Source organism: Hemitrygon akajei, unplaced genomic scaffold, assembly GCF_048418815.1.
Source record: "Hemitrygon akajei unplaced genomic scaffold, sHemAka1.3 Scf000091, whole genome shotgun sequence".
NCBI lineage: Eukaryota > Metazoa > Chordata > Chondrichthyes > Myliobatiformes > Dasyatidae > Hemitrygon > Hemitrygon akajei.
Genome location: NW_027331977.1, coordinates 628,964 through 701,052, shown reverse-complemented (window position 1 = coordinate 701,052; position 72,089 = coordinate 628,964).

Sequence of the window (72,089 nt, the reverse complement as noted above, 5' to 3'; positions counted from 1 at the left end):
AAATTGCTACCACGAGAGGACACAGTTTTAATGTGCTCGGAAGCAGGGGCAGAGGAGATGACGGGTGTAGATTTTTTTTTTTTAAGCAGAGAGTGGTGATTGAGTGGAATGGGCTGCCGGCGGCGGTGGTGGAGGCAGATACGATAGGGTCTTTTTTAGAAACTCTTGCATAAGTACTTGGAGCTTTGAAAAAAAAAAAGGGGGCTGTGGGTAACCCTGGGAAATTTCTCAGGTAAGGACACATTTGGCACCGCTTTCTGGGCCGAAGGATCTGTATTGTGCTGCAGTTTTTCTATGTTTCCATGTTTATTCGATCAATTGATCCTCATTTAGGTTTCCATGCCTTCTGTACTTACTCCCGTAAGACATCCGGCCCCAGATTCCTGCTGTGAAATGGTCAGCCTTGCTCTTCAAATACTTGCCGCCTAAGACCTTTTCTTCCCTGGGCTGCTTAAGACTTGCTTGCATGAAAATTCCACAACTGTTCTAGTTACAACGGGTTTTGCCAAGCTATTGGTTATATTCAAAAACCAATTGTGGAAAGTTGTGGAGGTTGTTTGGTTTTTGATTAATAACGAATTCAGACGGTTATGAGGAGTATGTCAGGAGAATGGAGCTGAGAGGGATAATAAATAAGCCTGAACCGGAAGGCGAATCAGACACGATAGGCCGATTTGCATACTCTGCTCCTATATGCCACCTGCGAACGCAGGAATTTCGCAGGAATCTGAAATTTCCTCGGGCGCGCGCGGCTGCTCTCCGGATCCTTTAGGCCTTTAGGGGCTCCACAGAAAGTGAGACAATGGCGGTCACTTGGCTCTTTTCGTCATGCTCTTTGAATGGCAAAGAACGGACATAGACCCATCTTTGAGCCCTTGGCAGCAGAGTGAACAGCTCTTTCAGTACAGTTCTAAGCACCGTGGGATGGTGACGGTAGTTTCAATGTTTAAACTACAGACTGCAATGTAAACTTATTATCAAAGTATGGGTTGATCTCCACCTAATATCCTGAGATTCTGGTTCTTGCGGGCGTTGGCAGAAAAAAAATGCCACAATAAACTCAGGGCATTTAATAAGAACCCTTCTTACTGCGGTACTTCCAAGATGCTAACGTTGTCACTAAATTTGTGAAGCTTTCTGGATCTCGATACGAAACAGACTGCGCTATCCTCAATTTCCTGCAATTCAGTTGATCTACGGCACAGTCTGAAACATCACCTCCACTCCAGGACGCATGCCCGATTGAGGAAACGGAACAGACGTCGTATAAAGTGAGCAGACTGCCCCGAGAGTCCTGGCAAAGGGCATCGTCGAGGAATATTGAGGAGTCGGGTTTTATGTGCGTTGGGTCGATGGGCGCATGCGGATCTGCCGTGTCACCACTCTTGTTGATGTGCGCAGGTCACTTGGAAGACTGCGGCTCGGTGCAAAAAGCAACGATTTCCAATTTCACCTTCATCAATGTCTGACCTGACCGTTACGTTTTGTGTTGGTGGCAGAGTGTCGGAATCTGACAATCCCTGCCCTCAAAAATGGCTGACGGTGTGGACACGGAAGGAGTCTCCGTGACGTCAGCAAAAGGGAAGGACACGTATGTTTAGAGTAGGATTTTTTTTTTTAAAAAAAGAATAAATAGTGCATTTTCTGTGAGTCTCGCTTTAATTCATTCTCGGCAAATCGCCAAGGAATGGCGAAGGGACATAGCACATAGATGAGATGAATTAACAGTTATGAGGGCATCTCAGTCACATGTGGAAGGGATTCAATTACTCTCTGATTCATGCTCGCTGTAGCGGATTTTGATGCTCATTATAACAGCGAGATGTAATTGGGCCACGTAGGCGAGTTTTACCGGATGGGCCCGTGACTCTGATATGTCTCTCATTAAAATTCAAGATAAAATATTTCCAGCACTTCTTTTAGCATTCAATTGCTTCTCTGTTGTGTCACTGTCGCTTGTCATACAGTTCTTGCCCAGACAATTAGTTCCTTCCGAAATTGCAAGAATTGATAGAGTAGTAGCTGATTGGCCTGAGGTAAAGTTTGCAAATATAGGAAATCATATCTTGTTGGTGTAGATGCCCAGTGGAGTTCCAGAGGTGCCTGGTTAGCACCGCATTTTTGTTTTACATTAGATATTAACGACTTTACAGAAAAAACTAAGTAAGCTGGAAGGACAAGTAGAGAGGGTATAGAAGGACTTAGAATGATTCAGAGAATAGACAGAGAGGTGGCAGATGAGATACAATGTCATGACCTTCAGAAGAAGAAGTAAAAGAGTGGACTATTTTCTAAAGGGAGAGATATTTCGAAAATCTGATGCGCAAATGGACTTCGGAGTCTCTCGGCAGGTTTCCCCAAAAAGATAATTTGCAGGTTGATTCGGTGATGAGAAAGGCAAATGAGAGGTGGACGTTTAATTCCGGGGGGGGGGGCTTGAATAAAGAAAGTAATTATGTAATTTGGAAGCTTTATAAAGCAGTCGTGAGGCTGCTCCACGCCCTTTAAATGTGAAAGAATGTGCTGACATCCGAGAGGGTACAATGGAGGTTCACGAAAATGATTCCGGCATCCAAAGTCTTGTCAGATGGGGAGACATTGATGTGCTGCGATCTTACAGGTATTTTCTTTCTTCTTTTGCAACTTCGGCAGCTGAAGTCGGAAAACAAAAAAAAAAAAACCTGTTTCTGGAATTATCTTATGACAATCTGCCGTGTGTTTGCAACACACAATACCTGACTGGGATGTACAGTTTATTGAATATTAGGCCAATAGAAAGGATCACAAATGGTCTGTGTCCGGTACTAACAGCTCTTAAACGTTCTGATTGAACGGCAGAACGTTTGCCTCCCCTTCCAACCTCCCTCCAACCCCACACCTTGCTCTCTCTCTCTCTCTCACTCTCTCTCTCTCTCTCTCTCTCTCTCTCTCTCTCTCTCTCTCTCTCTCTCTCTCTCTCTCTCTCTCTCTCTCTCTCTCTCTCTCTCTCTCTCTCTCTCTCTCTCTCTCTGTTTCTGTCCTCTCTCTCTTTCTACTTTCCTCACATTGTCTCTGCCGGCAAACCGACGTTTCCCGACTCTGACACATAGTTGAAATTTAGAAAAATTTGGGGGAGAGAAATTGAAAATAAATATAATCAATATACCGGAGAAGGTGTTCTCTGTAAATGGAAAGGGTACATCTGAGGCCAGAGAAGGTGGGGGTGGGGGGCGGGTGTTGCGAAATAAGGAGTTGGCCCTTTGGAATGATGGTGAGTTCCCGCAATGCCAAAAGCGCAGATTTCACCTGCCTTCACTACAGTGGGGGCCCCAGGAATAACGGAGTTTCAGATTCTGAACTTCACAAAAAAAATGCTCGATTTCTCAGCAACCGGTGGCTTTCAACCGTCGCTAGTTTCTCTCCTTCGAACTGCCATCCATGTTCAATTCTAAGTTTCTCTCGTTCGAACTGCCATTCATGTTCAATTCTAAGTTTCTCTCCTTCGAACTGCCAATCATGTTCAATTCTAAGTTTCTCTCCTTCGAACTGCCAATCATGTTCAATTCTAAGTTTCTCTCCTTCGAACTGCCAATCATGTTCAATTCTAAGTTTCTCTCCTTCGAACTGCCATCCATGTTCAATTCTAAGTTTCTCTCCTTCGAACTGCCAATCATGTTCAATTCTAAGTTTCTCTCCTTCGAACTGCCATCCATGTTCAATTCTAAGTTTCTCTCCTTCGAACTGCCATCCATGTTCAATTCTAAGTTTCTCTCCTTCGGACTGCCAATCGTGTTCAATTATAGGTGCCGGAAGATGACGAGTCAGTAAATTTCTTCAGAGCAGGAAGACTTCGCGGAAATTGTTATTAGCATTATATAATTATATCAAACTAAATTCCACCCCTGTCACAACACAGGCTAGCTGTGCGGCTGCATTTCGGATATAGCGCGGCTGCCCCCCCCCCCCCCCCCCCCCCCCCACACCCACACCCCACGCGGCTTCGAGGCAACATTACTCAGCCGCTACTGAATGCACCTTCGATCCCACATGAGATTCCCGGTCCTCATACCTTTCCCATGGGCAGACAGTCACCAATAAACCTGGGAAAGTTTCCGGCCCTGGGAAAAGGCTGCTGCTCTGAGGAACGGTTGGTCCATACAGATGGACAAAAATTACAACTGGGATCGATTTCGTGTGGCGGGATGGAGGACGTTAGAAGACGAATTATTTAGATGCGTGATGCTGGAAAAGGTTGCAAAAACACTTTTTAAAGACCCGAGTGATCATCAGTCCACAGTAAGTGAAATTGCCACCAAGTAACAGAAATTCAGCACTGTTACTACTCTGCCTAGGAATGGACATCTTGCCGAAATCACACCCGGAACCGAAAGTCGTGAGGCCAACAAAATGCTGTCGGATCCTGACTTGGTGACCAACATATGTCTAATGTGAAAAGAAAGCCAAATGTTTCCAGCATTTGAAGTTGGGAGTTAAAGTGAACGCGGGAATAGGTTGTGACTTTGTTTCCCAGAGCGCAGGAGCAAGTGGGGTAACGGATAAAAGATACAAAATCATGAGGTGTATCAACAGCGTAAATGCAAGTAAGTCAAGTCAAGTCAAGTCACTTTTATTCTCAATTCAACCATAACTGCTGGTACAGCACATAGTAAAAATGAGACAACGTTTTTTCAGGACCATGGTGTTACATGAAACAGTACAAAAACTAGACAGAACTTCGTAAAAAAACAACACAGACAAAAAAAAAATACTACAGTAGACAACAGACCTACCCAGGACTGCATAAAGTACACAAAACAGTGTAGGCATTACAATAAATAATAAACAATTTATTACCATAAATTTATTGCAATAAATAATAACACGCTGTAAGATTTTACTGCGAACGTATTGGCCTCTCTGTAATGTTACTTTGCGAATGTAATGGTTTCTCTGTAGTAGCAATGTTTGGGTTATGACTGGAGGTAAGGGGGCTTTGGAATGTGGAGGCTATCCAATGAGAGAAATGTTGTTCTTTCTTGTGAGTCTGGAAGAGAGATTTTCGCGGTCTTTTGCCGGGGAGAGATGAGGAGAGACGACGCGAATGGAGAGAGTTGGTAGACCGCCGGACGCGGGGGACGTGGAGCGAGGGTCCGAAGGTGAGCGACGATCGGAGGACGAACCGCTTATCCGTGAGCTCCAACTTTTGCATTTAGACTGCTTGATGAGAATGGGCCCTTTTTCTTTTGTTTTCTTTACTAACCAGACAGTTAAATGAAGAATTATAGAGCTCAATTGAGTTTTCTTGACTTTGGCCGGGCCGGGGGCTATCACCCCCAATATTAAGCCGCTAGCGAAGCGAGAGTTGCATAAGCTTTTTTTTTAATGCTGCTGAAGTTGGGTGAGACTTGAAAAAGAAATCACGTCGAACAAGGGAGGAAGGTGAAACGTTCAGGGGGACACAAGAAGGGGGAACTTCTTCACTCGGAGGGCGGTGAGAGCGTGGCAGGAGCAGCCGGCCGAGGTTAGGTATGCGGGTTCGAGTTCAACGACCAGGGGAAAGTCTGATATGTGCGGAGGACTGTGCACACATGTGAATGCTGCCGTTTCCGCCACATCCCACGGACGTGCAGGTTATGAGGCTAATCGGTCAGAGGCGCGTACTTCGGCAGCGACGGTGGGCGGTCTGTTACCGCTCTGTGTCTCCGTGTCTCTGAATAATCAAAGAAAACAATTTGATAAGGTACAGTATACAGCGAGTGTCACGAGCCCGACCGGACTGGCAACTGTTGAGTAGTTTGCCAGCGTTATCCGAGAAAGGATGTTCCACCACTGGAGGCGGAGCAGAGGATGATCACGTGAACGGCCGAAGGAATTGAACCGAATTGGGGCCTTCAATCACTCTGGGCCTGTGCTCGCCAGAGTTTAGAAAAATGATGGGGGTAGACTGGATGTGGCGAGGGTGCTTCGTATGGTGCCGGAGTCGAGGAACAGAGGTCGCAGTCTCAAAATAGTAGGTCTTCCCTTTTTCAGCTTTAGCCAGGGGACGTTTCTGGCCGAAACCCTTCATCGAGGTTGGGAAGTAAAATGAGATGTCAGATTATGAACGTGGGGGAAGGGAGGAAGAAGTGTAAGGCGGTAGGTGATAGAGGAAAGCGGGTAGGGTGGGGAAGGGTAGAAGGAAAGCGCTGGGATGCTGATTGGTGGCTTGTAGAGGGTCGCAGAAGGGGAGACTGATAGGAGAGGACAGAAGGCCACGGAAGAAAGAAAATTGGCAGGAGCACCAGAGGGAGGCGATAGGCGGGTAAGCTGAGAGAGGAGAACGGGGATGGGGAATGGCGAAGGAGAAGTGAGGGTGGTGGGGGAATGACCGGCTGTTACAGAAATCGATGTTATTGTCACCAGGTTGGAGGTTACCGATACGGAATATAAGGGGTTGCTCCTCCGACCTGAGTGTGGCCTCAACGCAACGGTATAGGAGGCTGTGGCCTAACATGTCGGAATGGGGATGGGAAGTGGAATTAATATGCGCGGCCTGTGGGAAGCCTGATGTTATCGAAATAGGGCTGGTAGACTCAGGAAGTAGCATCAAACTCGGGATCAGGGAATAGTTCTCGGAACCTCGGAAAAATTCTCCGAATCACGGAAATCACCTCGACAGTCTGATACATTCATCGGAATCCTGGAGGGTCTCAGCAAACATTGACAACCTTTAATGTTAGACTGGAGAAGTTCGGACCATGGGCCGGAGGATCCCGGAATGTCCCCTCCGGGCGATGGTCGAGAAGAACAGGCAGCCTCGCCTCCAACCAACAGTTGTCCAAGCGGCTATCGAGACTCCGAGAGTCAATTTATGACGTGGCGTCCTTCTGTCACCGAGTGCGGCGACGCCAACATCACTTTATTCATCGGCCGTCCAAACGAACATCGTTATCTTAATCCGATTAATCTCATTCTTCCGGCGTTCACACATTCATTCGCACAATCAAATGTTCCCTCTCAGTCCGCATCTGACTTCCTGCAGAATATAGTCCATGTTGTTCAAGATAGGCTCTCAAATTAAACCGTGTGCGAGAGAGAGCTAACGACGAAAGGTCAAGTACAGTAGGATTTACAAATTTACAACCAGCAGCCCGTCCTCAGAAACATGGCCGAAGGGAGTCCGTCTCCGCATAACATGGACCCAGGGCATTGAATGGAATTATTTGTATAGAAGAAAGAGCCGGCACCCCTGGCAGTCCCTGCCGATACATTTTCCCAGGGCCCCACTCAGAGCAGCCTGCCTTCGGACATCGGGCAGACGCACTGGCGGAGTGCATAGGCGACTGAGTCACGTGTTTGCAGGACCCTCTCTGACAGTACATTCTCCAGCGCTCAGCTGGAGCTGGCATCCTTAGAACTGTTGAGACACACACAGGGCGCCGCCGTTACATAGAAGGGCGGGCGATAAAGTGTCGGCCGGCAAGTCGGCCAGAAAGTTTCTCAATTTCAGGTGTGTTGACACATTCATTCACGCAATCAGATGTTCCCTCTCAGTCCGCATCTGGCTTCCTGCAGAATATAGTCCATGTTGTTCTAATATTTAAGAGAGGCTCTAAAATTAAACCAGGGAATTCTGTCGGTGACGCTGACATCTGAAACCCGTTGGGAAGTATTCTACGGGACTGGAGAGTGTGCGTTCGGGTAAACAGAGACTGAATAAGGATTGTCTGCAGGGTTTCTTGCGTGGCCGATCGAGTCGAGGCGATCTTACTGCTTTCCGAGGAAGCTGGATAGTGGACGAAGGCAATGCAGTGGATGATGTCGTCAGGGACTTTTCCAAGTCACTTGATAAGGTCCCGCATGGGAAGCTGGGCAAGAACGTTCAGTCGCTCGGCATTCAAGATGCGGTTGCAAATGGGATCGGACTTTAGCTCTTTGCGAGATGTCGAAGAGCAGGTCGCCTCTCTTGACTGGTGCCCGCGACTAATGAATGCCGCAGTCATCGGTGCTGCGTCCCTTGTTGTTTCTCATCTCTATCATTATGGCAGATTGCCCGCATTTTTGTAATGAGATGATAACCTGGTTAACTGAATCAGTACATTTGTGCGGTCGGGGGTGTCTGAGGGTGTAGTGAACAACGAAGATCATGGATCGGAGGCGGATCTGTACCAGATACAAGATGCGCTGAAAAAATGGCGCTTGGAATTCAAATCCGACATGTGTGAGGTGTTGCACTTCGGGAGAACCAACCAGAGTAGCTTCTACACGGTGAGCAGTAGGACCATGACAATGCGATAGAACTGAGTGATCACTGAATACACGTCCATAATTCATTCAATGCAGCATCACAAATCCGTAGGGAAATCGTTTGGCACGGCTTTCATGAATCAATGTATTGAGCAGAGGAAGTGGGATGGAATGTTGAAGTTGTACAAGACATGTAAAAGAAGCTACGACTAAGACGTGATTTTACAAGCATGTTGCAGGATCTGGAGCGACTGAGCAGTTTAGGAATTTATTCCTTGGAAAGTGGAAATTGAGAGCAGAGCGTGGAACGAGCTGCCGACTCTAGTGGTGCACGCCAGCACGATTACAACGTTTATGAGAAGTTTTGACAGGTATATAGACGGAAGGCGTATGCAGGGCATGGTCTCCGTGCGGGTCAATGGGAGTAAGCATTTTCAGTAGCCAAAGGGCCTATTTCTGCGCTGTATTGCTCCATGACTCTATATCTGTACGAACGTGAATGTCCGGGTAGTATTTGCTGGCATAGGCATAATTTGATAATAGAACTGATTTTATCTTTGAACTTTGAACTTGTATTCAGCAAGGGGAGATGGAGATAACAGACAAAGAGGCAGAGATATTCTCTGCGTCCTATTCGGCTGCGCATTTCCGCCGACCCTGGTGCTTCACATAGGGAACGAGTCAGCTGAGATGTAAATAACAAATGAATGAATTCCCACCTTCCGCATTTCGCAAATGTTAAATCTGGACATGAGGCGTCCATAGAGCCATAGAACATTACAGCACAGAAACAGGCCTTTTGACCCTTCTGGGCTGTGCCGAACCATTTTTCTCCCTAGTCCCATTGACCTGCACCTGGGCCATATCCCTCCACACCCCTCTCATTCATATACCTGTCCAAGTTTCTCTTGAATGTCAAAAGTGAGCCCCTTTGCTAAGATTTTTGTTGGTAAAGTGCAAAGCGTGTATTACATCTCGTTATTTATACATTTGCTGGGGTAAATGAAGGGATATATTCAAATGAAGGGCGGGCGGAGCTAAAGGTGGCGACAAAGGGCGACTTCTTCCAGCACGTCAGCGATGCCCCATTTGTTTTTCCATTCTGCAATGTCTCCATTTTCCGTTTTAGAGTTGTTGCCGTCCATGTCGGGATCTTTGACCTACAGCAGCTGCACTCAAATCCTGCGGCTCTGCACGACAAGGTGCTCCCGTTCTTGGAGCTCCGCGATCGGTTTCGTTTCGGAATGGCCCGATTCGGCCTTGTGGCCGCGAATTCCCGCCTGTGCCGTGCACTGAGGAGCAGCGGAAGGCGCAGCGTCGAGGATAGCGAGAGGGGCTGGCAGAGGGCTCAGCACTCGGCAATCGATTTGCCGGTCCACGAGTCGGGGAACTGGACAAAACGCTTGGGATTGACATCGAAATGGCGACTGTCATCTCCTCCATCGCTGTGGAATGAGCGGTGTCTGTTTCGTTACTGTGTGCCGTGATCTCTCTTTCGGATTTGTTTTTGATTGCATGGTGGGTGGTGTGAATGCTGATGCTTTATGCTGGAATAATTGGGGGAGGGGAGCGAGATGGGAGGGGAGAGCGGAGGGTTACTGCTGCTTGCTGCAGCCGTGCGCGCCGGGGGTGGAGTGGCAACAGGAGGCTTTGTCTTCATACGTACCTTCTCTCATTCATACTTTTACTTCGTGGGGGCGGGCGGAGCTGTTTTCCTGTTTCGAGGTTGACTTCGGAGAGGAAGAATTTCAGGTTTGATATTGAATTATTGAGATTTATTTCTGATCACGAAAGCTTTCATGCATGAACGTTAATCTTTTCTGTAAAGCTAACTGGGTATAATTTCAGTTGGTTTCGCTCAGTCAGAATTTATCATTCGATCTCCCCCCTCCCCGGCCAAAATGCCTTCTGGCCAATGAAAGTCTCATTGGACCATCCAACTGCGAGCGTGTTGCTGATCTACAAAATTCTGCCCTTTGGATACTAGATCACATGGTCACTGCATTCAAAATACCGAAGACGATGGTGGTGTGTACTGTCAGCTCGTATCAAACTAATGGTATAGAAGCAGGACATTCGGCTCATCATACGTGATACTGCTTCTAACCATAGCTACATAGCATTACACTTCTCCATCCTGGCGATCGGTCCATCCTTTGAAGCCTCCTTTTCCCGGTCGGTAAGAATAAAGCTTCTGCAGTTGGGGTCTGTCCTGAGGAAAGATTATGTTTATACTCCTGAAAATAACAAAACATCTGTATCACTCTCCTGGTACTGCTCAACCTCCGCACCAGGGGGCGAGCTGCTTCGCGATACCTTCTGACCGTTCAGTCGAACCCGGTCCTCAGCAAATCTCCGGAATAGCGCGCTGCTGTTACGTGCATGAAAAGCTACTATAAGGAGATCATTGCCCTCCTTCCTCCTGGACGTATACTGCCCACACAGGTGTTAACTATCTTCCATCTATGTGCTCGTAACGTCACTTTTTTTTAGAATTTACCGACAATGAATGCAATCGGGGCCCACAGCCAATGTTAAAATTATAGTTGACATCATTCTCGAACATGCCTGTGCCTGTTCCTGTTGTTGGCGTCAAAATAACGTCACCACTTCCCGACTCACTCGCGCAGCGTTTTTTTCTTTGCAGAGAGATGTCGTCAGATTCCGATGCTCTGTAATAAACACAAAATTATAGATCGGGTTAGAGGTTGACGAAGATGAAATGGAAAGCGTTTTGCTTTTTGAATCGAGGCACATACTCTAGACCAAGCTCCCTGCAAGTGATTTCGAGGAGAGAAATACAAATATGTCCTGCATGTTTACTGATGGCCTATTGGCGCAGAATTAAGCAAATTGCGTCTGATTCACCACTCGATTCAGCCTTACTGATAATCCTTCTCAACTCCATTCTGCAGCCTTCTCCCCGTAACATTTCGCTATTTTTTTTTAAATCAAGAAACTATCAACCACCGGTTTAAAAATACCCAGTGATTTGGCCAAGCACTTGTAACTTGAACAGTCCCGGAAGTTGTGGCAAGCGAGGATTAAGCAGGTTAGGCAAAAAGAGATCTTTGACGGATAGACATATCGGAAGGCAGAGAGTTGAACAAATGCCTCCATCATATGCATCGAGAGTCTTGCTCTCTCTACAGAGCAGTTCAGGCCACAGGCCAATCTGCTGCTGGAAATCCGGGACCACTTGTATGGGAGGAATCACCGTGTTTCGTTGTCAAGGGTGATTTTTTTTTTAATGTGGAATGTCTTCACCAGCGTTGGCAAAAGCTGCACGCGAACGAGCTGCAGAATCTTTCACTTGAATCCCAGGAATCCAATACAACCATGGGAACCGGCTGGAGAATTGAACACGGGAAAAATGAGTCGTAAACTTGATCGGCAAGGGACGATTACTTGGGGTTTTTGCGCTGCTACTAATGTATTGTTCCACCAACTGCAGCATTTCATCTTCGCACAGTGGATATAATGCAGAACAGTTGAGGGTTCAGTAGTTTCCGGGCTTCGCCCCGGGATGGATATCGAACGGCCCCAAGAATTGGAGAGAGCGGCACCTGTGCAGAATTGAGAAGGGTCCACACATTTCTGGAAACGCATATTAATGTTTCCTCCTCTGTGCTAATAAACGAAGATTTGTATTTCGAAGTGGAAGGTTGGAGTAGGTGTCTAAATGCCGTCTCGACTGGGATCCGAGGGATTCTTTTGTCTTAACGTGTCTCTGTCTGATGGGTGAGTGTACAGTGTGTAGGTTTGTCGCCATGTCTCCCCGCTCTGTTCCGAGGTACTGTTAATTCCTGGGAGCTTATGATTTCCTAATCGCACCGACCACATCTCTCGGTGAGCAGACCGTTTTCCATTTCAGATAACAGTCATAAGGACAGGAAAATAAAGAGAAAATTAAAGCAAGAATGTGGAGGGAGGGCAAACTCCCCCTGGTTACAAAGGGCTAAGCGACGATATATCCAAGTTGGTAGATTCGAGGACCAGAGCTGCCAGCCTCAAAACAGAAGGGCTTCCCTTTCAAATAAAAATGGTGCGGAAAGATTTCATGAGCCAGAGGCTGATGAATGTGTGTAGTTAATTACTAAAGACGGCTGTGGAGGTCAGGTCCTTCGACAAATGTATTGCATGCTTTATAAGGTCATCATATTAAGGACCATAAAACCAAATGATCATAAGACATACCAGGACAATTAAGACACTTTGCCCAGCTTGTCAGCCCCGCTATTCCATCATGGCTAGAGTGGAGTGATAATTACAATCTTCCAGTCCTCCGCGACCATGCAATAATCAAGTGATTCTTGGAAGATCAAGACCAATGCATCCGTTATCTCTTCAGCCAACTCTCTCAGGAGTTTGGGATGTAATCTATCTGGTCCAGGTGACTTGACCAACTTAATACCTTTCAGTCTGCCTTGCACTTTTTTCCCTTTCAATGGCGATGGCTCTTACGCCTGTTTCCTGCCACTCACGGATCTCCGGCACGCTGCGGGTGTCGTCCACAGAGAAGACCGAAGAAAAATACCCGTTGAGTTTATCTGCCATTTCTTTGTCTCCCATTACTACCGCAGCAGCATCATTTTCCATTGGTAAAATATAAACTCTCGCCTCCATTCTTCCCTGTGTATAACTGAAAAAGAACTTCCAGCATCCTGTTTTATATTATAGGCTATTTCCTCATATTCCATCTTTTCACCTCTAATAGCTGTTTTTGTTGCCTTTTATTGGAGCCTGCACTGTTCTGAGCACCATATGCAGTCCTGGGTAGGTCTGTAGTGTAGTGCAGATTTCTTTTTTCTGTGTTGTTTTTTTTCGTAGTTCTGTCTAGTATTTGAACTGTGTCATGTATCACCATGGACCGGAAAAATATACTTTGTCTCATTGTTACTATGTACTGTACCAACAGTTATGGTCGAAATTACAAGAAAAGTGCTTTGGCTTGACTTGACTTGACTTGATTTTAAAAGTTTCCGAATCTTCCAACTGCCCATTCACTTTTAATTACCTTATATGGCCGTTTCTTGCTTTTTTTTTCAATGCAGTCCTTAACTTCCCTTGTCAGCCACGGTTGCGTCGGACGTGAAATGGTTATTTGGTTGCGTCGGACGCGAAGGCCGGAGTGTGATGTTGAGAGAAATAATAAATCAGCGATAATGGAATGCCGGAGCAGACTCAACGGGCCAAAGGACTAAATCTGTTCCTATAAATTAAAATTCTATGCTTGAATGTAATTGTGTAATGTTCACACTTCGATCCCTTTAAATGGATGAACCAATGTTTTACAATAAACCAGGCGGGGCATGTTTACGTTTTTTCATGTTTTATACACTTACAACTTCTGCTTATGAAATCAAAGTTCACCGTTTTTCGAAACTGAAGCTTAGATTTCATTTTAATTGATAAACGGCAGGAATTACAGACTCTTGATTGAGACCCGTTACTTGAATCACGCAGGCGCAGTCGTGAATTTATAGATGACGGTCAAATATTCTTTACTTTTCTATTGAGCTCAAGAACGGGACGAATAAAATTACTGAATCGATTACTGTTAAAGACTCATCTGGTGTCACTTGAGTCTTTCAAAGGAGGAAGTTTATCCACCCAATGTAGTGACCATGAATCGACTCTTTTGTTCAGCAGCAGCTGCGTCTTCCTGGTGTCACTGTGTTCGAATCGTTCGTTCCGTGCTCCTGACGATGTAGATGTTTGAACTACGGAGTTCCTCCAGTGTGTTGGGTTGTGTTAAATTGGGTTTGCACAACGAATGCTAGAATTTCATCTTCTTACATAGGGCGCTAGTTACATTGTGCTGAAGAAACTCAGAAGGCGTTAGTGCAGTTTGAAATAAGGAATGATAGCTGCATCGTGCAAACAATTAGCAGTACCCAATGTCCTCTTATGACACGCAGAAGCGGGACCGGGTGTAGCCCGTCCACGTCACTGTTCAATGTACTGGGCGTGCAAACACGTTCTGTTGCACACCATTTTGGTCACGTGGTCAACCGCCTTCCAGTAACCTTGAAGCAGTCTGACTACTCTCCTCCGACTTCTCTCATTAAAAAAAGTCACACACGCCTTCGGAACTGCCGCGCACTGGACTTTTTATTTCTGTTTTTTTCTAACTATTTTCTGTGATCAGTAACACATGTTCCGCGTGAGACCTCATCAAAACTATCTTGGATACACAAAACCACTCCTTCTGGGATCGACAGACATTACGTTAGACACTAAGATCATTGGGCATTCTTGGTCCAATGTCCTACTGATCACAATTTTGAAGTTTGCACCGATTTCTGCAAAATACTGAACGCCTTGATCATGTCTGCCTGCTTGAATGTATTCAGGTGCTGACCAATTATTAACTGAATGGATATTTGCGTGAACGAGCGGGTGTAATAGAGTGGCCCCAGAGTGTACACTGAATCGTGAAAACAGTAACTAATCAATTACAGTTATCCCGGAAGGAAATAGATTTTCTTTTTTAATTCAGGAAGGGAGGGCAGAACAGTTACGGACATCATCCAGCGAGTACAGCAAACATTTCAAAAGAACATGAATTATAAACGTACTTCCAAGTCTGCTGTCGCGTCACCTCCAGAGCTATCGTACTTTCATCATGGTTAACTGCGTTGTAAACAGTGTCTTCCCATGCTAACAATCATATGAACGGGAGAGAGCATCGCAATCTTCAGCTGCTCCCTGAATTTCCTCTGTGTCACGCCGTAAATGAAGGTGTTTGTGCAGCAGCTGAAAAGCTGAATCACAGCCCCCGCCTGCTGCGATCGGTAAAGCCGGATGGACGTTTCCAGGTCCGTGTAGAGGCACCGCAGCAAAATGAAGACCAGGGTGTTTGTCGCCCGGCAGATGAGGAAACTCGCCGACAGGGTGAACAGCAGAACGATGGACTGTCTCCGGCTCTTCATCTCCGGATCCTGCTGCTTCTCGTCAGTTCTCTGTCCCCGGAGTCCCCTGCGGACTCGGCTGGAGACCAGGATCTGTCGGACGGTCAGAATATTGAGGAACAAAATGAGGAAGAAAGGGAGCAGCGGATTTAGCAGACGGTCCACCCAGTAAAACCACTCAAACTCTGTCAACATGTGAAGTGCCCCTTTGGAACGGCACGTCCACCATTTCCCCTCCCAGAGAATAATTCCATCTTCCCGATGCAGGAAGTAATAAGGGACATTCTTTACACTGAAAGCCACACATATTGCGCAAATAACCAGTCTTGCAATTTTTGGAGTGCAGTATTTTATCTGCATCTTCGGCCAGCAAATAGTCACAAAGCGATCGAAAGTAAACGCCACAGTAAGCCACACGGAACAATCTAAAGCCACGTAACAGAAGACGTAGTGGACGAAACAGAACGGAGGGGGAAGCATAAGCCAGTACGCTCGGTACGCATCAACAATCTGGAAGAACACGACTTCGATGATCACCACCATTAGATCAGCCACGGCCATCGCCACCAGATACCGAGTGATACCTTTGGAGAGACCACACTTTCCTCGGCTGAGTATCACTATCGCCAACAGGTTAACTGTCGAAAAGAAAAAGAAATGTAGGATTATTGACATCATTAACATACATTCAAACCACGTTTCCAAAGAGCATCGTGTGCTAATATTCATAATCCAAACCACTGTAGGGATATGAAGACAAGTAGGGAGAGAGTCGAATTCCGAAATTTCACGACAGACCCGGTCTTGATTCAAATTACTTGTGTAGAGGTCTTGCGTAAACTCGAGAACTGCCCCACACTGAACGCTCTATTACATTGTGTAGTGAAACTCGACATGGCCTTCTGCTGATGTAGCAGATCCTTTTCAACGTCCGACCTTCAGAGATGCTCCTCCACACACCACTGTGGTAACGCGTGGCCAGCTGAGTTACTGTCGCCACTCTGACAGCTTGATCCAATTTCAATCCACCCGACCTTTCTCGTCAACAATGCGCTTTCGCCCTGTCAGCTGCCACTGGCTGGTTTCCTTCCACCTTCTCACACCATTCTGTGTCAACTCCAGACAGTGTGGACAGTGCTCTGAGTGAAATTCGCAAAAAGGTCAGCAGATTCTGAGTAACGCTAAACACCACATCTGGTACCAGACAACACCCCACATTCAAAGACATTTAAATCTCATTTCCTCCTCACTGTCATGTTTGATCTGAGGAACAACTCCACCCCTTGATTATGTCTGCATGTTTTTATGCATTAACGTGCTGCCACATGATTGGTTAATTAGATACTCGTATTTACATGTAAATGTACAGATGTACCTAATAAAATGGCCACAGGGAAAAATAGAATAGGGGGAAATCGATGAATCATGTGTAGATAGTGGCCTGTGCAGTGCACTGAAACGTATGTATCTAAAATAATCGGAATGCAAAATAAAAAAAAGATGAGAGACAGAAAACGTTATTGACCTTTTTTCATCGGCCCACAAAAGAAATTTTCAGACGTTTAGATGTGAAAGTGGATTCTCCGGAGCGACATGAGTATCGTTATCTCAGACTTTGAAAGACGTTGCCGTGAGCAGAATTAGTCTCCCATTGTGGTGACTGGGTGATTCGGAACATGGAACACAGAAAGCTCCTGCAAAGCAAGTACCTCTACATTGGTAATCAATTCGCCTGAACAAACTAATTATTTATTCCTACACAATGTTCAAGTTCCTCCACTTTCTTCACAACAAGATATTGATCAGTAACACGGAATGTACGCAAAAGCACACCCGTTGTCCCCGTACCATGTCCAGTTAGAGGAATAAATATCCGACGGTTTTGGACAAGGAAATCCATCAACTTAACCCTTCTTCCTTATGCAGGATTCCACAAGCACCAACAGAGTCGACCCTGAATTGTTTATTTAGATTAGGGACAGGTCGGGATTGAAAGGTTTTAAAAATGCATATTATCAGCTGCATTGGTACATCGAATTGCACGAGACTAAAAATCGCAAAAGATATGATACAGTTCAAATGTATCAACTTGAAGCTCCCAACCTGACCGAGGGGTCCACTGAGCCCTCGGTTAATGTTAGAAGTCTGTAAACATTTAAAAAAATTGTAAAGATTGCCAACTTGGAGAGCTATTATGAAGGAAGGACTTATAACCATGGCAAACTGCAATAAGAAAACGGACTGTATTAAGTTACTCCGTGGATTCCGAAAGCGTAGAACCGTCATGGACAGAGTTAAAATAATTATCATAAAACGCCAGCACCGCACGAACTCAAATCTGGAAACGAGAGTAACGGCGCCAAAAGCACGGGAGGACCTCGGTCAGGCAGCATCTCTAAGAAGTAATAAAGAGTTCATGTTTCCTGAGAAGATCATCGGGGCCTGTCTTCACGCCATCAGTGACATTTACATTATACGCTGCATCCGCAAAGGAAACAGCATTATGAAGGACCCCATGCACCCCTCATACAATCTCTTCACCCTCCTGCAGTCTGGGAAAAGGCTCCGAAGCATTCGGGCTCACACGACCCGACTATGTAACAGTTTCTTCCCTCAAGCTATCAGACTCCTCAATACCCGAAGCCTGGACAGACTCCTTGCCCTATTGTCCTGTTTATTATTCATTGTAAATGCCTGGACTGACTCCTTGCCCTATTGTCCTGTTTATTATTCATTGTAAATGCCTGCACTGTTCTTGTGCACTTTATCCAGTCCTGTGTAGGTCTGTAGTCTAGTGTAGCTTTCTCTGTTGTTTTTTTTATTTTGTAGTTCAGTCAATGTTTTGTACTGTGTCATGTAACATCATGGTCCTGAAAAACGTTGTCTCATTTTTACTATGTACTGTACCAGCAGTTATGGTCAAAATGACAATAAAACCTGACTTGACTTGACTTGACTCAATCATTGCCCTCGCCACCTACCCTCTTATTATCTCTTTTCCCTTAATTCAGTCTGGCTCGGAAGAAATCTCTCTGCGAGAAACATGGACAGATTTTATTTCTCTGCATAGATCAGGACCCGCAATCTCGGCTTCACGGACTTCTCCATTAATGGTAGGGGTCCATGACATTAAAAACAAGGTTCGAAACCATTGCCAGAGATGCTGCGTGTTCGGCTGTATTCCTCATTTAGCTTATGTGTGTGTAATTCTGACCTTCTATCGTTTGCGGAATCTCTCAAGTTTATAGAGAAAACTGACCTGAATGTCCGTGCAATCGTCGTTGTTCGCGAGAGTTTAAGCTTGAAACCATCTTTCACACATCATTCTTCGCGTTTAGCGAACGGATAAGTGAATTTAATTCTATATATTGCAAAATCATCAAATCTCCAGCACATATTACACCTGGGAACAGGGATTTTAACCAGTACTGGATTAAATAGGACAAACGCCGAGTGAGATGCATATAGAATATATTGCAATCCGAACACCAATAGCATTTTCATATCGTCACGCATGGAAACCTTACCTGGGACACCGATGGCTGCAATGACAGGGTAACATATTTCCCTTGCTCGCTCCATCCGATATTTGTATTGCGCAGCTGGAATACTTGTTGCTATCCGGGGGTGCAGGAGATATTCGGCTTCTCACTCCGCCAATTAATCACAATATTTCGAATCGATTAAAATAAACCCACGAGGATGCACAATGAACTTTCACTGACGAATCCCACTGAAATAAAACGTGCGCCCTTCACTTGCAACACTTCTGTGGTTTCGGTGCGCCTTCTCAGTTCAGTCTCAAGTCCGACAAAGCGACTGAAAGGTCCGCCTTTTATAGCACATTCAGTTAGCCGATGATGAAACCAGCTTGCATCCCAATTGGTGTAAATTAACGTTACCTCACCACTAATCCAGGATTGTTTGTCTTACGGCACCTGATTCCCCAGCGAGTGGAGAAGACACATTGGTTCTTGCAGAAACCCAGCAGGAATACTAAAGAATGTGTGATCGCTCCAATGCTTCAGAATTTTGATCTTCATTCTAGTTGAAGCAGTGACAAGCCTATCCTCTCATAATGACAATATATCTAGTGGTGTCCCTCAGGGGTCATTATTAGGGTCGCTACTTTTCAACTTGTTAGTGAATAATTTAGACGGTGGATTTGATGGCATCTTGGCAACGCTTGAAAATGATGGGATGATAGGAGGAGGGGTGGGTAATTCGCAGGCTTAGACCAATAGGAAGAATGGGTACAAAACAATGCAGCAGATGGAATACAGTGCTGGGGAATGTACGATATTGCATTTTAGGAACAATAGTGCAGACTACGATTTAAATGGGGGCAAATTTCAAACATACGAGGTGCAAACGGACTTTGGAATCCTCCTGCAACACTCCCGATGGTTAATTCACAGGTTGACCCAGGTGGGGAAAGTGACTACAATGTTGGCACTTAATTCAAGGGGAACAGAATACATGTATATCAACGGGAAATGATGCTGAAGATTCATAAGACAGCAGTGAAGCTGCACTTGGAGAATGGTCAATACTTCTGTGCCCATTTTCTCAGGAAGGATGTATTGCCATTGGAGAGAGTCCAGAGCAATTTCCCGAGGGTGAGTACGCAAGGAGGGAGTTTACATAGGAGAAGCAGGTGGTAGCTTTGCGTTTGTACTCACGGGATTTAGTGAAATGCTCCAGGCTCTCATTCAATCAGACCGAATGTTGAAAGGAATAGATAAGGTGGATGTGGAGAAGATGTACAAACACCTTACAGGTAGCAGCCGGAAATAAACACTGTAGCAGGTATGGGAAATCGCATACTTTTCAAGGGTTTCCATTAGGATCCTCCATAATTGTGCAAAAGGATGCAAGCACGTCTAATTTTATTCTAATACGCAACGAATGTGTGGAAGGATAATGAACAATACAGAGAAAAGTGTTTAATATCTTATTGTTGGAACAGAGGGACGTTGTACACTCCGATGTATCACCACTCTGAATGAGATTGTTAGACCAACATTTCCAGGAGCATATAATTTGCCGAATTTTCACATTGATCCCAACGTATTTTGGTATTTTTCAACCTTTTGGGTTTTACAATGGCATTGTTTTTTTTAATTAAAAGGGGAAGATGAAGCAGAAAATAAAATATTACAAAAGCTCAGCGTGCCACTGTTAATGTGGGGGAGGGGGAGAGAACAGCTCAGGTTTTAGGTCGAAGACTCCTCCTCGGACCCGAGAAAGAGTAAGGGAGCTCTCCATGAATTTAACTCGTGGGTTCACGCAGCGGTGAAGAAGCGAAAGGGATTTTTTTTTTCACTTTTGGTGACCGGACAGTCAGGTTGGGTAAAAAGAGAACAATTCTCCTGGAAATGTTGGTCTAACAATCTCATTCAGAGTGGTAATACATCGGAGTGTACAACGTCCCTCTGTTCCAACAATGAGATATTAAACACTTTTCTCTGTATTGTTCATTATCCTTCCACACACTCGTCGTGTATTAGAATAAAAGTAGACGTGTTTGCATTATTTTGCACAATTATGAGATGGATCTTGGGAGCTGAATTCCAAAGTTCGGCAAGTTGGAACATTTACAAAAGCAATAGTAAATATCTTGTGCAAATGCCCACAGTATCCAGATATCCATAGATCCAGATTGAATTCACTTCGTGCTGGATTTTAAAGTGCATTCATCACCAAGAGAAGCAAAGCAAAGTCCGAATGACTTTGTCCCATAATTCATAGTGGAATTTCGGCAGGCATTTTAAAGTCACATGTTTTCAAAACCTGGCGACGGATTGAGTCGGCAGCATTTCATGGACGGTGGGACTTAGAAGTTTTACGAAAAAGATTCACACTCATAAAAATACTTCTTCATGAAACGTTTCGTGGTCATGACGCAAACTGAATGTTCTCTGTCGTTTACCACAAGATAAACAATGGGCCAACACTGATAAATAATGCACGTTTTGCTCTCTGAACAGGAGTTTGAACCTGTGAGTGTCTGACACCACGTACCGATGCGCCATGGACACAGTGAAGGTTGAACATGACCGAGGACCAGAGACCACCGACAGATCTGCCGTGATCACAGTCAGCGGAGGACGAACGAGGGGCGACAAACATAGCGGATCAGCCGTACACGCAGTAAGGGGAGACAAGGCAGAGCGGCGGAGATTAATGACAGATCAGCCCCGATCTCTGTGAAGAGCGGAGGTGAAAAGAGGAGCAAATGTCCTTCTCCGACTGAAGTCTGGCTGCAATGAAACAAAAACGCGCGCACACATGATTTATATGTGGTTCAGATTGTTTCGATCTTTCGCCAACAAGAAACACTCCATATGTCTGTAAGATAATTGTAACAGAGAGAAAATAGTGTAGTGGTCATTTATTTACTCCGTAATAGGATATTGCATTTTATTCCCGCTAGCGAACACGTAACTGGAGGAGCAGTAATTTCTTACCGTTGCGCAGACATACACGCAGCTATCCCTAAATGACAAAATGACAATAGTCCAGGTAGTAGATACAGTGGCCCATTCATAACAAATGTCATTGGTTTGTGAATAGCTGAAACAACGTTTTGAACATAGAGTATAACACCACGGTACAGAACCTCAATTTTTCGATCATCCATGTATCTATGTAAGAGTTCTCTTGAATGACCCTAACGTACCAGACTCCACCACCAACCTGGCGAGTGGAACACCCCTACCTCTACGTGGCTCCAATGTGCAGGTTTGCTGTTAAATGTTGGAGAGAACAATATCTAGTTCTCAGGAGAAATCTACCTATGTATATAAACTCACAGCGAATTTTGTCCATCGCGGCCATTGGGTTTTATAATCAGCCATTAAACTGGTTCGAAGGTGAGCAGTGACTCAAGGCGATATCCGCGACTGGGCAGAACCAGATTCAAGTCGTGACTTCTTCCTGGAGCAGACGGAGTTTTTACGAGGAGCGTAATCATTGTCACCGTGAGGTGAAGTAGTAATTTGGGATCGGAAACATGTTAAGAATATTTTCTCGATGAGATCCTGCACAGTTCAATGCAAGCGCTAGGGGGCAGGATGAGGTGGTATGTGCGAATGATGTTGACGTCCTCCTTTATGAGGGTGTCGTGATTCAAACATTACCCAGGGTGTGATCAGTTATACACGGGGAACATGACATTGAGGTTCTTGATTTCGGCAGAATCGGACTCCGGAGCTCAGCACAATGTAGCTCCTGAAACTACGGTGGGCAAGATTGCTGCATGTCAAACAGTACACTTATCACGGCGGTACTTTCAGCAGATCAATGTTGGACATGAACAAGTAGGAGCAGAAATTGTCTATTCGGTGCATCGTGACTGATCCGGCACTCCATCCAGCAGACTGTTTTCCTATCAATCCCAGTTTTCTGCCATCCTCCCAGAACATCTGACACCCTTACTGATGAAGAACCTATCTATCTTTGCTTTAACTGTAGCCAATGCCTGGCTGATAATATCTAGAATAGGAACTCCTGAAACAATTTCACCTGCTCTGGTCTATACACTTGGTGTCCAACTCTAATCTGGACACAGCTTGTCTTCGGAAACTTGAAAACGTGAGGTGAGGTATCGACAGACAGCAGCTAAGAAAGGTAGTTCCTCAGTGGAAATAGTGAAAATGGTACAATCTATTCATATTATTTCCGATTAACACAATAAAACCATCAGGCACCGGAGTAATATTAGGCCATTTGGCCCATCGAGTCGGTTCCGCCATTCAATTATGGCTGCTCTTTTTTTCTCCTCCTCAAGACCATTCTCCGGCCTTCTCTCCATTACACCTGACGTCCTGCTTAATCGAGAATCTATCAATCTCTGTCTTAAATACTCTTAACCACATGTCGACCACAGCTGCCTGTGGTAACAAATTCCACAAGTTCACTACCCAGTGGCTAAAGAAATGCTTCCGCATCTCTGTTTTAAAAGGACTCTGCTTTATCCCGAGCTGTAGCCTCTTGTCGTAGATCTTCCAGCTTAGCGAACATCCTGTCTGCATCTACTCAGTCTAGCCCTTTCAGCATTCTAAAAGTTTCAATGAAATCCCTTCTCATCCTTCTGAATTCCATCGAGTACAGACACAGAACCCCCAAACGTTCGTATAGGAACAGTTTAATTTCCGGGATCATCGTTGTGAACTTTATCTTGGCCCTTTCCAATGCCAATATATCTTTTCAATAGATGGTTACACCAAAAATGTTCGCAACTGTCTAAGTCAGGCCCCACCAGTGTTTTCTAAATCCTCAACATCACATCCCTGCTCTTCTGTTCAAGACCTCTTAAAATTAGTGCAAACATTTCATTTGCATTCATCCCCACCGACTGAATCTGCAAGTTAAAATTTAGAGTGCTCTGCACAAGAACTCCCAATTCCCAAGTCACATTTTTGGGATTTTTCCCCTCAGGAATTCCAACAGGCATAATTTTCTCTGGAGGATACCATACTGACTTCGCCCTGTCTTATTTTGTGTCACTACGTAGACCATAAGCTTATCCATAACAATTATCTCTAACATTCTACCAACCACTGAGGTCAGGCTAACTGGTCTATATACTTTTCCCCGCTCCCTTCAACCATTCTTAAAGAGTGGAGAGACATTTGTAATTGTCCAGTCCTCTGGCACCATGACAATGATTATTAGATGATCATTGCTAATGCCTCCATAATCTCCAGCGCTACCTTTTTCAGAACCCTGGGGTGCAGTTCATCTGTTCCGTTGGCTTATGTACCATTTGATCTTGCAGCTTCTCGTTGTAAAAGTAACTGCACTCCCTTCTTCTCCTTCACACTCAATATGATCTGGCACACTGCTTGTGTTCTCCACAGAGAGCTCTAAAATTCCTATTTCGTTCGGCAGCCATTTCCCGGTCCCACACCCCCTATTATTCCTCTCCCCCATTTTCTAAATGTCCTTTATCCACTCTCAACTCTCTTTCATTTTTCACATACTTGGAAATGCTTTCAGTATCCACTTTGATATTGTTCGCTAGCTTGCATTCATATTTTATCTTGTCACTTCGAATCATACGTTTACTTGCCCTCTGTAGATTTTTAAAATGCCTCTCAACCCTCTGGCTTCGCCCTGATTATTGTTTTGGTATATGCCTTTTCCTTTACTTTCACAATAGCTCTGACTGCTCTTGCCATTCTCGGTTGTACTATTTTGACATTTGACTATCCCTTCACTCGTGGAACACATATATCCTGCAGCTTCCTCATTTAACCAGCAACTCACGGCATTGCTGTTCTGCTATCATCCATGTCAGCAGCTCCTCCCAATTTACTTTGGCCAGCTCCTCTCTCATACCACTGTAATTTCCTTTAATCCACTGAGATGCTGCTACGTCAGACTGTACGTTCTCTCCAACAAATATCATGTTGCAAACTATCATGTTTTGGGGCTCATTTCCCTGAAGCTCCCTTATTGCCTTCTGTTAATTACATAACAGCCAGTCCAGTATAGTTGATTTCTTAGTAGGATCAATCACAGACTGCTCTAAAAAGCCATCTCACAGGCTTTCAAAAGCTCACTCCCTTCGGATCTATTACCAACCTCACTGCGGCGTGATCTCAGATACGGTCGCAACTGATATTGTTTCTTATGATCCCAGAGCGAAGGTTCCTGAGAACAAATGTCGTCCTGAAGATAGAATATCCTGAATTTGAGGCGTAATAAATCAGCCAAGATGCATTGGGGAGATCAGCTGGCCCAATTCTGCCCTTGTGACCCGTGGTCTAAACGTTGGCGACCAATTGAGTCCTTTTTTTAGCCAATGGCATTACAGTTATCATGTCTTCCATCTGCTCCCCACCGCACCTCTGCAGGCTCACATTGAGTAATAATCGAGTAATATGTTGAAAAATGTAATCAAACAGAAGCATCGTCTCGTTCCGCAGATCATAGTGTTAGGAACGCAGCGCCGATCGACGCGCCAGCGCAACGTAATTAATGTCAGCAGACACGGGGCTAACAAAGGCGAGGAATCGGAGCGATTTGTTACAACAAACCAGCGATCATTCCGTGACCCGGAGCAGGTTCTGAATTGGGGGATATGGTGCTCGAGGCATCAAATGATGAAGTTGCATTGCGGTCAATGACTGTCAAATGAACTGATACTGAGAGAGGATGTGTTCATTTACCGATTGACCAAGCAACGTGACAGGGGAGTCAGAGCCTGGAGACTCCGCAGAAGGTCAGGTACACAACAAAATATAACTTTCAGTGATATTGCTCGGATAATACTCGGTCGGTTAACAATTACTTGGAACTGTTCAAAAGGCTTTAGACATTATTGTTCGGATAAGGAAGATAAACTACATGAACAGGAATCTCTTATTTACTTCATCTCACTTTCCTCAGACTCGACGAATGTCCAGGGCATGCGCATCGGCTCGAGGCATCCCGGCCTCTTCCTTGGTTGTGTCGAGCAGTCCATGCTTGCTGTCTTTCCGATTATACTCCGGAACTCACAGTTCGAAGCCAGTAATTGGAGTATTTGTCTTGGTGCGTTACCGGGCGGGATCAGTGAACCACTTTGTTTAATGTAACATGTGTTTGTCCGATACGTGGGTGCATACTGAGCTGGTCTGACTCTCGGACTGCCATGCAACATTCCCGAGGACTGTAAATTCCTGGTTGCCCAACTTCTTCTACCGACCATGCAAGGAAATTGTATGCCATCTCACCTGAATCCTGGCCTATGGAACGCATTAAGTTAAGATTCATCCTCGGAGTATTGTCCGCAGTTTTGGTCACCGAATTACAGGAAGGATATTAATAAGGTTCCGGCGCAAGCAGGAAGTTATGAATAATAATCAAATATATGCTATTTATTGAAACGTTACTAATCAGACCGGCGTAAGCAGGAAGTTATGAATAACAATCAAATATGTTATTTACTGTACTGATCTAAAGAAAGGAACTGATAATATCAGTGAATAGATAGATGTCAAGGACTGACCTGGTATCTCCGATATCTTACAATGGGGGAACTTTATCTGGGCACATGTCTGTAAATGCAGTGCACTTGAACCAACTCCACTGATCGGGAAAAGATGTGTCTGTCCGGTTGGGTTCTGATGATGGCACTCGGCCAAAATCCTTTGTGTTATTTTTTATCGGAGATGCCAGTCCTACCAGTTATCCGCATCATTGTGTCCGCGTTACGTTGACTGTTTGCAATGAATGTCGGGAAACTCGGCGTGGAAGTGTAACTAATAAGGTGGCCAATGAGAGTATGTTACATCGTGAATAAAAACTTAACCAATCAATATAAGTTGTACTGGAGAGTCAATATTTTGCTCTAGGAAAGAAGAACGGGAAGTACAGATTATGCACCGAGCACAACAGACATTTTAAAGAATGCCAATTATAAACTTGTTTCTACAACAGCTGACGAGCCACTTTTGGAAACATCATACAATTCAACACGTTTCTCTATGCACTAAGCAATGCCTCACCTTCTTAACAAGCAAATGAATAGGGGTGAACGCGGCAATCTTTAGCTGCTCCCTTAATTTGGTCTGGGTCACACTGTATATGAAGATATTTGTGCAGCAGCTGAAAAGCTGAATCATTGCCTCCGCTCGCTGCGCCAGCCACAGACGGATAGACGTTTCCAGGTCCGTGTAGAGGCACATCAGGAGAATGAAAACAAGGGTGGTTGTCGCCCAGCACAGGAGGAAACTCGCCGATAAGGTGAAGAGCAGAACGATGGACTGTCTCCTGCTCCTCATTTCCGGATCCTGCTGCTTCTCGCTTTTTCTCTGGCCCCTGAACCCCCTACGGACTCGACTGGACGCCAAGATCTGTCTGACGGTCAGAATGTTGATGACCAAATGAGGAAGAAAGGAAACAGCGCATTCAAAAGACGGTCTAACCAGTAAAACCACTCAAACTCCGGATCCATTAGAAGACCCGATTTCTGATCGCATTGATTCCAATGCAGACTTGCACGTTCCTTGTGCAGGAAGTAATAAGGGACGTTCTTTAAACAGAACGCAACGCATATTGCGCCAATAACCCATCCCGCAATTCTTGGCGTACAGTACTTGTTCTGAATCTTCGACCAGCAAATGGCCACAAAGCGATCGAAAGTGAACGCTACAGTAAGCCACACGGAACAATCTAAAGACACGTAACACAAGACGTAGTGGACTAAACAGAACGGAAGTGATGGCTGAAGCCAGTATACTCGGTATGCTTCAACTATCTGGTAGAATGCGTCTTCGATGATCACCACCATTAGGTCGGCCACAGCCATCGCCAGCAGATACCGAGTGAAACCTTTGGAGAGACCACACTTCCCTCGGCTCAATATCACAATATCACAGGTTAACTGTCGAAAAGAAAAGTACAATTACGACAAGTGCGACATCCAAACAAACTGCGTTTCCAAAGGTATTTGTTGCACCACAGTATTCCTTGATTAGCGCGTGACGAGAGCCATGGAATGTAAGGAAATGCACATCGGTTGTCCCCGTACCAGTTAGCGATAAATCATGGAAGTGTGGGTAAGGACAGATATATTTGTCGCTTTTTTACGGGGGGTGCGGGGAAATAAGAAGTCAACCCCGAACCCTCGGTTACTTGGTCGGGATCCATGGCGTAAAAAATGGTCTGTGATCGCTCTCGGAACGAAAAGATCACCAATCGTGAGAGACATCATGAAGGCAACAGTACCAGCAATGGCAAGCAACAATTTCATGTTATTCCGCGAACAACCGTAGAATGACTTAAAATAATTAGCATAAGATTCCGTCAAGGCACACACACGATACTGGAAAGAGGTCTCTAGGGACAGAATACAGAACGAACTCGGAGGGGCAGCTTCTCTGAAAACGGAGAGAGAGTTGACGTTTTCAGCCGAAACCCGTCATCATTGCTTCTGGGCTCACACTCTCCTATTATAGCTTCGACCCCCATCCATTCTGGTACTAATGACATGACCCCGCACGAAAAACCGACTGTTCACTTCTCTCCATAGATCAGGGATTCTCAACCTGGGGTCGACTGACATCTAGGTTAATGGTAGAGGTGTTCTCCATAAAGACAAATTGTTAATGATAGGGGTGTTTTGCATAAAAAAAAAACGTTTTGGTTGCTTTGCCACAGTTACTGAATGACCTGCCGTGTTCCTCAGTCAGTTATTCCGGCATTGTAGCGTTTGCAGAATCTCTTCTGTTGAAAGTGGAAACGAACCTAAATGCCCGTGGCAAACGTCGAGCATATCGCCAATGTTTAATCTTGAAAAGACGTTGTGATAAATCAATTTGACTGCGAACTGTGCATATCAATGGTCGCCTTCAGCGGACTGTCAAAGGAATATAATTCTATTTTTTGCAAAATTCCAAAGCTTACAGTACATTTTACACGTGAGACGATGAAGTATCATTAATTTATTGATTAAATTGAAGGTCCAAATCGTGCGAGATGCAGAAATAGTAACTCACTATCTGATCACCGGTAACAGCTTCAAACCGCGAAGCAGTGAAGTCTTACCAGGGATTCCGATGACTACAATGGCAGTGTAGCATATTTTCATTACTATGTCCATGGGATACTTGCTTTCGACGGCTGGAAATCTTATCACTATATAGAGGTGTAGGAGATATCCGGCTGTAATTCCGCCAACTATTCACAATAATTCTAAACGATTTATGTAGATCCACACGAGAGATAAAACACAATGGAACGTCCGTGAAGAATAACACCGAAATAAATCTTGCTCCCTTTAATTGAAAGACTTTTTCCGGTTTTGGTGCGCCACGATGGCTCATTCTCAAGTGAAACAAAGAGATTGAAAGGTCCAACTTTTATAACACATTCGGTTAGCTGATGATGAAACCAACTTGAACATCTGGTGTTAATGATCATTACGTCACTCTCAATTCAACATTCTTTGGTTTCAACACTTGGATCCCCAGTAGAGAAACAAAAGTCTCTCGGCCAGAAACGCTGCATTGATAGTAATGATGCCGGTTTGTTTCCCTTGCTTCAGAATTTAGTGCTCTTTTTTCTTGCAGAAGTATTGACAAGCCTATTCTGTCATCATGTCGAAATAAATGTCTGAGCAGTGCTAGTTCAATTCTCACATTGTTACTCTCTTCGCCCCAGCTCCAGGGTATCTCAATCCGACAAACACGTTCCAATTGTTTTTATTTTCAGTGAAATGCCACGGCAATATGGACCTCCGTCTGTTATTCTGACCCAACTGCCCCTTGGGAAGTGAGTGGGGTGCTGATGCCACCACTGAAACGGGTCACCGGGACCATAGAAACATTCGGTCAACCTATCCTCCCACAATCACAGAATAACCTCCAATCCCCACGTATCCATGAGTCTATCCAGGTTTCTCTTACGTTTGGAAATCCATCCTGAATGGAGCACCTCTACTCTCAGATGGTTGCTAACCTTTACCAACCTCTGTGTGAATATCTACGCCATGTTCCATTTTCATACATTACCCTTCACACTTAACACATGGCCGCTCCTTCTACGCTCACTCAACATCAGTGGAAAATGACTGCTTCCATTTAACCCATCTGTGCCCTTCATAATCCTAAATCAAATCTCTCCTCTTTGGGAATTAGGTCCTACCCTGTCCAGCACTTGCCTATAAAGCAAGTTGTCAAGTCTCGGATTCATCCATGGACTCTTTCTAGGCACTCTTTCAATTCTATTGAAATCCATCCTGGGCAACGGGAGCAGAACTGCACCAATACCTCAATTCAGATCTTAACAACTTCCAGCATATCGGCAGAGCGGTTCCGACTGTTTCGGTTTTGTCGTCGATGAAAGGTTCATTCATCAGAAGAGGATCTGCGAATCCATCCGTCCATCTATCCATCTTTCTATCGATCCACCTATCCATCTATCTATAAGACCATAGGACCATTAGACATTGGGGCACAATTAGGTCATTCAGCTTATCGAGTCTGCTCCACTATTCCAGCGTGGCTGACCACACTCAAGCCCTTACCACTGCCTTCTCGCCATGTCCTTTGATGCACTGAATCGATCAAGAAACGGTCAACTTCCCCCCTAACTACATATATGGACTCACGTATCCCCCACACCAATCTGTGGCAAAGTATTCCGCAATTTACTATTCTGTGACTAAAAAGAATGTCACCCCTTACCCCTCTGCTAAAGGGTCGCCATTCAGTTTTCAGTCTGTGCCTTCCAGGTCTTGATACTTCCACAATAGGAAGCATCCTCTCCACATCCACCCTAACCAGTCCTTCAGCAATCTATAGGTTTCAATAAAATTCCCCCGCAATTAGTACAGGCCTGAAGCTGCAAACGCTATTCATATGTTAACCAGTCATTCCAAAGATCATCCTCGTGAACCCCCTCTGGAGCCACACCAATGTCATTACATCTTTTTCTAAGGCAGCGTGGCCCAAAGTTTTGGCAATACTCTGGCTGGTGCGATCTGGCTATTGTCAAATAAACGCAGAACTGTATCTTCTTCCTTTTAAATATTCCATTCCCGTTGAAATAAATGCCAACATTGTATTTTCATTCTTTACCACAGACTCGACCTGTAAATTAAACTGATTGGAGACAGGCTCGAGGACTTCTAGCGCCCACTACAGCTCGTTTAGATAATTGTCTGAATTAAAGTTCCGATCACCAAATTTCATTACGGTAGTTTTCGCAAAAATGCACTCCATCTCTCACTGCTTTGCTATTCCAATTTGACTTAACGTATGTTTTGTTATTCGTCTCACCGAACCTCAGTGGAAATAAAGCCTATCGATACATCCCTTGATTGTGTACACCTCTATCAAATATCACCTCATTCCCCGATGCATTAGGAAGTAAGGTTGCAACCTACTCCCGCTTTCCCTTTAACTCTGGTGTTCAAGTCCTAAAGATTAGATTTTATTTCCTACTCAAACTCATGTTGACCACCATGTTAGGACGTGAGAACTTTTTAATGAACCCACGACGTTGGACTTTCGGTCTGATTTTTGCAGGACCCTCACTCCTATGGAGAATAGCAATAGTACTGAATTTCCCCCATTTGTAGACAATTTTTCTTACTGATCAACACTCAGGTCTTTGGGAATACTTTCGTAGCATTTTCCAGTTTCATGCATGTCCAAAATTCCTCTTCTAACGTCACTTGAACGTTGATTTGATACACGTATGTTGCACGTCTACGGAACTTCTGAAAAGAAAACCCAAAAACAGCAGTTTCGTTCAGTCAGCCGACATTATATTTTTACAGGGCAATGCACCTCTACAACCCCCACCTTCAACTTGAACTCATTTATTGGAACGCATGACTACAAATTGCTTTGGTAGCTGTCATTACCCCAGAGGCTCGCAAACATACTTTTCAAACCGCGACTGTGTTCTTCAAATGGAGTGCTCAATATGGGCGTGGAGAAGTATAATTGTTTGCCTGCTATTAGTTTAGTCAGAATGTGTTTGTCTATTATTTAGTCTGATTGGATGATAAGATTACATTTTATGAGTAACCGTTGCAGGAAGACAGGAAGAGGCAAAGGGTTCAAAACCTTTCCCTTCAACTGTATACTTCACTATCACCTATCTGAGCCGTATTGACCTGCAGGCAGTTAAAGGAATATAATCTGTAAATAACCTAATCTGTCTCACTATCAATCTGAAATAAATGACAACTAACATGAAAAATGTAAATAAATAATGCTGACGTCCAAAGTCCTTAGATTTGAGAATACTTTGTTCAATTTTGTCTGTCTGTCTGTCTGTCTGTCTGTCTGTCTGTCTGTCTGTCTGTCTGTCTGTCTGTCTGTCTGTCTGTCTCTCTCTCTATCTATCTATCTATCTATCTATCTATCTATCTATCTATCTATCTATCTATCTATCTATCTATACACACACATATATACGCGCACACAGACATATGCCTGTATATCTATCTCTCTATCAAATTTTCCCTCTATTTATTTGTTTATCAAACTATTTATTTAACAGTTTATTTTGTTATTAATATACAGCCCTTCGAGCTGCACCGCAAGAAAACTGTCCTATTTATTTATCGTCTTAGCACTGGACAATTTGCAATGACAGATGAACCTCTTCACCCGCACGTCATTGGACAGTGCGGGGAAACGACATCCCGCTGAAGAAAGCCACGCGGGCACGGGGAGATCGTGCAGACACCTTACAAGCAGCAGTGAGAAATAAACACTCTAGCTGGTATGTTAAATCTCCTACTTTATAAGCGTTTCATTAGGATCCTCCACCTTGCCATATGATTTGTCGATTCATCATGCTGATCCCAACGGATTTTGGTAGTTTTCGACCCCCCAAAGGGAGAGGAGCTGGTCTTTGCATGACATTTTATTGAATTAAAAAGAGAAGGTGAAACAGAAAACAACATTTTCAAAAAAGCTTGGTGTGACGGTGTTAATGTGGGGAGAGAGAACAGCTCAGGTTGTAGGTCGAAGATTCCTCCTCAGACCTGAGAAAGAGAAATTGAGCTCAGCATGATTTTTCCTCGATGGTGGAAATAGTGGTGAAAAAAGCTAAAGGGAAATTTCATTTATTTTAGAGTCTGGACAGTCCAGATGGGTAAAAGGAGGACAATACAGCTGGAAATGTTGATCTGCTATCTCCTTAGTCGTGGCGACACACCGGAGTGGACAACGACCCTCTGTCCCAACAATCAGATACTAATCAGATCATTATTCTTCCACGCCCCCCCCCCCACAACCACACGATCATTGTGTATTAGAATATAAGTAGACGCGCTTGCGTCCTGTAACACCATTGTGAGAGAAATCTTGGGAGCTGAATTCCAATGTCGGGAAAGTGAAACGCTTACAATAGAAATAGCAAATATCTTGTGCAAATATCCGCACTATCCCGATAGGTGAACGATCCTGGAAATGAGAGGGTTACGTTATGACGGACGTTTGATGGCTCTGGGCTCCGGGTTCGCTGGAGGTATGGTCAATGACGTGTTGGGGTGGGGGGATGCTGGTGCGCCGCCTCAATGCAAGTTACCAAATAATGAGTGGGCGTGAAGATTCTGTTTCCTGTCTTCGGCAGCTCTAGCAGTAGAGATTATAGCCTCATAACAGAAGGGCCTTCGTTTAGAACAGAGCTGAGGAAGAAGGCAGGAGAATGTGTTTGAGAGAGATACTAAATTAGAGCTAAAGGAATGCTGGATCAGACTCGAACGGACGAATAGCCTAACTGTAATATCGCACTTTATTCTCACTGTAGATATTCCTGTACTGGTCAGCTCCCCCATAATTGTGCGCGCGTTACATTGGATATGCACTACGAAAGTCGGATATTTGGCGTGGAAATAATCCCAGTGGATTTGCAAAACCGTAACCAATAACCAATCATGTTATCCGGAAAAAAAGAGGACCTTATTTTACTTCAGAAATGCAGGGCAGGACAGTTCTTGAGAAACACGTTATTCAGCGAACGCAACGATCATTCTGAAGACTGTCAATTGTCAGCTTTCTGGCACGACTGCTGGCGAGTCATTTCCGGAAATATCGTATTATTCAACACAGTTAACCGAGCGCTAAGCACGGCCTGAAGATTTTAACAAGCAACTGTACGGGGGAGAGCGCCGCAATCTTTAGCTGCTCCCTGAATTTGGTTTGTGTCACAGCGGAAATGAAGGTGTTTGTGCAGCAGCTGAAAAGCTGAATCACTGTCCCCGCTTGCCGCGCCCAAAGCAGTCGGAAAGACGTTTCGAGGTCCGTGTAGAGGCACCGTAGGAAAATGAACACAAGGGTGGTTGGCGCCCAGCACAAGAGGAAGCTCGCCGACAGGGTTAACAGCAGAACGATGGACTGTCTCCGGCTCCTCATCTCCGGATCCTGCTGTTTCTTGCTATTTCTCTGTCCCCTGAGTTCCCTACGGATTCGGTTGGACGCCAGGATCTGTCTGACAGTCAGAATGTTGAGGAAGAAAATGAGGAAGAAGGGAAGCAGCGGATTCAAAAGACGGTCCACCCAATAAAGCCACTCGAACTCCGGATCCATGTGAAGACCCCACTTGATACGGCATTTTTTTCCAAAGAATATTACTTCCTGCATAAGGGACGTTCCTGCATAAGGGACGTTCTTGAAACAGAACACGGCGCATATTGTGCCAATAACCCATCCCGCAATTTTTGGCGTACAATACTTGCTCTGAATCTTAGACCAGCAAATGGCCACAAAGCGATCGAAAGTGAACTCTACGGTAAGCCACACGGAACAATCTAAAGCCACGTAACAGAGTACGAAGTGGACTAAACAGAGCGGAAGTGATGGCTGAAGCCAGTAAGCTCGGTACGCTTCAACCATCTGGTAGAACGCGACTTCGATGATCACCACTATTAGATCGGCCACGGCCATCGCCACCAGATACCGAGTGATACCTTTGGAGAGACCACACCTTCCTCGGCTGAGTATCACGATCGCCACCACATTAACTAGCAAAAAGAAAAGTAGAGTCGAGTTATGACATCTATACAATACAGGCAAACAGCGTCTCACTGTGCATAACTTCTTGTGATAATATTCGGAATCTAAACCATGGCAAATAGCTGGGGCATAGATGGAGAAACTCACCGTCTGAAATTTCAGTAAACACTATACTTTGGTTAAAATTACTGATGTGGGAAGTTTGCGTGCTGTGGGGAAATGTACCACTGAGTGAACACACTATTAGGTGGACTGGCCTTCTGCTGCCGTCGCCCATCACTGTCAAGACCTGACGTTCAGAGATGCTCTTCTGAACAACCACTGTTGTCCCGACCGGACAGCCAAATTACTGTCGCCTTCCTGGCAGCTTGCACCGATCTGTCTATTCTCCCCGATCTCTCTCATTCACAAAGCATCTTCGCCCACGGAGCCGCCATATACTGGATTGTTTTTAGTTTTCGCAACCTTCACAAGAGAACTAAAGTTTCAGAGCTATGCAAACCACGTCGACGGGCAGCAGCAATCACTGCACGTTCAAAGAAATTTAAATCATATTTCTTTCCCTCTCTCATGTTTGGTCTGAAGTTTAACAGGTCCTCCTGAACATGCCTGCATGTATTTGAACACGAATGTGTACAGTGCATCTTGCAAAGTTGGCACAGCGAATATAACAAAGGAAACTTCTCCAACATGAGTCGGTAATTCCCAGTGCACTATGGATAATGCAACTAAAATAAGTTGAATGAAAAATAATCAAACGACATATTTTATCATAATGAAAGGAAATAGGCAGAAAACGTCACTGATGATATTTTCATGAGCTCAAAAAAGCCTTTTTAAGACGTTTACGCGCGACAGTGAATTCTGGAGACACGCATGATAAAAGTTTTCTTGGACATTGAAAGACGTCACGGTGAGCAGAGTTAGATTCACGTTGCAGCGACTGAGGGATTTGGAACATAGAATAGCTCTGCACCGGAACAGGCCCTTCGTGTCACGATCCGCTTTCAGACTAAATACCTCGGCAATTACATGAGCAACAAAATTAATTATTCGTACCCACACAATGTTCTTGTCCTTCCATTTTCTACGCAATAAAATATAGAACAGTGACATGGAATACAAGATATTGAGCATCAGTTTCCCCTGCAGCAGTAATCCAGAGAGTGCGGGAAAAGCACAGTTCTTCCTCCCCGATTCTAAACCGGGAGAAATTCCAAACCAGCCGATTCTGCCGATGCGGGAGATCAAGTATAATGCAGACAAAGTTCTCGAGGCTCTCGGCAAGCCAGGCAGCACCTATGGAAATAAAGAAGCAGTCGACGGTTTAGACAAGAATATCCATCAGCTTTACCATTATGACTGATTTATAAGCCCCAACAGAGTTGAATCTAAGTTTCTTCATCCGTTTAGGGGCAATTCGAGATTGAAAATAATAAAACAAGGAATCAGTCACATTGGTATATAGACAAAGCTTTGCACGAAGTAATATTCACTTTTGATATGATGCAGAAATGAATGTTGCTCAATGTGTCCACGGACCCCCTCGGTTAGTTGCCGGGGTCAATGGCATGAAAAGGGTTGGGATATCCTGGTGTAAACCTCATGATCGCCCGCTCTGAGGGAGATTATGACGGAAACAGTTCCAACATTGCCGAACAATAATAAGAGAACGTACTGTACCCAGTTACTCCGTGAAATTCGAAAGCGTAGAATCAGAGTTAAAATAGTTAGCAGAATTTGCAGCCACTGCCTACACACAATACCGGAAACCAGAGTAAGCCGTACAAAATACTGAAATAACTCAGAGAGGCAGCATCTGTGAAGTCGGAGAAAGAGTTGCCCATTTCGGCCCAAACTTTTCATCATTGGTCCTCGGCTTCCTATGTCTTCTCCCGGCATCCACTCTGGTTCTGGGGAAATGTCTCAGCCAGAAACATAGACTGTTTATTTTTCTCCATAGATCCGTCTTCTCAGTTAATGATAGGGTCCATGGCATAAAAAGTTTGGGAATCCCGCCGCTCTTGCTGCCTGACATGCGCAGATCCTCGGTCACTTTGTGTTTGTTTTATTCTGCTTTTCGGAGTTTGAACAATCTCTTATGATTATAACCGAAAGGGACATGAATGCCCACGGTCATCATCAAGCAGATCGCGATGGTTTAAACCTGAGAACATGTTGGTATACACAATTTAACTGCGATCTGCACACACCATTCTTACCGGTTCGCGGACGGCTGAAGATACTTAATTTAATATATTACAACATATCAAGGTCAACAGCCCAGTTTAAACCTGGGACGAGGAAATACACCTATCAACGGATTAGATGGAATAACAAACGGGGAGCAAGATTCATAAATAATATATCACAATCTGATCAGCAGTAACGTTTTGATATCGCCGCGCATGGAAGCCTTACCAGGGACTCCGATGACCACAATAAAAGGGTAGCATATTCCCTTTGCTATATCCATACGATATTTGTGTCCTGCCCTTGGAATACTTTCTATTATCCAGAGATGCTGGAGATCCCGGCCTATAACTCCGCCAATTTTTCGCAATATTTCAATTAGATTAAAATAGTCCCTCATGAGAAATGAAGCATGAAGAAAGCCAATGATAGATGCCGTTCAACATAGTGGCAGAGAGGGAATGACTGTTCCAGGTGCGACGACTATGAAATAATGGATCCTTATGTCATTTTTGCCGTGTTCGGGGTTCTTCCCAGAGCTCATGTTATAAAATATGACACACTTGGATTTGTATAGATAACAGAGAGAGAAACGTGCGCATTCATCTCAGGCACCTGGGAGGCAAACTACCATCCGAGTTTCTTTCCTGCGTCCACAGAATCGCCTGTCTGAACCCCTGACTACAGAGTGCCCTATCACTACTGCCTTCCTCTTCCTTTCCCTACCCTTCCAAGCCACAGGGCCAGATTCTGTGCCAGAGGCACGACCACTGTCGGTTCCACCAGGTAGGGTGTCCCGCTGAACAGTACTCAAACTGTAGTACTTATTGTCAAGGGGTACAGCCACAGGAGTAATCTGTAGTAGCTCACTCTTCCACTTCCCTCCCCTGACTGTGACCCATTTCCCTCTCCCCCGTAGCCCCGGACTGATCACCTGCCTGTAATTCATCTATAACACCTCCTCATTTTCCCTGACCAGACATAGGTCATCGAGCTGTATATCCAGTTCCCTAACATGGCCCCTTAGGAGTTACATCTCGATACATCGGGTGGAGATGTGGCCGTCCGGGACGCCGGGAGACTCCAGGACCTCCCAGGCCTCACATGCATACTACTTCCTTTTGCAATCAACAACTACCTCGCCACGGTCCGTTGCCCCCGAAGCCCGTTGAGCCAAAGCTCATCATCTCTGCTGCCCCTCACTCCGAAGCCGCTGGGTATGTCTGCCTTCTTTTTAAACTGTTCGCGCTCAGCTCGCCTGATACTGCGTGCCACACAGAGCGAGGCCGCTCATAGACTCTTTTCGGCGCAGGTAAATGGAAAGTCAGTCGGCGACGGGCACTCGCTCGCCTACCGCATTCCCGTTGATCTCAAAATCTTCCTCCCTCGACACTTAAATGGGCGCTTCCATCGGCGAAATGGAATCTGACATCGGCTGGCGTCCAGCCTCGAAGTTTCTTCGCCTGGAGGCTGTCCGGGTCCGGAAACTCCTGATTGACAGCAGACGTACTACGTGACTCATAACGACTCCATGAAGTAAATTGTATACTCTGACCTGTCAGGAAACACGTTAAAAATGAAACACAGACGAAGGAGAGTCATGTGCCAGGGCAAGCTGGAAGATGTTGATCGAGGAACAGTTGTACTCTTTCGCCAATTTGACCTAGATTTATTTCTTCATTTTTGCGCTCGTGCAAATGTAGTGATCCAGTATCTACAGCATTTCATATCCGTCGACAAGACGAGTCTGTGATTCAATGGGTTTTCAGCCTTCAACGAGTGCGAAATCTCGAACGGCGTTGAGGATTGGATAGATTATGTGGTGCGCAGCAAAGAGTGTGGCCCGTTCACATCTAGTTAACTATATTAATGTTCGTTTTTGTAACCGAAAGAAGTAAGTCTAGTAGTTCCAAGTAGGACGTTATAGTTTGTGTCTTTCTGTCTTACCAAGTAGGATTGTAAACCTTTGGGTACAATGTGCGTGTCAAATGCCTTGGTGCACAGGACGGACAGCTGTCTCCCTCAATCTCGTGGTATTTCCTTGGACGCTGTCAAATATCATTGGTGCCTCTGGATTTTCACCGCCCCTGTCAGAAAACTGTTTGCCAATTCACCCCTCTCCAGTGGAGTTGTTCGACGAGAATTGGGGTGGTGCGAGGTGAGGGTCTCACTCGATTTTATGAAAGCCAAATCTTCATTATATTCTAGGAACAGAGCGCCTAGTCAGGGGACAATCTTAAGGTTAATTCTGCGCGTGGAAAAGAGTAAATATGAATATATAAGCAGAGCGCACGCAATAGAACAAGTCAGGACATATGGGGAAGGAATGCTATTAGACATGTCCTTTTCCCTTCAGCTCTCCAATGGAAAGATCGGCGAGCGATGCAGGGAGTAGAGCGATTGAGACGGGTTTAATTACACCAGAGTGTAAATCGGCACGCGTTTTAGCCTGCAAATCGGAGGTTCTGACTCACAACCCGTACAGTACTGCGCATAATGGAGAATATCGGTGCAAGGAACTGCTGCATCAAGCAAATTGTGGGAGGTGCGCCGCTGATCAGGATGCTTCTGTCAATGAAATAAAAGACAGTTTCAGATCCAGGACCTCTGTCTCGTCATATCATTTGTAGAGGCAGTGTGAAGTCTCGAGTTATGTGTAAAGTTTCCCTGAAGAGCAGGTTTGGATTCTCCAAGTGGACAACACCTGTGCGTCAGTTTGTTTAACGTGGGGAGGCTGATGCATAGGCAGCGCTCTTGACAGGTCCGTGCCCGGCTCCAGTGGCATGGAATGCAATACAACCGTGGACATTTCACCCCAGCAGTATTCCTCCGCCTGCATTGCCAATCTGTTGTGACATCATCTTCCGCCAGCACTACTCTTGAGGTGTTGGTTGAATCGCCCTTCGTCTCGAACCTCCCACTTCGCCTTACCACCAAGGCTGATCGTGCAGTGACCTGGGCTCCACACGGTTAATCGCCAGGCAATATCGCACTCGGGATCCCAGGAACTCGCAAGTCCTCGCATCAGGTCCAGATGACGAGACTCGAAGAGTTTTACCTGAGAAATCTTGGCAGACTTTGGTAAATTGTTAAAAGAATCATGCCGACGAAGATCACATTTACAGCGATGATATGGAATCGCAAATCCTTTAAAATATGTTATGGATTGTTTCTTTTTGTACTTTGATAGCATGTATTCCCGATAAATCCTTAACGATGCTTGCAGCTTCAGGCCCACTACCGAAGAGGAGTTACGCTCACATTGGTGTGAAAGCATTGACGTTATCGGTACCTTTGATGATTCTGGGCCAGTTTCTGTGTGAGTGTGTGTGTCGCGCATGGTGCGGGGCAGCGGATGATGAGTGGCCTCATTGTAACCTTAAAGTAAACACAAAGTACACTGCAGATGCTGTGGTCAAATAAACAGGTACAAACAAGCCGGATGAACTCAGCAGGTCGGGCAGCATCGGTTGAAAGGAGCAATCAACGTTTCGGGCCGAGACCCTTCGTCCTGACGTTAACTGCTCTTTTCAATCGATGCTCTCCGTCCTGCTGCGTTCATCCAGCTTGTTTGTACGTGCTCATTGTAACCTTTCGCGAGTTGAAAGTCCAAGATAGAGCGGGGGGTTGAGTGGCTGTTTCCAAAGTTGTGGAAAGCTCGGAACAGAGACAATAGATCTTCCTTCAGAACAGAGATGAGGAGGAATTTATTTCGTCGGGGGTGAAACAAGAAAGCCGTGGAAGTCATTGTTGCAGTTGTCTGGGGAGTTGAGGTCGTTGGGTATATTTAAAGAAGGAATATCTTGACTAGTAAGGAGGTAAATGATTATGGATGGAAGGCGGGAGAATGCGGTTGAGAGGCATAATGAATCAGCTACAGTGAAATGACGGAGCAGACTCGGTGATCCGCGAGTGGATCTCATTGTGGCCATGTATCACATGATCCTCTGAGCCTATACTGTTAAGTAATGGTCATAGAACGCTTCCTTTAAATAATTGAATAGTTTTTATTTTTCACAAGAAAAACAGACGGGGGATTGATAGATTTTCCCTTATTTCATGTTTTACCACTCTTACGCCTTCTGAAAGAGGAGTCCCAGTTCATCGCATTTCGCAGTTGGAGCCGTTTATTTCATTTTAATAATACCTTCCGCACATGTTGATTAAGAGCGGGATTTGAAATGACGCCGGCACAGTCAGGATTTAGACCATAAGTATGATATAGGAGCAGAAGGAGGCCATTCAGCCCATTGTTCCTGCTTTTCCATTCAATCATGCGCTGATCCAATTCCTCCAGTCACCCACCCCCCTCCGTTGCTTTCACCCCTTACCCTTTGATGCCCTGACTAATTAATAACCTATTTATCTCTGCCTTAAATACATCCAATGACTTGGCCTCCACAGGGGCTCGTGGCAAAAAAAGAAAAATCCACGATATACCACCCTCTGACGAAAGTAATTTCTGCGATTCTCAGATATAAATGGACGTCATTCAATCCTGAAGTCCTGCCCTCTTGCCCTCGAATCACCTACCTTGGGAAATAACCTTGCCATATCTAACGTGTTCCCGCCATTTAAAATTCGGACTGTTTCTATGAGAATTCTAAGTTGACAATCAAATATTGCATGTTTATTTCCATTGTCCTCAGAGATGGATGCGTAACATACTCCTGCGTTGTCCATAGTGTCCTTCTACGGAGGAACCTTAGCAGCTCACGTGGCATAAATGCGATGACCGTGATTCATATCCTTGGTCAACATTTCGGTTCTGTTTAGTTGGATCCTAACGATGGCAATCGGGACGAATCTTTCAGTTATTCCTCATGATCGAAATGCCTCACCTGTTAAATGTTAAATCCCTCTAAAAGTGTTTGTGTGTGTGTGTGTGTGTGTGTGTGTGTGTGTGTGTGTGTGTGTGTGTGTGTGTGTGTGTGTGTGTGTGTGTGTGTGTGTGTGTGTATTTGTTTCAATGTGCGCAATGTATGTCGGAATATCAGATTCGTCGCCATGCCTCTAGATATTGCAGAAGGGATTTTTGCAGATTGAATATTGCTTGACACAACGTACATGAAATTAATTGCATTCAGAGGCCAGTTAGTTACTTTTTGAGATGGGATCCAATGCGATCTTCTGCTGCTGTAGCCCATCCACGGCAATGTGTGTTTGTGTGAATAGTCATGCACCTCGTTACACCAATGTTAAAATACACGGTTATTCGAGTTTCTCTCGACTTCCTGTTACGTTAGAACAGTTTTGCCATATTCCTCTCACCTCTCTCAATAAAACTGCCTTTAGGCCTTCAGAAGCGCCTCTCACTGGGTGTTTTGTTTCTGTTTTGCCGCCATTCTCTGTGAACTCTAAAAGCAGTTGTGCATGAAAACCTCCGTGTATCAGCAGTTGCGAGATACTCAAACTACCCCGTCTGGCACCAACACATCACATCAGACCAAGGACAAATAGATCGCATTTCTTTCCTATTCTGATGTTTGTTTTGATATGAGGAATAACTGAACCCCTTCACCATGTCTGCACGTTTCAGTGTATTCAGGTGCTGACAAATCAATGACTGAACAGATTTTTGCGTAAAAGATCAGGTATACAAATGTACCTATAAAGTGGCTATTGGGTCTATGTCGTGAACACCATAACGAAACAGGTGGTTATTCCGCAGAGAGATACGTTTTATTTGACAAGAGAAGGGCAGGACAGTTCTAGACAAGCACACAACGAGGGGTGATTGATATGTTCCTCGTCGAAGGTAGAAGGAGTCAATTTTATAAAGTCTAGCACATTTATTTTTTAAAAGAGTCCCCTTCTAGTTTTCTAGAAGTCTACACACTTAGACCAGCGGTCGTGTAGCATACGGACCCTGGAGCTCCAGAAAGTGTCTACAGATGGGTGATTGATACGTTCGTAGTCTGAGTGAGAAGCAGATGAGTTATATAGATGTCGTTATCTGCACTTACAGGTCAACTCTCAGAGTCATTATGCAGAATGTTTGAAGTTAATAACTCGGCTCCTTCTACCTTAGGCCACAGACCTATCAATCACCCCTGCTGTGGACACTTTCTGGACGTCCACGATCCGTATGCGCCACAACCGTTGGACTAAGTATGTTAATGTAAGAGGGGATTATGTTGAAAAATAAATGAGCTTGGTTTTCTAAAATTGACTCCTTCTACATGAGGCCACGAACCTATCAATCACCCTCTTATTCTGAGGCAGAACAAGTATTTTTAAGAATGCCAATCACAAGCTTGTTTTTAAGACTGATGATGAGTCGTACTCGGAAACATCATATTATTGAATATGTTTAACTGCGCTCTAAGAACTTCCTTACCATTTTAACAAACAGGTTAATGGGGCACAGCGCTGCAGTCTTCAGCTGCTGCCTGAATTTGGTCTGAGTCACACCGTAAATGAAGGTGTTTGTGCAGCAGCTGAAAAGCTGCATCAGTGTCCCCGCTTGCTTCGCCCGCCACAGTCGGATGGACATTTCTAGGTGCGTGTCGAGGCACCGCAGCAAAATGAAGACCAGCGTGGTTGTCGCCTAGCAGATGAGGAAACTCGCCGACAGGGAGAAGAGCAGGACGATGGACTGTCTCCGGCTCTTAATCTCCGGATCGTGCTGCGTCTCGCTATTTCTCTGTCCCTTGAGTCCCTGGCGGATTCGGCTGGATGCCAGGATCTGCCGGACGGTCAGTATGTTGAGGAACAAAATGAGGAAGAAAGGGAGCAGCGGATTTAACAGACGGTCCACCCAGAAAAACCACTCATACTCTGCCTGCATCTGAAAGCCGCCCTTGAAACTGCACACCGACTGTTTATCTCCCAGAAGAGTAATGGTTTCTACTTCATGCACGAAGTAATATGGGACATTCTTCAGGCAGAAAGCCACGCATATTGTGCCGTTCACCAATCCTGCTATTTTCGGAGTGCAATATTTAACTTGAATCCTCAGCCAGCAAATAGCCACAAAGCGATCGAAAGTGAACGCCACCGTTAGCCACACGGAACAATCAATACCCATGTTACACAGGACGATATGGACTAAACAGAACGGGTGGGAAAGCCAAAGCCAGTGTAGATGATAGCCATCAACTATCTGGATGAACAGGACTTCGGTGATCACGACCATTAGATCGGCCACTGCCATCGCCATCAGATACCGAGTGATTCCCCTGGAGAGACCACACTTTCCTCGGCTGAGTATCACGATCGCCACCAGGTTAACTGGCAAAAAGTACGGAAAAGGAGTATGAGAAAAATAGAATTATGACATCCCTTCCACAAACCCACAGATTTATTTTTGAAGATAACTCCTACTCGGCAGCGTGTCTTTTGATTATAAAAATCATATAAAGCACGGAAGATATGCAGAGCCGAAAAGGAAGATCATCGCTGTTGTGGATTCACTACATACCAAGCCTTGTTTAAAATTACTGGTGTTGAATGTTTGCCTGATGTGGTGAACGGTACTACTCAGTGAACACACCATGAGTGACAGGAGACCAACTCAGTGCGGTCCTCTGCTGCTGTACTCCATCCATTCCAAAGTCTGACCCTCAGAGACTCCTCTCTGCATGCCATCGTTGTTACGCGTGGTTAGTGGTGTTACTGGCGCCTTTCTGTCCGCTCTGAACAGTCTGTTCTGTCTCGCCGGCTGTTCTCGGTAAAACTGCGCTTTCCGCCAAACAGTTGCCTCTGACCAGATTGTTTTAAGATTTTCGTAAGGGGTCTGTAATCCCTAGAGATGATTTTTGCGGGTAAATCTTAAAGGATCAGAGTCACTGAGGTACAAAAACCACCACTTCTGGCATCAACAGTCACTGCACGGTCAAAGACACTGAAAGCACATGTCTTCGCCTCTCCGATGCTCGGTCTGAGCAGAAACTGAAATTCTTGAACATGTCTGCATGGTTGTATGTACTGACCTGCTGGCACATGATAAGATATTGCATTTACTGTCCGGTCGCAGGTGCACCGAATAAAGTGCCACTGTGTGCGGGTTTGTGTGTAAGAAATGTAACATACGTCGATAATTCTCAGTGCAATGGATTATTAAGCACACACATAAAAACGTTTGAACGGAAAATAGAACAGGAGGCTTGGTTTATCAGTATTAAGGAGGAAATAATAAGGCGAGTGCACGAAAAGGGAACTGATGATATTTTTTGCCGCTCATAAAAAAACACAAACAGTTTTTCAGACTAATTGGGAGTGGAACTGAATTCTACAAAATGTCCTGATCAAAGTCACGTCAGTTGAAACATGTTCTATTGGAATCCCACTGTCGCGACTGAGAGATTCAGAACATGAAACATTAAAGAGTACAGTACCGGAACAGACCCATCCGTTCGCAATGTTGTAGCAATTGGTATTCAATCGGCCAATAAGCTGATTCCTTATGTCTAGTCAATATCCAAGCGTTTCCATATTCCTCACAATAAAATATAGAACAGTAACATGGAATGTAAATAATTAGACATCTATGGTCCCTTTACCTGTCACCAAAGAACCATACGAGTGTGTGTAAAACACAACTATTCTCCCCTTACTCAAAACCGAAAGAATCTCTAAACACAGGAGATTCAGAAATGCCCCGAATCCAGGGTAATAGGAACAACATTCTGGAGAATCTCAGTAGGTCAGGCAGAACCCAGGGAGCGGATTAAACAGTCGACCATTTTCTACTAGGAAACCTTTCAACGTTACTACATTGGTTTAAAAATCAAAGACTGCCTGCAATCAGCCGCATTGGTGTTCGCAAAGTACGAGACAAAAGGCACATTACTTTAAAAACTCGATTTCGATATGTTACAAAAATAAATGTTTTCAAAGCATCAACCAAGAGCTCCCAACGTAGCGTCAATCAGAACCATTGGTTAATATCAGGGGACTATGACATGAAAACAAATACAATAACCCCTGCGACAACGGTAAAGATGCCCATCTGTGAGTGAGGTTATGATGGAAGCATTTTCAACACGGTGATCAACAATAAGAGAATGAGCCCTGTTAGATTATCCGTTTGTTTTCAAAGCGAAGAACCACCGTGACAGTACTGGAAATAATTAGCATGCACACGGCAGGGAAAAACACACAATCAGATTAACACTGAGATAATTCCGTTCTGAGAGCATGGAGGAATGTGGATAATGTGTTGACGTTTCCGGCCGAGAAACGTCGGCTGTTTGTTCCTCAGCATCAGCGCCTCACAACAAGTGTACACGGACATCTCGGTTTATGTTTCGGGTCCAGGACGTAAAAAAACCCAGTTTGGGCACGTTGGGTGGATGACACCGGGTGAGATACTCTATCATTTTTGTGTGTGCTATTCCGGATATGTAGTATTTGCAGAATCTTTTGGGTATGTAGTGAACACGAACGGGAATATACTGTACTTGGCAATCGTCGAGCAGCTAGCTATGGATTAAACCTGAAATCATGCTGCCGTAAATCAGATTAATGCGAATTGCGCAGACCATTCTTCGCCTTTTGCTATAGGAATTACGTTATTGTAATATAATTCACATTCCGTAAAATTAAAACGTTCACTGAAAAAAAACACCCTGGACTTTAAAGAAAAACACTATTAATAGAATAAATTCGAGGAGAAATGACAAGCAAGAAGCATAAATAAAATATCGCAATATGATCACCAATATCAGTTTGAGATCTCAAAGGAGCGAAAATCTTACCTGGGATGCCGATGGCTGCAATAACAGGATAACATATTGCCTCTGCTCGCTCCATGCTGTATTTGAACTCTGCGGTCGGACCACGTATTCTTCTCCAGGTCTGCAGGAGATATCCCGTTTGTAACTCCATCAATAATTCACATTTTGAATCGTTTAAAATAATCCCACTCGAGAAATGAAGCAGATAATGAAATATCTTGGTCGGATGCCGTCGAGATAAACCCGGTTCTTCTCAACTGGAATATATCGACGGTTTCGGTGTGCCTTAATGGTTTAGTGTCAAGTGAAGTAAAGAGACTGGGGTGTTCATCTTTTATAGAGCTTTCAGATTGTCGATGATGAAATCATCCTGCATTGGATTTGGTGTTAATTGTCGTGACTTCACAAAATGAATCAGTGTTCTCTGCCTTATGGGATCTCGGTTCCCAGTGGAGAAGCAAAATTCTCTTGTCCAGAAATGATTCAGTAACACTAATGTTGGCGCTTTTGCTCAGATGCTTCAGAATTTGTTGATGCTGGAGGGGTTGTCACTGCAACGTGTCAACAGGGTTAAAGCATCCCAGGCTCTAAGTATATTACAGCTCAGAGAATGAACCTTCCCCCCATCTCGTTCCTTGAGAGCAATCATTCTGCCTTGGCCCATCGAACTGCAACCGAACAGTACCTACCATCCCTCGCATGTCAATGTACCGATCCAAATGCATCTTGAATATTGAAATCGAAACTGAATCGAGCAGTACTGCTTTCAGATCGTTCCAAACATTTACGGCCCTCTGAGTGAACAGGTTCCGACTCATGTTTCCTTTCAAGACATAACAATTCACCCTTAGACCACCTCCTCAGGTTCTTCTCTCAATCTAAGTCAATGGGTTTACTTTCCTTTGTATTAAACCTAACTGTCTGCGTCCTTCATAATTTTGCCCCGCTTTATCAAATCTCCCCTCCCTGCGAACAGCTATAACCTATTTAATTCTTGCCCATAAATTATGTCCTCATTTTGTCCGGAACATCCTTGTAAGTTTTCTTTGCACTCCTTTAATCTTACTGAAATCCTTGCTCCGGCTCGGCGAACATATCTGTACCAATACCTCAAATTAGGTCCAAACAAGGTCTTGTTTATTGGTCTGTGTCGACCGGTCCCACAGACGGTGGAGCGGGAGAAGAGTGGTTCAGTCGCATACCGACAGAGAGAACCTGATTGTTTCAGTTCTGAGGACTATCACATATTGTATTGAGAAAAGTGTTACTGAACTTTTGAATAAGGGAAAGTTAAAGACTGTACTGGTTTTAGAAGAATTGACCATGCTGAAGAGACAGTGCGTTGGTAACAAGGTGCCTGCTAATCTGTTACAGTTTGTTTTGAAATTAAAAGATAAACAATTTGGTGATATTGTTCAAGTATGTGAGTTGGAGAGGCAAAACCTGAAGTGTTGTTTTGACCAACAGGGATCACCTGCAGGTGTTATAGTGGAAACTAATAGACTAAAAGATTCTGAAGATAAAATTAATGAGATGTTTGGGAGTTCAGAAAATGGGCTTAGTCTGCAAAACATTGGTCATAAGCTAGCACCTGTGAATGGAGACTGTGAAGACTTTCTCCAAGCTGGTAAGCAAGCTGATCACGTGAAGGTTAAGGGCAAAAGGGACAATGGTTGATCAAACCCCATTTTGAATAATAGGATCCGGTTTTTGCAGGAATTTGACTTTTTTATTGTGACAAAGCATGGGAAAGACAATATCATGGTATATTGTGTGTTTGAACGTTAAGTTTCAAAGTGAAATATAGATTAGTATTTGTATACGCTTCTGTAACGTGCTAAATGGCAGTCACATATGTAATGCTTTATATACTGTAATATACACCTAAGTTTAAATTTTCCCTACGTGAAAATTTCTTAAAAGGGAGGGGTTGTTATGTACCCTGAGGGTTCATATTTTCTGTGGGCAACCACTTTAAAATGTCGGGAGAATGAGTTTGGCTTTTGGACACTGTTGGTGCTGCTAACGAGAGAGAGAGAGAGAGAGAGAGGGAGAGAAGTGGGGGGGGGGGTGGTCAGCACCCAGAGCAGATGTGAGACAGAAAGACAAAGATTTAAATTTATGGCTCCATGGATGATTATTTACTTTTGCTTCCAATGACTTTGCCTGCCTGTGTGAATCCCTGCTGACACAGCAAGACGGGGCCAGGTGATGGACATGGACATGGTCAGTTGATGGATGGCTGGTACCCCGGCAGGGGACATAAAAGGCTGGTCTGCTGAGACACAGGCAGACGCGCCACGGGACACTGAAAGAGCATTGTGCACCCACAGGAAGGTGGGGGCTTGGAGGATCGATTCGGGGGAATCGATCAGAGGCTCACAGTGTGTCAAGGCAGACCGGTGGCGGGCGACACCACTGAAGAGATTGGTTTTCATTTAAATGTCCAAACTTCTGTATATATCATTGCCAACCTGCTTAATATGTATATTTGCATTTTATTGTACTGTATCACTTAATTTACTAATAAACACTTTTAGTTACAGTACCACCAAAGTCCAACGTATCATTCCATTTCTGCTGGTTTGGTAACCCAGTCACGGAATAGTGACAAACTGGGGGCTCATCCGGATTTGATATGGCAGTTGGGGGGTGTTGTTGAATTGATTGGGGAAATTTCCCTTATCTGATTTGGTTGTGTGAAAAACCAAAAAGGAAAAACCTGAAGTGGATGTTGAGGGATTTCTGTTAAGTCCAGGCCCTGCGGGCTTATGGAAAGCTAACAAGGCTGAGTTGTGGGAGGATGTTAATGCATTGCAACTTAAGGCACGTTTGGTATGACGATGGCGGAACTCCGAATGATAATAGTGGAGCACTATATATCTAGGAAGCATTTTAGTGAGGAGGAAAAGGAAATGTTTCATCTCGAGGTCCAGATACGTCTGGAAGAAATGAGGATATTGAGAATTAAGTTAAGGGCGGAAGAAGCACAGAGACAGAGAGAGAAAAGGGAAAGACAGAGACAATTTGAGAAGCAGATGTGGCAGCTGGAAGGTCCAGTGTTGGACATTGATGATTTATGCATCCTGAAAGAGCTGGTTGTAGTTACAGAATTTAAGGAGAGCGTTCCCGATTATGTCGGGGCATTCCGAGAGGGAAAAAAATGCCGCTACCTTGAGGGAGTCTGCTGAGTTAGCAGACGAGGTCGTTTTAAACCCGCAAGGTTGAGATTACTCCGGATGGGAGTTGCCCAGAAAGTAACTGGGAGGATCAGCGGAAATTGGAATTTGAAACTGGGACTGGTATTGAAAGCCTAGAAGAGGCAGATGTCCGGTTTGCCTGATTTCAGGTTGTTGAAGTGCCTGTGGATTCACAGGGTACTGAACCTAGTGTTGAAGCTCCGGAAAGGTCTGAGGTGTTCGACTTGGTTACAGAGGAATGCAGTCCTTTCGTGTCAGATGGACTTGGTTCAGTGATTAACGGGTTAATCCTGCCGCCACTGGAATGTGAGGATTCTCAGTCACTTGTGTTAGAAGGTGTTCTAAAAGTTAGTGATGAGATGAAAACTGGTGACTTGAGTATTTTTGAACATATTGAGAAAAGTGTTACTGAACTCTGAATAAGGTAAATTTAAAGTCTGGATTGGTTTTAGAAGAATTTGCCATGCTGAAAGGGCAGTGGGTTTGTAACAAGGTGCCTGCTAATCTGTTACAGTTTGTTTTGAAAAGTAAAGATAAAGATATTGGTGATGCTGTTCAAGTTTGTGAGTTGGAGAGGCAAAACTGGAAGTGCTTTTTTGACCAAGAGGGATCACCTGCAGGTGTTATACTGGAAAGTAATAGACTTAAAGATTCTGAAGATAAAATGAATGACTTGCTTAAAAGTAATGAGTTGTTTGGGAGTTCAGAAAATGGGCTTAGTCTGCAAAATATTGGTCATAAGCTAGCACCTGTGAATGGAGTCTGTGAAGGCTTTCTCCAAGCTGGTAAGCAAGCTGATCACGTGAGGGTTAAGGGCAAAAGGGACAATGGTTGATCAAACCCCATTTTGAATAACAGGATCTGGTTTTGAAGGAATTTGACTTTCTTATTGTGACTAAACATGTGAAAGACAAAGACGATATCAGGGTAGAGTGACTGTTGGAATGTTATGTTTCAAAGTGAAATACAGATTACTATTTGTATACGCTTCTGTAATGGCTAAATGGTAATCTCATATCTAATGCTTTATATACTGTAATGTACACTTAAGTTTAAATTTTCCCTTTGAGAAAATTTCTTAAAAGGGAGGGAGTGTTATGTACTCCGAGGGTTCATATATTCTGTGGACAACCACTTTACAATGTCGGGAGAATGAGTCTGGCTTTTGGACACTGTTGGTGCTGCTAACGAGAAAGAGAGAGAGAGAGAGAGAGAGAGAGAGAGAGAGAGGAGAGAGAGAGAGAGAGAGAGAGAGAGAGAGAGAGAGAGAGAGAGAGAGAGAGAGAGAGAGAGAGAGAGAGAGAGAGAGAGAGAGAGAAGTGGGGGGGGGCATCTGCACCCAGAGAAGATTAGAGAGAGAGAGACAATGATTTAAAGTTATGGCTCCATGGATGATTATGCACTTTTGCTTCCAATGGCTTTGCCTGCTTGTGTGATTCCATGCTGACACAGCAAGGCGGGGGCCAGGTGATGGACATGGACATGGACATGGCCAGTTGATGGATGGCTAATAACCCGGCAGGGGAGATAAAAGGCGGGTCTGCTGAGACACAGGCAGACGCGCCACGGGACATTGAAAGAGCATTGTGCACCCACAGGAAGGTGGGGGCTTGGAGGATCGATTCCGGGGAATCGATCAGAGGCTCACAGTGTGTCAAGGCAGACCGGTGGGGGCTTGTGTGTGTTTCCACCCTGGCCTGGGTGACAAGCTCACCACTGAAGAACGGTCTGGCCGGGAACGGAGGGGCCACAGTCGGAGGATCACAACAGCATAACAGAACAAGAAGACAACGGAAGGTTTGCCTGATGCAGCTGCTCATCTCTCTGTCTGTCTGTCTGTCTGTCTCTCTCTGTCTCTCTCTGTCTCTCTCTCTCTGTCTCTCTCTCTCTGTCTCTCTCTCTCTCTCTCTCTCTCTCTCTCTCCCCTCTCCCCCCCTCTCTCTCTCTCCTCTTCTCTCTCTCTCTCTCTCTCTCTCTCTCTCTCTCTCTCTCTCTCTCTCTCTCTCTCTCTCCTCTCTCTCTCTCTCGCTCTCTCTCTCTCTCTCTCTCTCTCTCTCTCTCTCTCTCTCTCTCTCTCTCTCTCTCTCTCTCTCTCTCTCTCTCTCTCTCTCTCCCTCTCTCTCTCTCCTTCTCTTTCTCTCTCTCCCCCTGACTCCCTTCAACGGTACGACAGCAACTTCCTGGATTAAACTGAATTGAACTGAGCTCTGCATCATCTTCAGATTATTCATTTACCATTAGGCTTTGATAGAGCTTGGTCTTGATTTATATTTGCACACTTCTGTATATATCATTGCTAACCTGTTTTATATGTATATTTGCATTTTATTGTACTGTATCACTTAGTTTACTAATAAACACTTTTAGTTACTGTTCCACCAGACTCCAACTTATCATTCCATTTCTGCTGGTTTGGTAACCCAGTCACGGGGTACGTGACAATATATTTAAAGGTGATCTTGATGGGTTCTTGATTTGTCAGAGTGTAAAAGGTTTTCGACAAAAGGCAGGAGAATGGGCTGGAGAGATTTAGCTTGATGGGGTGCTGGAACAAACTGGGCGGGGCGAAATGTCTATATCGTTTCTCTTCTTCCGGGCTAAACGCAAATCCAATGTTGCCGCAAGTGTGAACCAAGTCGGACGTCATAGATAATGGGCACGTTGGGGCGTGGGGGTAGGCAATTGGAGGAAGTGATGGAGGTGGCTGGAAAAATGTTAGGTTTAAGAGTTTGGCGCTGTACAGAGACTGTAGGATCTGTGGAGGTTTGAGACTATACGTGTCTAATCAACTGAGCTAGGTCGATAGCATTACATGCAGTCTCTCTGTGGTTACCAACGGTGAATGTGGATGGTGATGGGCACAATGCGCATAGATATTGCACCATTCTGTCATGTTAAGTTACCTGTTAGTTACAATCGACCGATATCAGTGTTCATCAGCGTTGCAACGTGTGTGAGACATCCGCAGATACCAGCTCAATGCAATGCCCAGCTACAATTGGTTAGTCATTTGTAAAACGTGCAGAATTATGGCGCTTACTACCGTGCACATAGAGCTTAAAAACAGAAATTATACCAACATCTTTCAATGCACTTGCCACAGAACTGTTGGGTCCAATTTGGAAAATGCATATTTGGAAATGTATGTAGGTCATCAGCAGCGTGCTGGATGAAAAAAAAACACAACTTGATGGAATAGTTCTACTGTCGAGGCATTTAAGCAACATCATCAAAAACAACCGGCATCCAGGACATTATCCCTTCTCGCTGCTGCTATGGCGAAAGTGGAACAGGAGTAGTGAGGCCGATATCGCCAGGTTCAAAAATCAGGTCCCTGTAAAAGCGTGGATAACGTCACTCAATTCAAGCTGAACTGTTTTTACAAAGTATGTACTCAAATTCAAGGACTCTGCACCTGAGGATCTCAGTAACATTTATGCAACTACCCCTCTGTCCATCTATCTATTTATCTATCTATCTATCTATCTATCTATCTTCTATTTACCTATGTTATTACTTTCTTTATGCTTGCATAACTTGCCTTCTGTTGTTCCTTGGTGCTTTCTTGCAGGCTTTCAGTCAATTCTCATGCAATGATCCGTGAGACATTTGTCCTTTATTCCATTCGTTCACGAAGAGATGTTCATTAATCGAAACAGCTACCTGAACGGAATGTTTCAGAACAATTTCAGGTCTGAAATATTCTTGGGCGCACATTGCTGCATGAACTTTAGAGATTCTGATTCCGTCCCAGCTCCAGTTTGATCAGGTAGCGGTGAATAGAATAGAATCACTGGATTGATTTTCTTGTATTCTTTGGCGTTTATATCAAGGCCCCTCACTTGAATTGCTGTTGTTGTTATCCTATGTGGAGATACAGCACTGTAACGTGCCCTTCTGACAATTGCAGATTATTGACGAATGAACCGACTAACTCATACGTGAACTATCTGTCCTTCATTTCCTTCCTTCACGAAGAGATGTTCATTCATCAAAACAGCTCCTTGAACATAATACTTCAGAACCCAATTTTAGTTTTGAAATACTTTGGGCGCATATTTAGCAATTGTAGAGATTCTGATATTTCGCGGAGGATGAGAGGATACCTGATCGAGGTGAATAAAATTATGAGAGACATTGATCGTGTGGATAGTCAGTGGCTTTTTCCCAGGTCAGAAATTGCGAGTCGAGACTGCACAGTTTTAAGGTGCTTGGAAGCATGTACAGAGGCGATGCCAGGTATAGGCTTTTTTTTACGCAGCGGTGAGTGCGTGAAGTGAACTGCTGGTGACGGTGTTGGAGGCGGATACGACAGGAACTTTTAAAAGAGTCCTGGATCGCTACATGGAGCTTAGACAACTAGAGGGCTATGGGTACCCCTTGGTAATATTTACGGTCAGGACATGTTCGGCACAGCTTTGTTGGCCGAAGGGCCTGTATTATGCTGTAGGTGTTCTATGTTTCTATGCTTCGATGTATTTGTCTCTGAAATCTGCTGGGAAACTATGTCACCCAGCGGTCCCAACGAAATCGTACAAACTCCTGTGAGAATGCATCCTTCATTGAACCCGGATTCCTGGCATTATAATAGTGTTACACGAACCGCTTTGATGTTTTACCTTACTCTTGAGAGTAAAAAAAAACTTTATTAACAAGAAAGTCACAATATGACAAACGGTTACCTTTACAACCTAATTAAAACCGGTTAGAACCGTCCTCCCCCAGTTTATGGACATGTGACTGGTAACACGATGATCCAAATGTCCCGAGCGCCAAGTATGTCTACGGTGGATAAAACTCTTTTTAATGCCTGTCTAATGATCAATACCTTGAATCTGGAGGAGCTTTAAGTAGTTTGTCCGATCTGTTTGTGCAGTCTTTCATTGATTATATTATGTTGATTAAATTTCCTGATCTTGTCAGCAGAAATAAAGGAATCCCACTGTTAAATAGGATGACGTGTTGATAGAGTGAGCAAACCTGTCACTCTTTGACCAGCTCCCTGCTACCTAATTTGAACAGACACCTGATCCTTCTGATGTAAATCCTGACATGCACCTCTGCTAACACTCTCGTCCGGCTGAAATATAGGAGTTCGGGGAGCAAGTAATAGGTGAGCTCTCAATTCTTCCAGTCAGCGCTGTAGCAATGATTACCTGAACCAGCTCGTTGTACTTCCGCCTGTCTCTCCTTCCAATCGCCTCCGGCATTCTTCAGATACTCCGTCGACAAGTGTAAGAGTGATGCCGCCAGAACTGTGCAAGTTTCATCACCTAAATCGGCTTTTCGACCAATTTGCTCCCTGTCCTTATGTTCACTTGAGCAATTCCTAATACAACTTACCCTCTCCTGATCTACATCTCAGGAGCCAAACTGTCCACCGGCTGTTACTGCAATCCGAACTACTACCGACAATACCACGACTACATTCCTTCACAACGTGTCCATAGTAGAGGCTCCGTACTTTCCTGTCGGTACCTCCGCACCATTCGCGGTTATTCTCGAACTGAGACCCTCCAGCGAAGTACCCATGAAAGATACCATCAAAAGCAAGGACCGGTCTCCCCTATCCCATTGGCGTTTACATAGCTTTCGTCTCCATCTCCTCGTGTTCATATACTTTCCTTTCACCTTACCTCCACAGTGAAAAAAAAGCAATGTCAGATTTCCCTTTAAACCTATAAGCTTCGACATCCAGCACGCCATGTTTGACATTTAAGACAGCTGCAACGCGATCCGGCTAGTCAGATCTTATCCTCCCTATCAGTATTCGCAGTCTATTTCCTCTGTTCTCTCATAGTGTCCCACTCCCCATGGGTCATGTCAAGTGTAGACAAAGAGACAACTATGTTGAGACATGCATTCTGCCCATCACTTAGCGACAGGGACTCCTCAGTTCCAGTCATTTCTAATTCCTGTCCAATTCTCAGAATGACACCACAAGGGAGAGAACAAAATGAAAGGCACATCCTGTTCCATCTTAGTAGTTTAAAGCCCACGGTCACGAGCATTGATTTCTCCTGTTTTAGATAATCTGTTCCTCATCTCCGTCCATTTCTCAATCAATGTGATCAACCCGGATTCTTCTACCCGACTCCAGTGCCCATCTTTTCCCCATAACCAGCGACTCCATTGGCCCATTATCCAGACCCTCCTTTGTGTCACTTCGCACTGAGTCTCACGTGCCTCTTTGCTCTTCCCACCTCCCTTATCTGAGCCCAGAATACGTTTTACTTTCTAAGGAGAATCCATTCTCTGCAGCCAAACTTTGCCTCCCTCTGTCACTTCGCATCCTCTTTCGCAAACCCTACACTTCGTCCGATTCATGCACCTGCTTGATCTTCAAAGGTACAAAGACTCAAAGTGCCAAAGGACCAATTTAATGTCAGACAAATGTATACAATATATTTCCTGAAATGTTTTTTCTTCATAAAGATCAGCGAACACTGAGAAGTGCCCCAAAGAATGAGCGACAGTTAAATTGAGTTCTCCCCTCCTGCGCGTCAGTGAGCATCAATCCCCCCATCCCACATCAGCTCTGCCCCCGAGCACTCAAGCGTGAGCAAAGCAATAGGAAAGACACAGACCTGCGCTTATCCCAAAGTCTTCGCGTTTCGCCGGCATTCGACATACCATATGTCTTCTCTCGGCGACACAAAAGCTGATTTTCCGACTCCCCCGACGACACATAGGTCTCCTGCCGTGATACAGGCCCTCATTCCGCTCGTCTCCAGAACCCCGAGATCTCAGGCTTCCAAAAACGAGACGGACACTCAGGCAGGAACCTTGGCGTGCTTAAAATCGGCGAGTCCTGAAACCCCAAGTGCGGGTCCCATTCCTCAAAAGAACCGAAGTCAAACGTGTAATTCTAGGTCAGGGGCTTTAGGAGAACCCTGAAAGGGATAAGTGAAGATATTAAAGATGGAAATATACGTGTTTCCGAAGATGCAAGCAAAGGAGTCGGTGTTTAGCGCCATGTTAACTCCGCCTCCGTCTCTGTCAGGTTCTCCCGACCGGTTCCCCTCTACTCGCTCCGTCCTTCTGTCACCGTGTGCGCTGACGGATGACTGAAGCCAGTTGTACAGAAAAGACAGACTGCCATGTTGAGACAGAAAAACGAGTTTATTCATCGGATTTAAAACAGATCATCGGTGGCTGATTGAGCGACAGAGACAGGAAACCCACCTAGTACACCTCCCCCACAAATGCGCACACACAGACACACAGACACACACACACAAACATACAAACATACACACACACACACACACACACACAAAGACACACACACACAAACACAAACACACAGACACACACACACACACACACACACAAAGACACAGACACAAACACACACACAGACACACACACACAAACAAACACACACAGACACACACAAACACAGACACACACAAGTACACACACACACACACACACACACACACACACACACACACACACACACAAAGACACACACACATCCCTTAATTGCTTATGCACTTCAAATAATCACAATACGCTGACAATCGGCGCCAGGCAAAATAAACAGGATATGGTTAAACAGAAAGCACGAGGGGTTTAGGACCCCAGATAAGACAACAGGTTATGAATACAGTTGCAAGTCCGGCGGGGCTCATGACACATTCTATATACTGCAACTTATCATTTTGTATTCTTTGTGTTATTCAGAGACACAGCGCGGTCACCGAACCCTTCCTGCTTCGCTACCAAAACACATGCATTTGATCAATTAACCGAATAACTCGCAAGTGATTGAGATGTGGGGGGATTGCGGAGCACCCAGACCTCAGCCCACCGCACCCTTCCGTTCCGGGTGCATATCAAATCTTCTCTGCAATGTGGATATCACTTCCGCTGTCAGCTCTTTCCACACTCTCACCGCCCTCCGAGAGAAGAAGTCACTCGTCAAGTGCCCCGTTGTACATTTCACCTTGATCCCCTAACACACGGTCTCTTGTTAAAGACTTTTCCCAACTTCAGTGGAAAGTAAAAAGAAAGCCTGTTCACATTTCCCCTATCGATGCCCCCCATAATTCTGTATGCCACCCTCAAATGTCCCCTCAATCTCCTAGCTTTGGGAAATAAAGTCGTAATCTATTCTCGCTCTACCTTTTACTCTGATCATTAAATCCTCGACAAAGTACGCTGTATTTTCAAATCAGACACATGTTGACCAACAAGCCAGGACCTGTAAACTTTTACATTGGCCTCACGACTCTATGCTCTTGATGTGATTTTTGCAGGACGCCTACCTCTCTGAAAAGTAGCAACAGTGCTGCATTTACACCATTTTGAAACTATCTGTGTCAATGTCGACATTTTCATAACTTATTTACTATTTTACTTGCAAATGGCTGCAACGCTTGCCAGGCTTTGGATTAAGCACGCTAAATCCATCTGTAATGGCGCAATGGAATGGAAACAGATGCACGTTCTTTGCTGTGGCAAACGGGGCACGAGTTGTGGGGCTGTGGTGGAGGCGGGGAGGGGGAAGGAGGTACAATAAAAAGTATTGTGATATACGACCGATCTTGCAAGTAGAAAATCTGGACACCCAAGTTTTCTATTAAATTATATCCGGAGTGCCAGACAATTATGTGTTTGAATGCCAATTCTCCGTTCAGACTTCAAAACAGGTTTCAGACCTCCAAAAAGGGGCTACGCTGTACACTTGTGCAACGACCAATAAAGTGCGATTGAGAAATGACTGCCCATGTTTTCAGACTCCAGCGACTTGCCGACGATGCAGTGACCCTCTGCAAATAACATGTGCTTCACACGCGGCTATTGGCTTCACAACAGAAGGGAGATTGGAGAACATTCACCTCAATGATATGCGTCGGTGTCCTTGCTCTTTCCGGAGAACAAACGGGAGCCACTCAAACCGCTGCAGGAAATAAATGTCCACTTTTATGCGGAGAAGTACTGCGTTATATTAGCAAGGGTTCAACGTGTTTGTGGAATGTCTTCACCACTATGACCGGTGATGGGAACACAAAGCAACTGTGAGAAAGTGCAAGTCACTTCAACACAGGGACAGGGCTCGTGAGGTGTGGAGTCAAGTGATGATATATTGGGTGTTTTCAAAAGCTTCAAAAGCTCAAAGACTCATTTGTTATCAAAGTGTTTATCCATTTATAATATCCTGTTCTGGTAAACAAAAAAGAGATGTGCACTTCTGAGAAGGACATTGTTTGTTGTGTCTCTCCGCCTAACCGAGCAGGATCAGTGAATCTTTAGGTGTAATATGTGTGCCCAGTGTCTGGGACTCCAGTCTGGGTTGTGTCCGGGACTCTCCTAATATTTTCCTGGGCACTGATAAATATCACGGATTCCTGGGACTAGTTCACTGGGCACGTAAGCAGACTGTTAGTCTCCTTACCCCTCCCCGCGGTTTGCCGGGTCCTGAAATAGGGTGGCAAACAGTGATGCCTCGGCCCGAGTCGTTCACTTTTGATTGCTGACGATGGAGATATCTGTCCTGCTGTTCTCGCTGAACAATTTGCCTGTGTCACAACTTAGGTACAGAAATTTTATCCAGTGCTGTCCTCTTCTGCAATAGTCCACCCACGTCAATGTTCGGTGCATTCTGCTAACAGAATTGCGATTCTGTCCGCGATTGTTATAACACGTGGGTATCTGAGTTACTGTCGCCGTCATGTCACCTTAAACCATTCTGGCCATTCCTCTCTGACCAATCCCATGAGAGCGGCATTTAGGTTTTCCGAACTGACAGTCACCGGATGTTTCATTTCTGTTTCTCTCGCCATTCTCTGCCATCTCTAAATTAGACCGCTGTGGGTGAAAGTCCCCGGACGTCAGGCGCTGCTGAGATACTCAAACCACCCACTCTGGCACCAACAATTATTGCTTATGACCATTAGACTTTCATCAGTTAAGGTCCAAAGACGATTCTTCTTCACCGTCTGAGTATTGATCTGGTCAGAGCAAGACCTGATACCCTTCACCGTGCTTCTATGTTAAGAAATATTCTGCTGCTGATACGGGATTGACTGTGTAGATGCTTCCGGAAACGAGCAGGTGCACAAATGAACGTAATAAGCGGCCACTGAGAAAAACATAATAAAGTTATTTCATTTATCCCGGAAAGAGATATTTCAGGAAGGAACGGCAGAGCAGTTCTGCAAAAACAGGGAGCACAATAAACGTTTTAATAAACGACAATTAAAAACCTGCTGATAAATGCGGGCGTATCGTTTCGGGAACCACTGAACAATCATGGCAGTTAACAGCGCGATAAACACCGCCACCCCATTCTAACAAGAATATGAACGGGAGTGAGCACGGCAATCTTCAGCTGCTTCCTGAATTTGGTCTGGGTCACGCCGTAAATGAAGGTGTTTGTGCAGCAGCTGAAAAGCTGAATCACAGCTCCCGCCCGTTGCGCCATGAAAAGCCGAATGGACGTTTCCAGGTCCGTGTAGAGGCACCGCAGCAAAATGAAGACAAGCGTGGTTGTCGCCCAGCAGATGAGGAAACTCGCCGACAGGGTGAAGAGTAGAACGATGGACTGTCTGCTGCTTTTCATCTCCGTGTCTTGTTGCTTATCGCCAGTTCTCTATCCCCAGAGCCCCCTGCGAACTCGGCTGGAGGTCAGGATCTGTCTGACGTTCAGAATGTTGAGAAACAAAATGAGGAAGAAAGGAAGCAGCGGGTTTAACAGACAGTCCACCCAGGAAAACCACTCAATCTCAGGATCCAGGAGAAGCGAGCCCTTGGATTGGCACGTCCTCCATTTCCCTTCCCAAATACTAATTCCAGCCTCTTGATGCAGGAAGTAATAGGGGACGTTCTTTAAATAGAACACGACGCATTTTGTGCCAATAACCCATCCGGCAATTTTTGGATTACAATACTTTGCCTGAATCTTAGATCAGAAAATGGCCACAAAGCGATCGAAAGTGAACACTACAGTAAGCCACACGGAACAATCTAAAGACACGTAATAGAAGGCGAAGTGGACCAAACAGAACGGAGGGGGAAGCAACAGCCAGTACGCTCGGTACGCAACGACGATCTGGAAGAACATGACTTCGATGATCACCACCGCAAGATCGGCCACGGCCATCGCCACCAGATTCCGAGTGATACATTTGGAGAGACCACACTTTCCTCGGCTGAGTAAAACGATCGACGCCAGGTTAACTGGGAAAAAGAAAAAAAAAGTAAGAGTTCTGACATGCATAACGTACAATAAAATGCATTTCAAAAGATAATTCTAACACCACAATACATCTTATCATAATATTTATAATCTAAATCGCCACCGCTATACGACACATGTACGATAAAAAAATCACCGTTTGAAATTTCACTGTAGACCAGGTCTTCATTAAAATTGAGCGTGTCAAATGTTGCAATGTGCAAATCTGTACCACCTCTGGTCAATCTGTTAGAGCAGTGGAACCGAGTGTGGACTCATGTTGATGTATTCCATATTTTTCAAGGTTAGATTTTCAAAGTTCACCTTCCAGAGTAATTCAGAAAAAAAACTGGAGAACCTCAGCAGGACAGGCAACATCTAACCACTGAGGTCAGACTAACTGGTCTATATATCTATTTTATTTCCTGTTGCCTTCATCCTTTCTTAAACATCGGAGTGACATTTGTAATATTCCAGACCTCTGGCCATATGTTAATGAGATTTGAGCGATCGTTGCTCACGTCTCCACAAGCGCACACGCTACGTTGTTCAGAACCCTAGAGCGCAGTACATCTGGTCCGGGTGGCTTATGTACAATTTCATCTTTCATCTTTTGTGCATTTTCACGTTGTAATAGTAACTGCACTGTTTTCTCCCCCTTCACACACTACATCATCTGGCACACTGCTAGTGTTCTCCACAGACTGATGTAAAATACTCATTTGCTTCATCTGCCGTTTCCTGGTTCCCCTTTATCATTCCTCTCCCTCATTTTCTAGATGTCCTATATCCACTCTCATCTCTCTTTTAATTTTACATGCTTGAAAAAGCTTTTCTGTAGGTTTAAATGCCTCCCAATCGTCTGACATCCGGCTGATTTTCTGCTTCTCTTTTCTTTTTGTTCTGCTATATGCCTTCTGCTTTTTTTTTTACAATAGCTTTGACTTCTCTTGTCACCTCCGGTTCTACTAAATAGATATTTGACTGCTCCTTCACTCTTGTAACACATATATCCTGCAGCTTCATAATTTAACCAGCAACTCACGGCATTGCTGTTCTGCTATCATCCCCGTCAGAGGATCTCACCAATTTACTTTGGCTAACCTCTCTTTCATACAACTGTAACTTCCGTTATTCCACTGAAATACTATTACGTCAGACTGTCATTTGTCCCTAACAAATATCAAACTGAACAGACATGTATTTTGCTCACTGTCTCCTAAGGGCTCATTTCCCTTAATCTCCCTAATCGACATAAAACACATTTCAGTTTAGCTGATTTCTTAGTCGGTTCAACGACCAACTACTCTAAAAAAGCCAGCTCGTAGGCTTTCAACAAACTCAACCCCTTGACATCCTTTACCAACCTAACTCTGCCAGTCGACATGAATGTTAAAATGGCCCATGTCTATCACAGCATTGCCGTTTTGACAGGCGTTTTCTTTTTCCTATTGTAATCTGTGGCCTTCTTATCAGCTACCGTTGGGAGGACTGGATGTAACTGTAAATACGGCCCTTTTACCCTTGCAGTTTCTAAACTCAAACCACAAGGGTCAATTCCGATTCTATATCACACCTTTCTACAGATTTGATGCCATTCTTTACCAGCCGTGCCACGCCATCCCCCTCTGCCTACCTTCCGATCCTTCCAATACAACGTGTAATATTGGACATTCTGTTCCAAAATAAAACCATAATTCGGTGATGGCCACAACATCATACCTGACAATTTGTAACAGCGCAACAAGATCATCCACCTTAATTCTTATATTCCTTGCATTTGAAAGAACACTTTGAGTGCTGCCTTTCCTACCCTTTTTGATACCGCATTCTTAATGTGGTGATACTCAACTCACCCTGAAGGCTACAATTTTCTCCTATCAACAGCCTGCCCTTCCTGACACTCTGACAGCACGCAATCTTTATTTTTTTCACATCCGTCCTATCCTGAGTCCCTTCATTCCGGTACCCAGACCGATGCCAAAATCGTTTAAACTCTCCCCAATAGCTGCAACTAACGTTCCGCGAGAATATCGGTCCAGCTCGGATTCAGGAGCAACCCTATCACTATTGCACAAGTCATACCTCCACCGGAAGAAATCCTAATGATGTAAGACCATGAATCGCTGCCCCATGTACCAGCTTCTCAGCCACACATTTATCTGTTGTCAACCTGTTTCTACTCTCATTATACATTATTTGATATCCAACGTCGTATTTCAGTTTCACGCTGATGAGAAAGTTGACGACTATTGCAACCATGACAGTCAGGGCAAACCTAACTCAGCACAGAGCTGCAATCGTTAACCCGTTCCTTACCTTCCGAATGTTATATTCTTCGGCCTGCTGTACAATATCTCCCATCTGTAATAATTCACCCAGAACGCTGTTTCCGGGTTTTAATTTTAAATGTCATCAAACCCATATTGCCTCAACTACAATTTAAGGCTGTGCACTTCCGATTTGGAAAAAGGAACATATCATGTCAAACAACTAGAGTGCTTTGCTCCAACGGCGTCCTTTTCTCATGCAGGATAGAGTCCATACATTCACCTCTGTACCTCTACCGTGGATATCTTTACTTTTCTGGTAAAAACGAGTTATATAATGAGGCGCATTATGTTGCCGAACTGCAGCTGTTCTCATTTACAGTCGTTACGGTCATATATATGTTTCTTATGAACACAGAGCGGAGGTTTATGAGAACAGATGCCGTCCTGAAGATAAAACATCCGGAGCTCGGTTCGAAGCCGAGCAGTAGCTCCTGCACCTCGTAACCCAATTCAACGCGAAGGTTGAACGATTCCTGATTAGTAAGGACGTCAAAGTACACAGGGATAAGAAATGAGATCGTGAATGTGAGGGGTAATAAATCAGCCAAGATGCATGGGGATCAATGGCGCTAATTCGGCTCTTGTGACCTGTGGCCTAAACGCTGGCGACCAACTGAGCCCTTGTTTTGGCCAATGACATTACAGTTTTCCTATATTCCATCACTCCGCCACCCGCCGCTCTACAGTTGCCATTGAGTAATAAACAAGGAATATGTTGAAATATGTAATCAAACAGAAGCATCTTCTCACTCCGCAGTCCATAGTGTTATAGGCAATAGACAATAGGTGCAGGAGAAGGCCATTCGGCCCTTCTAGCCAGCACCGCCATTCACTGTGATCATGGCTGATCATACACAATCAGTACCCCGTTCCTGCCCTCTCCCCATATTCCTTGACCCCGCTATCTATAAGAGCTCTATCCAACTCTCTCTTGAAAGCATCCAGAGACTTGGCCTCCACTGCCTTCTGGGGCAGAGCATTCCACATATTCACCAGTCTCTGGGTGAAAAAGATTTTCCGCGTATCTGTTCTAAATGGCCTACCCCTTATTCTTAAACTGTGGCCTCTAGTTCTGGACTCACCGATCAGCGGGAACATGCTTCCTGCCTCCAGCGTGTCCAATCCCTTAATAATCTTATATGTCTCAATCAGATTCCTTCTCATCCTTCTAAATTCCAGTGTATACAAGCATAGTCGCTCCAATCTTTCAACATATGACAGTCCCGCCATTCCGGGAATTAACCTTGTGAACCTACGCTGCACTCCCTCAATAGCAAGAATGTCCTTCCTCAAATTTGGAGACGTAAACTGCACACAATACTCCAGGTGGGGTCTCACCAGGGCCCTGTACAGCTGCAGAAGGACCTCTTTACTCCTATACTCAATTCCTCTTGTTAGGTACGCGGCGCCGATCGACGCGCCAGTGCAACGTAATTAATGTCAGCAGACACGGGGCTAGCAAAGGCGAGGAATCAGAGCAACTTGTTACAACAAACCAGCGATCATTCCCTGAACCGGGACATATTCTGAATTGGGGGATATGGTTCTCGAGGTATCAAAAGATAAAGATGTATTGCGGTCAATGACTGTCAGTTGGAACTGATACTGAGAGAGGATGTGTTCATTTTCCGACTGACCAAGCAACCGGTCAGCGGAGTCAGAGCCAGGAGGCTCCGTAGAATGTTGGGTACAGAGCAAAATATAACATTTAGTGATATTTCTCGGATAATACACGGTCGGTTAACAATTACATGGAATTGTTCAAAAGGTTTCAGACATTATTGTTGGGATACGGAAGAGAAAATACATGAACAGCTGAATCTCTTACTTACTTCGGCTCATCCGACTTACCCCAGACTCGACGCATGGCCACGGCACGCGCATCGGTTCCAGGCATCCCGGCCTCTTCCTTGGTTGTGTCGAGCAGTCCACGTTTGATGACTTTCCGTTCATAATCCCGAGCTCACAGTTCTAAGCCGATCGTTGGAGTATATGTCGGGATCAGTAAACCCCTTTGTATTATGTAACATGTGTCTGTCCGATACGTGGGTGCATACAGAGGTGATCTGACTCTCAGACTCCCATGCAGCATTCCCGAGGACTGTAAAATTCCTGGGTGTCCAAGTGCTTCCATAGCCCATGCAAGGGAATTTTTTGCCAGCTCACCCCAATCCTGGCTTACAGAGCGAATTAAATTAAGATTCATCCTTGGAGTGTTCTGTGCAGTTTTGGTCACCGAATTACAGGTAGGATATTAATACGTTTGAAAGAGGGCAGTGAAGGTTTACAAGGATGTTAACGGGACTTGATAAACTGAGTTAAAGAGAAAAGTTGAATATGTTGGGGCTTTATTCCCTGGAGCGTAGAAGAATGAGGGGAGACTTGATAGAGGTATATTAAATTATGATGGGTATGGATAGAGTGAATGCAAGCAGGCTTTTTCTACTGAGGCTAGGGGAAAAAACCCAGAAGATATGTGTTAAGGGTGAAGGGGGAAAAGTTTAAGGGGAGCATTAGGGCTGGCCTCTTCACATAGAGAGTGGTCGGAGTGTGGAATGAGTTCAAGAACACACAAACCTGTCCACCCTAACAATGTGACGACACCAGAAGAAGATTATACCCGTAAAGTATCTTTAAATACTTTGGAGAACTGCAGAAAGAATTATGTTTACCAAGATCTTTGAGATGACATAGAACATCATTATTTTTATAATTGGTTAAGAATCTTTTCTTTGTTCTGCATTTAGCACGCATATCGCACAGTGAATGTTTATTGATGCTTCGAATTTGGCGAGCAGCTTTTGCCCATTCTCTATCAAAGGATGCACTGGCATTGGAGTATGTTGAAGTGACTTTAAATGACGAGTTGGGTATGGGGTGGTGATGGCCTCATTGCACCCTCTCCAATGATAGAATTCTCAGACTGCGAGGGCGTGTAGAGCCCATTTACAGAATTGGGTGATTCCAGGTCTAAAGACATAGACTCTGGAAAAAAAGGCGTTTCCTTCAGAACAAAGTGGAAGAGGAAAAAGTGGCCATTGAGAGCAACTTACATCATGAAAGAACTTGACCAATCTGTATAAGTTAGACTGGAGAGTCATTATTTTGCTACAGGAATGAAGGTCAGGAAGTACAGATTGTGTACCGAGCACAACAGACATATTAAGGAATGCCAATTATAAACTTGCTTCCACGACTGCTGACGAGTCATTATTGGAAACATCATTTTATTCAACACAATTATCTGTGCACTAAGCACTGCCTCACCATCTTAACAAGCAAATGAATAGGGCTGAGCGCGGCAATCTTTAGCTGCTCCCTGAATTTGGTCTGGGTCACACTGTATATGAAGGTGTTTGTGCAGCAGCTGAAAAGCTGAATCACTGTCCCCGCTTGCTGCGCCAGCCACAGTCGGATAGATGTTTCCAGGTCCGTGTAGAGGCACCGCATGAAAATGAAGACCAGGGTGGTTGTCGCCCAGCACAGGAGGAAACTTGCCGACAAGGTGAAGAGCAGTATTATGGACTGTCTCCTACTCCTCATTTCCGGGTCCTGCTCCTTCTCGCTTTTTCTTTGTCCCCTAAGCCCCCTACGGACTCGGCTGGACGCCAGGATCTGTCTGACGGTCAGAATGTTGAGGAACAAAATGAGGAAGAAAGGAAGCAGCGGATTCAAAAGACGGTCTAACCAGTAAAACCACTCAAACTCCTGATCCGTGTGAAGACCCGATTTCTGACCGCATTTATACCAATACAGACTTGCGCGTTCCTTGTGCAGGAAGTAATAACGGACGTTCTTTAAACAGAATACAACGCATACTGTGCCAATAACCCGTCCTGCAATTCTTGGCGTACAGTACTTGGTCTGAATCTTCGACCAGCAAATGGCCACAAAGCGATCGAAAGTGAACGCTACAGTCAGCCACACGGAACAATCTAAAGACACGTAACACAAGACGTAGTGGACTAAACAGAACGGAAGAGATGGCTGAAGCCAGTATACTCCGTACGTATCAACTATCTGGTACAACGCGACTTCGATGAGAACCACCATTAGATCGGACACAGCCATCGCCAGAAGATACCGAGTGATACCTTTGGAGAGACCACACTTTCCTCGGTTGAGTATCACGATCGCCGCCAGGTTAACTGTCGAAAAGAGAAGTAGTATTACGACAACTGTAACAGCCAATCGAACTGCGTTTCCAAAGGCAAAACTTGCACTACAGTACTCCTTGATTAATGCGTGACTAGAGCCATGGAATGTAAGGAAATAGGCATCGGTTGTCCCCTTACCAGGTATCAAGAAATCGTGCAAGTGTGGGTGAAGACAAAGATGTTTCTCGCTTACTTAAAACCGAAAGAAGTTCCAAACCAGGCGATACTGCAGATTCTGGAAATCCAGATTAATACAGACAAAATGCATATCTGGCAGCACCTTCGGGGAGGGTGCAATAACAAATCGACGGTTTTGGACGAGGAACGCTATCAACTTCCCCTCCTTCCTTATGCAGTACTCCATAAACACGAACAAGTTTGAGTCTGAACTGGTTGTGCAGTTTGGGAACTTCTCGGGATTAAAAATAAATGAAAAAAAATCCTGTGTAATATTTCAACTTGAAGTTCTCACCGATCCCTCCCTCGGTTAATTGGTTGGGTTCTATGGCGTAAAAACTGGTCTGTGATCCCCTGGCATGAACATAAAGATCACCAATTGTGAGATAGATCATGCAGGAAGCAGTTCCAAAAATGCCAAGCAGCAACGAGAGAGAGAGATGTTTAATATTATTCCGTGAATCTCAAAAGCGTAGAACCTTCATGGAATGAATTATATAACAATCATATAACAATCACAGCACGGAAACAGGTAATCTCGGCCCTCCTTGTCCGTGCCGAACTCTTAATCTCACCTAGTCCCACCTACCTGCACTCAGCCCATAACCCTCCACTCCTTTCCTGTCCATATACCTATCCAATTTTACCTTAAATGACACAACTGGACTGGCCTCTACTACTTCTACAGGAAGCTCATTCCACACAGCTATCACTCTCTGAGTAAAGAAATACCCCCTCGTGTTTCCCTTAAACTTTTGCCCCCTAACTCTCAAATCATGTCCTCTCGTTTGAATCTCCCCTACTCTCAATGGAAACAGCCTATTCACGTCAACTCTATCTATCCCTCTCAAAATTTTAAATACCTCGATCAAATCCCCCCTCAACCTTCTACGCTCCACTGAATAGAGACCTAACTTGTTCAACCTTTCTCTGTAACTTAAGTGCTGAAACCCAGGTAACATCCTAGTAAATCGTCTCTGCACTCTCACTAATTTATTGATATCTTTCCTATAATTCGGTGACCAGAACTGTACACAATATTCCAAATTTGGTCTTACCAATGCCTTGTACAATTTTAACATTACATCCCAACTTCTGTACTCAATGCTCTGATTTATAAAGGCCAGCGTTCCAAAAGCCTTCTTCACCACCCTATCTACATGGGACTCCACCTTCAGGGAACTATGCACTGTTATTCCTATATCTCTCTGTTCCACTGCATTCCTCAATGCCCTACCATTTACTCTGTATGTTCTATTTGGATTATTACTGCCAAAATGTAGAACCTCACACTTCTCAGCATTAAACTCCATCCGCCAACGTTCAGTCCATTCTTCTAAACGGCATAAATCTCCCTGCAAGCTTTGAAAACCCAACTCATTATCCACAACACCTCCTACCTTAGTATCATCGACATACTTACTAATCCAATTTACCACCCCATCATCCAGATCATTTATGTATATTACAAACAACACTGGGCCCAAAACAGATCCCTGAGGCACCCCGCTAGTCACCGGCCTCCATCCCGATAAACAATTATCCACCAGTACTCTCTGGCATCTCCCATCTAGCCACTGTTGAATCCATTTTATTACTCCAGCATTAATACCTAACGACTGAACCTTCTTAACTAACCTTCCATGTGGAACTTTGTCAAAGGCCTTGCTGAAGTCCATATAGACTACATCCACTGCCCTACCCTCGTCAACATTCCTCGTAACTTCTTCAAAAAATTCAATAAGGTTTGTCAAAGATGACCTTCCACGCACAAATCCATGCTGGCTACACCTAATCATATCCTGTCTATCCAGATAATTATAAATACTATCTCAAAGAATACTTTCCATTAATTTACCCACCACTGATGTCAAACTGACAGGTCTATAATTGCTAGGCTTACTTCTAGAACACTTTTTAAACAATGGAACCACATGAGCAATACGCCAATCCTCCGGCACAATCCCCGTTTCTAATGACATCTGAAAGATCTCCGTCAGAGCTCCTGCTATCTCTACACAAACTTCCCTCAAAGTCCTGGGGAACATCCTGTCAGGACCCGGAGATTTATCAACTTTTAAATTTCTTAAAAGTGCCAGTACTTCCACCTCTTTAATTGTCATAGGTTCCATAACTTCCTTACTTGTTTCCCACACCTTACACCATTCAATATCCTTCTCCTTAGTGAATAGCGAAGAGAAGAAATCGTTCAAAATCTCTCCCATCTCCCTCGGCTCCACACATAGCTGACCACCCTGATTCTCTGAGGGACCAATTTTATCCCTCACTATCCTCTTGCTTTTAATATAACTGTAGAAACCTTTCGGATTTACTTCCACCTTATTTGCCAAACCAAACTCGTATCTTGTTCTAGCTTTTCTAATCTCTGTCTTAAGATTCCTTTTACATTCTTTATATTCCTCGAGCAATTCCTTTACTCCATGCTGCCTATATCTATTGTAGACATCCCTCTTTTTCCGAACTAAGTTTCTAATATCCCTTGAAAACCATGGCGCTTTCAAACCTTTAACCTTTCCTTTCAACCTAACAGGAACATAAAGATTCTGTACCCTCATAATTTCACCCTTAAATTACCTCCATTTCTCTATTACATCCTTCCCATAAAACAACTTGACCCAATCCACTCTCTCTAAATCCCTTCGCATCTCCTCAAAGTTAGCCTTTCTCCAATCAAAAATCTTAACTCTAGGTCCAGTCGTGTCCTTCTCCAGAATTATATTGAAGTTAATGCTATTGTGATCACTGGACCCGAAGTGCTCCCCAAAGCATACATCTGTCAGCTAACCTATTGCATTCCCTAACAGGAGATCCAACACTGCCCCACCTCTAGTCGATACTTCTATGTATTGTTGCAAAAAACTATCCTGCACACATTTCACAAACTCTAAACCGTCCAACCCTTTTACAAAATGAGCTTCCCAATCTATGTGTGGAAAATTAAAATCTCCCACAATCACCACCTTGTGCTTACTACAAATATCTGCTATCTCCTTACACATTTGCTCTTCCAACTCACGCTCCCCATTAGGTGGCCTATAATACACTCCTATCAGTGTTACTACGCCTTTCCCATTCCTCATTTCCACCCAAATAGCTTCCCTAGAGGAGCTCTCTAATCTATCCTTCCAAAGCACCGCCATAAGATTTTCTCGGACAAGCAATGCAACACCTCCTCCTCTGGCCCCTCTTACTCTATCACACCTGAAGCAACTAAATCCAGGAATATTTTGTTGCCAATCACACCCTTCCTGCAACCATGTTTCACTAATAGCTACAACATCATAATTCTAGGTATCAATCCACGCTTTAAGCTCATCCACCTTTCGTACAATGCTCCCAGCATTAAAATAGATACATTTAAGATACTCTCCACCTCCTCCTCTCTTTTCATCCCTAACAATGCATTCAAATTTATTATCCTTTGCTTTCTTCTCCCCTACATCTTCGGGCTGAGCGCATTCCTTCTCGATCACCTGCCTTTCCTCCCTCACACACTGTCTACCTACTTGCTCTACTGGTGAACTAATCTCCTCTCCCATAGTTTCCTCAAATTGATTCTCGCCCCCCCCCCCATCTTACTATTTTAATGTCTGCCCTGTAGCCCTAACAAACCTCCCCGCTAGGATATTGGTCCCCCCAGGATTCAAGTGTAACCCGTGCTTCTTGAACAGGTCACGCCTGCCCCAGAAGAGGTCCCAATGATCCAGAAACTCGAATCCCTGCCCCCTGCTCCAATCCCTCAGCCACGCATTCATCCTCCACCTAATTCCATTCCTACTCTCACTGTCGCGTGGCACAGGCAGTAATCCCGAGATTACTACCTTTGCGGTCCTTCTTCTTAACTGCCGTCCTAACTCCCAATACTCTCATTTCAGGACCTCTTCCCCTTTCCTACCTATGTCATTGGTACCTACATGTACCACGACCTCTGGCTCCTCACCCTCCCACTTCAGGATATCTTGGACGCGATCAGAAACGTCCCGTACCCTGGCACCAGGGAGGCAAACTACCATCCGGGACTCCCGATCACCTCCACGGAACCGCCTGTCTGAACCACTGACTATCGAGTCCCCTATTACTATGGTCCTCTTTCTTCTATCCCTACCCTTCTGAGCAACAGGGCCGCCCTCTGTGCCGGAGGTCCGGCCACTGTCACTTCCTCCAGGTAGGCTGTCCCCCCCAACAGTACTCAAACATGAGTACTTATTGTCACGGGGTACAGCCACTGGAGTACTCACTAGTACCTGCCTCTTCCCCTTCCTGACCGTGATCCACCTATCTGCCTCCCGTGGCCCCGGAGTGAACACCTGCCTGTAACTCCTCTCTATCACCTCACTCTCCCTGACCAGGCGAAGGTCATCGAGCTGCAGCTCCAGTTCCCTAACTCGGTCCCTCAGGAGCTGCAGCTCGGCGCACCTGGCGCAGATGTGGACGTCCGGGAGGCTCGGAGACTTAAAATAATTATCATAAGGTTCCATCACGGCACACACGCGATACTGGAAAGAGGCAGCTACTCTGAAAACGGAGAGAGAGTTGACGTTTTTAGCCCAGACCC